Here is a 72089-nt window from a genome sequence, read left to right on the forward strand (position 1 = left end):
ACAAAATCACCAGTACCTGAAGGAATCGTCAACACAGGCGCACTGGTTAATCTTTTCTTTAACTCAAGAAAACTGGTCTCACATTCCTCAGACCAATTAAACGGGGCATTCTTCTGAGTTAACTGTGTAATAGGCTTGGCAATACTCGAAAAATCTTGGATAAAACGTCGGTAATACCCTGCCAAACCCATAAAACTGCGAATTTCCGGCACAGATGTAGGTCTCGGCCAAGAAATCACTGCCTCAACCTTACTAGGATCAACTGATATACCGTCTCCCGATATAATGTGACCCAAAAACACAACCTGTTTCAGCCAAAACTCGCATTTTGACAATTTAGCATACAGCTTCTCAGTTCTCAGAATTCTCAATACAGTCCTCAGATGATTAGCATGCTCAATCATATTCTTTGAATAAATCAATATATCATCAATGAATATGATCACAAAATCATCCAAGTATTTCTGAAAGACGCGGTTCATCAATCCCATAAATACCGCTGGTGCATTCGTCAAACCAAAAGGCATGACAATAAACTCATAATGTCCATACCTCGTTCTGAATGCTGTCTTTGAGATATCAGAGTCCCTGACTCTCAGTTGATGGTATCCAGATCTCAAGTCGATCTTGGAATACACAGATGAACCTTGCAACTGATCAAACAAATCATCAATACGAGGCAATGGGTATTTATTCTTTACCGTTGCCTTATTCAGTTGCCTATAGTCGATACAGAGTCTCATCGACCCGTCTTTCTTTCTCACGAACAGTACTGGAGCACCCCAAGGAGATACACTCGGTCTGATATATCCCTTGGCCAGTAAATCCTCCAACTGTTCCTTCAACTCCTTCAACTCGATCGGTGCCATCCTGTAAGGAGCTCTTGAAATCGGAACTGTTCCTGGCATTAATTCTATGCTGAAGTCTATCTCTCGAATCGGAGGCAATCCAGGAATCTCATCTGGAAAGACATCAGCAAACTCACACACCACTGGCAAATCCGCCAATGCTGGGCTCGTTTTCAGTAAGTCAACTGAATATACCAGGAATCCATCCGCTCCCTTCTGCAATAATCGAGTCATATTTATGGCAGATATCAAAGGAATTCTGGCTCGAGAACCCTTACCATAAAATTTCCACTCCTTAGCCATCTCAGGTCTGAATCGAACTATCTTGTGGAAACAATCGACTGTAGCTCGGTACTTGGTCAACATGTCGATGCCGACAATGCAATCAAAATCAGATAAACCAAGAACAATACAGTCTAAATCAATCGTATGCCCATCGTACTGCAGTATACACGATTTCACAGATTTCACCGATATCAAACCTGTTCCTAACGGAGACGTGACAGATACTACAGTAGCTAAGGACTCAACAGGCAATGAATGCATTAAAGCAAATCGCTCAGACATAAAAGTATGTGATGCACCAGTATCAATCAATACGTAAGCAGGATAACCAGAAATAAAACAGTTACCTGCAACTACATCATCAGGTGCATCCTGAGCTTGCTCCTCAGTCAAAGCAAACAATCGGGCCTGCTGTCTAGGAGGCTGGCTCGCGGTCTGGCCCCCTCCTGGCCTCTGCTGTGACAGAGTAAACGGTACTGGCTGAAAAGTATGCACGGCAGATGGTCGCCTACCGGTCTGAGTCGCTGATCCAGATGACTCAGCTGCCTGCGATCCCTGGGCACCCCTCTGGGGACACACTCGAGCAAAGTGTCCTTGCTGTCCACAATTACGACAGCTGCCAGTCACTCCTCGGCACTGATCTGTGGAATGCCTCCCTCCACAAGTACCACAGTAAGGTCCTGTATAGCTCTGGCCCTGACCAGTCTGTCTAGAGCCACTCGAACTGGACGAGCTAGTTCCAGCTTTCTTGAATTTCTTCCCTTTAGCTTTCAAGAAGTCTTTCTTCCCACTTCCACTGCCGCTCTCAAGTCGAGGAAATGGTGGAGGCATCTGCGAGCTCGGGGCTGAAGGCACAAACGAAGCCTCTTTCTGCCTCATCAGGCCTGCCTCGGCTCCCTTGGCTCTATTCAGGGCATCGGTGAAATTGTTGGGCCTCCCAGTATTCACCAGCGTAAAAATCTCAGGATTTAGGCCATTTATGAATTGGTCTGCTACGGCCTCATCATGTTCAGCTACGTGGGGAGCAAATCGAAGCAATGTCGAAAACTTAGCCACATAATCTTCAATGTTCAACTGGCCTTGTTTCAGGTTTGCAAACTCGGCTCCCTTGTCCTTCCTATAAGAAACTGGAAAGAACCGCAGATAGAATTCAGTCTTAAATACATTCCAGGTAACGGCCATACCTCGCTGTTCCAATGCCCTTTTTGTCGTGATCCACCAGTGTTTAGCAACGTCATGCAACTGGTGTATTATCAGTTTCGCCCTCTTTTCCTCAGTATACTCCAAAGAGTCAAACAGTGATTCAATGTCGTCCAACCAACTTTCACAATCCACGGAGTTCTCCGTTCCTTTCAAAGTCGGTGGGTGAAATGACTGAAACCGTTTCAGCAATTTCTCCATTGCTGTAGGTGTCACATCCATGGGAGGATTCGAGGTACTCCCCTGTTCTGGCATTCTCCTCGGAGGCATATCTGATAACCAAAAAGGTTAGCAGTTCCAACAATATTCCTGTTTCAAGTCTCCCTGGATCATCTTACAGCTGATCCATTCCAATAATACATAATACCATATCAATAGCAGATAAGTCAGGTAACATGTATTAAAGCAGTAAACATGCTAGCAATCAAAAGCAAGGAAAGAAAATCTCATTCTACCCCGCTCACTAGCTCCTATCTCAATCTCAAGGATCTATCGCTCTGATACCACCTGTTGTGGGGACCCGGACGCTAATCAAGTTCTTAATCATAATTGGGACTAATAATCAATTAAAACAGGGTCTAAATTTTTTTTTTTAAAATGCGGAACGTAGTGAAATCAAACCATATATACATATCAGTATATATATAAAATACAAATCCTGTATCACAAACATTTATTCAAACTAGGGTTTAAACTAAAGTCAAGTGTTTAACCCTACTTCTAGTCCAAGTCCGGTGCCACCACTCTAATCACGATCTAGCTCTTCATCTCCTCGACCCTGAACCTGTCCCACCTGTTGTCAAGTACACATACAGACAAGACAACAGCCGGATATACCGGTGAGAATATAATCCCCAGTATAAATCAATGAAACATGCAATCATATAAACAATATAAAGCATGTAATCAGGTAACATGAATATGTATCATACTCCGAAACATAAACAAAAATCTACAATACTCGTAGCTACATCGTTTAAGACTAGACTCAATCCTAGTCTAGGGATCCCGGTTTCCAGATGTGGTATTCCTATATCGAATTCCGTAAAGGAGGGAACCATAATATTTATTACTCGATATAACCAGTGCCCCGGTATTCCTATATCGAATTCCGTAATAGAAGAATTCCAACCCCTTTACTCGATATAACCAAATATGGTGTTCCTATATCGAATTCCGTAATGAATTCCATTACTCGATATAACCATACATCCAGTGTCCTGACCTATCCGTCATGGACTGTAGCTCTATCGCTAGCATCCTATCTTGTGACATCGTGCAATGTGCCGTGACGATACCACCACTATCCGGCACGGTGTGTCACAAGACAGTTCGACTAATACCTGTTGTCTAAATATCAAGAGAACAAGTATATTAATCAAATAAATGCAAATATCAATGCAATAAATAAAGTATGTGATTTAGGGAAACCCAAGTCCAAGCCGACTCAAGTCCATCTCCCAATACCACATTGACTTATACTTTTCCTTGCAGTCTCGGTTTCCCGCTTAGTTGAAGTCCTGAATTCACAGTCTGTCTGGTAATGACAATATGAATAATCTTATGTCAATATACCACTCGAATCAATAACAATCTGATAATTCTTGATTTAATTCAAAATCAACGGCATAACGGTACCATTCCAATATCCCCGTCTATACCAATTCACCAGATAATAGTTACAATCTATAACCTATATCCAGTACAATCCCTACTCAATCCATACTCCAAATCTGTCCGGTATCAACTGATTATTATCAGAAAATCATAACAATTCCGTAATCAGTCTATTTCTTAATCTGACTTCGATTCTACGATGTCTAACATGTCAAGCACATCATATATGAGTTCCATTCAATTCTGACAATATCATAATTTCAAGACATGTCAAAACGTAGCAAAACTTACGTCCAGTTGTAGCCTACGTCGCTAGGAACTCGGTACCGAAGTCGGATTCAAAATCAGACGGACGGATTTTGCACAACCACAATTCTAGTGAATGAAGAACTTGAGAATTGTTAAGGGGAATTTCGGTTTCTGTCTCGGGAAGGTGGAGGAAAGAAATCTGAATTTTATATATATATCACATGCAACCTTCGTACGTGGCAATCTCCCAAATTTTGCCAATTTTCTCAAAATTTACGAAAATGCCATTGTCTCCATAATTACGAAAATGCCATTTTCCTCCAATAATTACGAAAATGCCATTGCCTCCCATAATTACGAAAATGCCATTTTACTCCAATAATTACTAAAATGCCATCCGAAAATTAAAATCAATGATGACATCTTGGGCCTTACAAAACCCAAGCCTTAAAAATCACTCATGAAGCATATACGAAAATATAACATGATTCCACTTGATTTTTATGCAAACACAATTAAATAAATACTATGGTTTGATAGATGTTTGAAAGAAAGAATATGACGTGCCTTTGCGTATTTAACGCACAATTATACGTTGATGAATCGAAGAATGGTGGCATGAAGACGATGGCTGGAAGACCCTTGAAATTTTCGAAGCTTCCTCTTGATCTTGATGGTGTGTGTGCCGTGAATTGAAGGAAAAGATTTGTGATGCTTTTTTGGGTAGGGGAGGCGTGTGAATTGTGAGAGTTATGGGGTGAGTTTTGAGTTTAAATAATAATTAAAAACACTACCAAAAGTTTAGGCCCATTAGGGAAGTTAATTAGGCCGAAAGCCCATTAGTGCTTAATTAAAATATTTTATTTAATAAAGTTCGTGAATTTATTAGCCAGATTGCCAAAACGTTCGTATTTTTGTTGAAAATCCAACACCGATAAAAATTACGTCCCGACGTATAGAATCACCTCAAAACTCCTTATTTTCAAAAATAAGAAAAATAATCACCCTTAATTTAAATAATAAAAAAACAGTTATTTAATAAAAATATTTTCCATTTTTTCAGCCATCGGTCTCCGTTCCTCGATCGCAACTCAAATAACCTTTTAAAATTACATTTTAATGCAACCATGTTAAAACGTATATTTTAAACATGCCAACATGCACAACTTAATTAATTTATGCAATTAAAACAATTAATTGAAATACACAAGGAATTTAATAACTTGTATGCATGTGGTTCGCGTGGACCTTCAAATTTTTGGGGCGTTACAATCTTCCCCCCTTAAATTGAATTTCGTCCTCGAAATTCGTTTATCCTTGATAACCAAAAAATTTAGGTTTAGTTCTAATAACCCAAAAATCCACGCTTCCGCTGCGCTACTCTGATAAAAATTAAGTTCTATAATGTTCTTACGTGTAATGCCCAAGATTTTATATCGTGTTAAATTACGATTATTGATTTTTAATCGAGACAATTATGAAAGGGCTAATCGGGACACGGTTTAAATTCAACATGAAAAGATGTATGTGCGAGGAAATGAGCCTCGCGCATATGCGCGACTTGATGCGGCGCATACGCGCGGAATAGGCAGAACCCCTCGCGCATATGCGCGGCGTTTATCGACGCATATGCGCGAGGGTACCCGAGAGTTGTGAAGAATTCCTCGCGCATATGCGCGGAAGAGGTGCGCGCATATGCGCGAGCTGCCAAGGCGAGACCAGTAGGTCTCGCGCCTATGCGCCAGTAATGCCGCGCATATGCGTGAGTCATGCAAAAGGAGAAATCGACATGTGGTGTATTATGCAACGTTGGTATATATATATATATATATATATATATATATATATATATATATATATATATATATATATATATATATATATATATATATATTGTTGGAACTTTTCAAGTTCGCAATCTTGATTTTGATGTTAACAAAACTTGTTATTGTGTTTCTAACATATTTACTCAAGTGTGAAGTTGCAAACACAAGAAGCAAGCTGAAACTGAATTATGCACAAACTGAATTTCTGGCGAGCTTCAGTGTTTCGATGTATCTCCCAATTGGATGATTCAAATGACAACCCGCCAATTGAACTGATTAGAAAACCCAATTTGGAACAAATCGTATTTCACGTCAGTTGGACAAAATCGGATGTTATCATGGTCTAACTGATCGCTCAATTACCGAACTGATCACACGAAAGCAGCAATCAGTTGTGTTTGAGCAGCTGCCGTATTTTGGTCATATCTCTCAGCTCGGTGATAGAAACGAAGCGATTCAGTAAGCGTTGGAAAGCTAAGACAAAGATCTACAAATCATTCTTATAAGTCAAAGTCTGAATCGAAGCTTATGATGGTGATAAATGACAATGAAGCTACTGGTTCTGCACAAACTGAAATCAGCTAGGCTGATTTCAGCACACCAGCTGAAACTGAACCAGCTGAAGACCAGTTGAACCAGTCCAACTGAACCAGTTGCACTGAACCAGACCAACTGAACCAGTCCGACTGAATGACCAGTTGAGTTGACCAGAGTTGACCAGTTGACCAGAGTTGACCAGTCGGGAAAATGCCCAGCAAGCTGAATTTCACCGTTGCAATCTCAGAAACAGTACAGAAACTTTTCAACGGTCATATTCTTGTGTCTAACGTATATATCAGTGTTGGAGCCTATAAATACAACATCTTGAAGATCAAACAAGAGCTTTGGAAGAGGATTCAAAGTATGGGTAGTTAGCATGAAGAAATCAGCTAGTTGAGAGCACAAGCCCTTGTGTGAGGATACACTTGACATATACACTGTAAATGATAAATTCCTCACACACAATCACTCACACATATACAAGAGAGTTGAAGTTCAAAGATTAGTTGAGTGAGTCTTGCACAAAGACGTAAAACTTGTGTATGTAGTCTTTGCATATGAGACATTAAACAATATGCTGATTGTGAGGTGTTGCCTACAATCGTGAGTGCTAGGAGTTCAGTTTAGGCAGTGGGTAAGTCCTAGCTGAATGGGTTTGTACAAGGTGTTGTATAAATCAAAGTCTTCTAGTGAATCCTTCCCAAGGGGAAGAAGGGGTGACGTAGGAGTGTTTGAAATCTCCGAACATCCTAAACAAATTCGTGTCTATTTATTTATTGCATTTACTTATCATTTTCGTAGTTTTTAAAGGAGGCATTGTTGAAGCATTTTATGTGTTCTTCAAATACCAAAATATTACATACCAAATGTTTGATAAAATGCTTCAACTGAATATTTTAACTCATTCGACGTGCATATATTTTAAATGGTTTACAAAATATTTATTCGGTTTCTACGAAGGATTATTTCGAGAATATTCCGCTTGGTTTTTAACCAAACTCGATTTAATTCATCGGTGTTCAATATTTCAAGAACCGAGCTATTGTAGCTCAACGGTGATCCCCCTAACCGATCCTAACATATATATATATATATATATATATATATATATATATATATATATATATATATATATATATATATATATATATATACATGCAAATCTTTCCTCAGAAGAAAGGAAAAACGAAGGCTCTGAGGAAGAATTGCTTTTGATTTCAGAATCCGATTTACGATCAATCCGTCCGTCCAAACTTGAATCCGAGTACGGCACCGTATTCCTAGCAACGACAGCTACAACAGGACGTAAATTTTGTTACGTTTTGTTAAGATTTGAAATTATGCTATGTCCAGAATTAGATATGATTCATATATAGTGTTCTCGACATATTTGACATCATAGAATCGAAGTCAGATTAAGAAACATATTGAGTATGAAATTATTATGAATTTCAGAGTTAAATTGACTGAGATGTGATATCAGATTTGTACGGTGGTTGATTATAAGTTAATGGAATTGGTATAGACTGATATTGTATTACCAGTATCGCAAGATTTTACTGTTGTATCGTCAGAATCTGAGGCGCCCCTTGCTGCTGAACTGGACCCTTGCCCTTTGGTGTTCCATGATAAGGCTTCTTTGCTGGCGGCCCCTGGTACTGCTTCTTAAATTGGGGCCTCTGATGTTGCTGCTGCTGCGGTGGAGCCTGATAGGGCCTCTTGCCCTGTCTGTCAGCCTCAATATCTCGCTGGTCTTGCTCCGCCGCCAAAGCCCTAGATACGGCGACTGCATAAGAAGTGGGACCAGCTACTCGGACGTCGCGGCACAAGATCGGCCACAAACCATTCAGGAAATGTCTCAATTTTGCCTGTACATCATTCGCAATAAGGGGCACGAAGTGACACCCTCTCTCAAATTTCCTCACAAACTCGGCCACGCTACTGTCTCCTTGTCGCAGCGTCATAAACTCGTTGGTGAGTCTGGTTCGTACTTCCTCAGTGAAGTACTTGGAGTAAAAGACTTCCTTGAAACCATTCCATGGCAGTACTTGCAGATTGACTGCCACAGATGCGCTCTCCCACCATAACCTGGCGTCTCCAGTCAATAAGAAGATGGCACAACGGACCCTATCAGCATCTGTCAGCTCCATAAAGTCGAAAATTACTTCGATGGACTTGATCCATCCCTCAGCGACCATCGGGTTGGTAGTACCCGAAAACTCCTTCGGACTCATCCTCCGAAACCTCTCATATACCGCCTCGGGTTGGGGCCTCGCCCCTGCGCCTGCTGCTGCCTGGTTCCCCGCAAACTGTGCGAAGAACTGCGTCATACCAGCAAGCATCTGAGCCTGCATATCTGGAGATGGAGGTGGTGGAGGATTGGCCCTCTCCTCATCTCGATGTTCCCTGTCCTCAACTCGGTGCTCCCTGTTCTCATCCCTTGTTTCTCGGTTAACCAAACGTCTAGGAGGCATACTGTTCCAATAATTCACCTAACACGTAAACCCAATATGCATGAACATATATCAATATTTTATGATGCACGTAAATCAAACTTAAAACATGCACATACTGAAATCATAACTTGATGCTTACTACATAACATAATGAAAAACTTTAAACTTACAGACTTGAGGTGTGACTTCGTGAGCTTCTTGCGACTGGCGGTAGGCGTAACCCTTTACAAGAACACCGCTCTGATACCAACTGTAACGAACCGTATTTTCATACTTAAAATTTGCGGAAAAATTAAAAATTTTCTTAAATAAAAACATCCACACGGTCGTCACTCATCATTCATAAAATATCTTTAAAATCAACCATCACAATTAAAATTTGCTAAAAGAGAAGCTGTCTCGAAAAGTCTCACAACCCAATCATAAAATCAGAGTATAAATGTATTTTCTTAAAAACTTAAAATAGCGTATGCGGTCCTCGGGTCTAGCCTCCCGCTCAGTCCAAGCCTGCCCCTTGGTCGCCACTTCCCGTCTCCTCATCAACATAGTCACCTGCATCGATCAAGCCTAGTGAGTCTAAAGACTCAACACGTATAAACTGGGATAACGAGTACTACATAATAAAATCGCATGCATCTTAAAAATAGAACGTACATAGTTTGAAACTTGAGCTTGCATAATAACTTGAACTTGCATACATATATAGACGTGCCATAACGTGAAACTTTCATGATCATAACTGCATACCTGAGCATACTAAAACATACATGACTTCATTTTGCATAGAGGATGTTTCAAAGCAAGTGACCCATACATAATAAATGCCTGATCAGACACACCACAGTACTGGGTTGACAGGGACGTATCCACTGTCGCATACATGAGATCCCCGTTCATAATTTAACGGGCTGGTTGGTCCTCGTTCATAATTTTACGCTTTCCAACCACGATCTAACCCGTTCATAATTTAACGGGGCGGAGAGGTCCTCGGCCACGTTCACCGACTTCCAAACCCATTCATAATTTGGTCACAAGTCAATTAGCATACCTCAAAAACTTAAACATATTTTCTTTGCACGTCATACGTACTTACTTGGCGTTGACAGATTCGTTGGACTTCGATCGGGGCCGTTGCTGCACATACTGATCATGAATTGACATGCTTAACTTGCATACTTAGACGTAGGTAATCATGCTCACTTACGAGTTCATTCAATTCCTTAGGACGTTCTACAATTCCCATGACTCGACTTTGTAAATCATTGTACTAACCCATGACGTCTAACCTCAAAGCATACTAAATTATTTTTCCCCAAAAATGAAGGACACGGACCCCGTACCTACATCCGTGTAGGGGTCCGTGTAGGCTCCGGAAATTGACACCGAAGGAAAGCAAAGGCACGGACCCCGTGTCAGGGTCCGGGTGAAGGTCCGTGTAGACTCTGGAAAAAGGCTCCGAAAAGAATCAAAGGCACGGACCCCGTGTCAGGGTCCGGGTGGAGGTCCGTGTAGACTCTGTAATGGCGCACCAAGAGAAAAACAAAGACACGGACCCCGTGCCAGGGTCCGTGCTTGGGTCCGTGTACTTGCGGGACAAACGAAGCTACGAAAATTCTGTACATGCTTTGCTCAACTTTCTAGACTCGGTTGCACGGACTATGAAACGACACCCCGAGACCCATCCTATCATGCTCTAACATCAAACCATAAACGTACAACCACCCAAGGCAACGATGTTCCCCTACGACACATCCAATTCAAACATAGCAATTGACACCAATTCGTTACCTACGACTTCTAGTGCGTGTGAGTGCCTATCGACACTAGGCGACGCATCAATTGACATCCTATCATCGTAATAATCATACCTAGACACAGCAACGATCACCCGTCGATCTCCAACGAAGCCTGCAACAAAAACTACAAGAACACAATTTTCGTAAAAGTCGCAGTTTGAGCAGTCCCACGAAAAACATCATAACTCACTCGATTTTCATCCAAAAATTTCGAATTTTATATCAAATCGAAGGTATCAAAAAGTTATACAATTTTCTAGTTGAAAGTTTTCTCAAAATCCCGACAGAAAAATCGCAGTTTTTATCAGAACAGTAAGTTGCGAGATTTCAGATCTAAAAAGTATTTCAAACGCATTCAAACTATTTTCCGCTCAAACGACGAATGTCACACATGAATTTTCACGCATAAAATAACACGACGCATACTATGACAAGATCGATGCAGAAAGAACAGATTATACGTGCATTTTGATAATAAACGTTACCGAAACGGCGTCACCGAGGCGGAGATGGAAGCGAGGTTGATCCGGGACGAACGTGGCACGCTTTTCTTGCAATAAAATTCACGAAAACCTTGCTGGAATTTGAAGAGGGGGTGGGCGGCTGCTATGCTAATGAAAAACCCTAGTTTTCTCTCCTCAAAGATATAAAATCTGAAACGTAAAGTGAGTGTGTGTAAAAACGTGTAAGTGTGTGTGAGTGTGTGTAACGTGTGTGTGTGTTTTAATTAGGGGAAACTCTAGCTAAATAAACTATTTAAAATACTAATAAAAAGTTTACACACACTATTTTAATCAAACTCTACAATTAAAATATCTACACACTAATTTTAAAAGTTTTAAACTCTTAAATCACTCAATACATAATTAAGGCTTTAAAAATACTAACAACTTAATAAATTATTTAAAACGCCTCATTCTCAACTTAAAAATAAAATACCAGATTTTAATTTGCCAAAATCGTCACCGGGTCTTTTCCTCAATCCCGCCTCGAATAATCGCCTGAAACATGAAACTTGAAAAAGACATTTTAACGTGCATCCCATAAACATGAATAATTTAAAATAATGCATTTTCATAAATTATGCATAGCTAAAACTCATTTAAAAAAAATATAAATGATCTAATAATTAAATAAATGCATGGGTTATACGTGTACTGAATTTGGGCACTACATAAAATTTCACGTTTTTGACATTTTCTTAATTTCATCGACTCTAGACCATCCCAAATAATTATTTAAGCTTACATTAATTTTCTCGTATTTTTTTTTTGGCATAAATCGATGACTTTTAAATTAATATTTAAATATAACATATTAATGCGTTTTAATCTCGAATTAAACCAAACTTTAATATAAAATTCTCATACTAAAAACTTAGACCTTTTATAATTATTTGCCCCTCTTGAACCATGACTCGACCCCCATGAGCCATGTTTCGAAATATTTGTTTATTGAAAACCCTAACTTGACCCCTACATGTTAACCTCGAGCTATCTCCGTTCTTTATCGAGCCACCTTCAAGCCGGCTAGAGCTAACATCGAACCAGACCCACTATGGACCCTACTTGACCCTTAAAACCCTTAGGATTCAACCCAAGCTCCAAATCCGAACCACAACATAAGCTGCAGAAATAGCCGAGAAAACCCTCCTAGACTACCCTTGAGCCATGTTCATTTTTCTCGAGCCAAGCCTGAACCATGCTGAGCCGAACCCTGCCAGCCCTTTCAGGAACCCTCATGGACCCTTCGAAACCATAGGACTTGACCTCAAGTTGAAAACCGAGGCCATGCATAAGATACAAGCCATGGCCGAGGACCCACATAGACTAGGACTCTTTCTTGCTTAACCACTCAACCAATGACCCAGCCCTTGACCAGCCCCTCATGCACAATATTAGGACCCTAATGACTCGACCTAGCCCAGCCCAAAGCCCCTTGGCCGAGCCCCTTTCTCCCTGCACAAGCTGCGAACCTGTGCTACCTCTTGAAGCTTCTCGGGTGGAATTCTAGCTTGCTAGGACTCCTTCCCTGACCCGAGCAAAGCCCCAGACGTGGCCCAAGTCAAGCCATGCATCGAGTTTCTCGTGAACCCGGGCCTAGACACTCAAAGCATGATGTTCGGTTCCGGCTTCTGTTATTTTGCATGTTCAACCTGTTTGTGCGTGTTCTAGGTAGAGATGTCAATGGGGCGGGTTTGGTTAAACCCAAGACCCTCCCCATGAAAAAAATTTGACTCATTACCCACCCACCCCGGTTAAATATTCTTCGAACCCACCCCACCTCGAATATGAAACAGGGCTGGGTAGACCCGTGAGACCCGTGAGACCCGAATTTTTTTAAAATAAAAAAGTAATATTGCTCTCCAAAAAAATCTTGACATCCCCAAAATAAGTCATAACATAATTTTAACAGACCAATATAAAATCAGCGAGTAGGAAATATTTAAGTCTACTAAGATGAGGACCAACTATTCTTCCACTATTGCTAAAAGCAGATTCAAATGCAACAGTTGACATAGGAATATCTAAGATCGTTATGGTAGATGTGAGCTACTAAAAAAATAAAAATTAATAAAACTAAAACCCTAGAATATTTATATCTACATATATAAGGCGGGTATGGGGCGGGTATTATATAACCCATGACCCGCCCCATATCCGGACGGGTCTGAAAAATTGGACCCAAGACCCACCCCATGACTCATTTAGTATGCTCAAACCCAACCTCATACACGCGGGTCCATTATGGATCTGGGTAAAACCCGGACCCATTGACTTCCCTAGTTCTAGGCCCTTAAACTCGTGTATAACATGCCCCATATCATCCTAATTCATGGTAGCCCATTTAGGTACATATAAAACATGTTTTTGGATGAAAACAAAAGCCTTGAAAATCATTTATGAATCATATAAAAAAATATAACATGATGCCACTTGATTTTCATGCAAAACACAATTAAATAAATACTATTGTGTAATAGATGTTTGAAGGAAGAAATATGACGTGCCTTTGCGTATTTAACGCACGATTATACATTGACGAATTGAAGAACGATGGCTTGAATACCCTTTAAATTTTCGAAGCTTTCTCTTGTTCTTGATGGTGTGTGTGTCGTGAATTGAAGGAAAAGAATTGTGATGCTTTTTGGGGTAGGGGAGGCCTGTGAGTTATGGGGGTGATTTTTGAGTTTAAATTATAATTAAAAACACTACCAAAAGTTTAAGCCCATTAGGAAAGTTAATTAGGCCCATTAGTGCTTAATTAAAGTATTTTGTTTAATAAAATTTGTGAATTTATTTGCCGGGTTGCCAAAACGTTCGTATTTTTGTTGAATATCCAACATCGATAAAAATTACGTCCTGGCGTATAAAATCATCTCAAAACTCTTTATTTTCAAAAATAAGAAAAACAATCACCCTTATTTTAAATAATTAAAAACAATTATTTAATACAAACATTTTTTTCATTTTTCAGCCATCGGTCTCCGTTTCTCGATCGCAACTCGAATACCTTTTAAAATTATATTTTAATGCAACCATGTAGAAAAGTATATTTTAAACATGTCAACATGCACAACTTAATTAATTTATTAAATAAAACCTATTAATTGAAATACACAAGGAATTTAATAACTTGTATGCATGTGGTTCGCGCAGACCTTCAAATTTTCGCGGCGTTACAAATGAGGTTCAGGCAAATCTCATCGTACTCCCGATGCCTGAGTTCGACATCATTCTTTGCATGGATTGGCTATCTTCTAATTGAGCTTCGATAGATTTCTGGTAGAGGTCAATATCTATTAGACTGCCCATCGGGAACTATTTTGTCATTGAGGCAGCAAGGAACAAGCAAAAGCTTCACATTATCTCCTGCATATGTGTGAGTAATCTTATGAGACGAGGCTGCCAAGATTTTCTAGCGTATGTTATTTCAGCACCTGTTCCGGACAGTCAGAAACTAGAGGATGTTGAGGTTGTCAGATACATTCCTAGCGTCTTTCTTGAGGATGTTTCTGGCATTCCACCAGACCGAGAGGTTGAATTTTCTATTGAGCTGATACGGGGCACAGTGCCCATTTCTAAGGTGCCCTATCATCTAGCACTAGCCGAGATTAAAGAGCTGAAGGATCAAATTCAAGAGTTGTTGGACAAGAGTCTGATTCACTCGAGTTTTCATCTATGGGACGCACCAGTATTATTCGTGAAGAAGAATAATGGTAGTATGCGACTCTGCATTTAGTATAGAGAGTTTAACAGAGTCACCATCAAGAATAAGTATCACTTACCTAGAATCGAAGACTTGTTTGATCAGCTGCAAGGAGCTTAGATTTTCTTGAAGATAGATCTTCGTTCGGGATACCATCTGCTGTAGGCGAAGGAGTCAAATGTTCATATGACGACTTTCATGACTCGATATGGGCAATACAAGTCTATGGTGATGCCATGTGGGTTAACCAATGAGCCACACGATCTTTGTGGATCTCATGAATTGCATTTTTCAGTCGTATCTGGATCATTTTATCATAATCCTTATAGATTATATTCTGATTTACTCAAGGAGCAGAGAGGAGCACAATCAGTACTTGAGAACGGTCCTACAGTTTTTAAGATAGAAAGTTATTCGCTAAGTTCAACAAGTGCAAGTTTTGGCTCGAGAGAGGGCGTTCTTAGGCCACAATATTTCTAGAGATGGAGTTGTAGTCGATCCCAGCAAAGTTGAGGCAGTTACAGAGTGGCCAATACCTAAAAATTTGTAACATCCAAAAGTAAACCCACATAAACCGCATGCATACAAATGATTTAAATTGCTTAATTGCTTTATTTAATTGATTTTAAATTCCTAAATAATACATAGTATATGACTGAAGGTCTAATTGGATGATTTCATTAAAACTAAAGATTTTATCTGAGTATTTGATAATAGGCTGTAGAAAGGAGACCAACGACGATCAAGATAACATATTTTTTGGTAAATATTTTTGAGGCTTAAAAATATGATTACATATGATTAAAATTTTCTAAAAATACTGGAGTCCAAATTATTTTACGAGATGAGCTCAATTTTATCCGGGAAACGGTTTTGGTCAAATGAAGGATTTTTAAAGGCCCAAAAATTATTTTTGAAAAAAAATTTTGTAAACTTTTATTTTACAATTTAATAGGTATTAATGGGCCTAATTTACCTATGATTGAAGGGCTCAATTACTCCTAAACTAAAAAGCCCAAAACCCTAGCCCATTAACATGAAATTTAAAAAAATAAAAAAAAGGAATCCTAGGGTTATTTGGACTCCATAGCAGCCAAAACAGACACACACTTCACACACAAATTTTCAAAAAATTAGAAAGCAAAATCAAGGAGTTTTCTCCTGTTCATCTCCCTTCGCAACCCACACCAATGAACGTATATTCGAGCATTTTAAATACAAAGGCACACTTCTAAACTCTTTTGATGCATCATTCATGAAAATTATTTGACTACAAATCGCTTAACGTTTTGATGGATAACGTTATGAATTCTAACGAACATGTTTCCAATACAAGATATTCAAGGGATGGAAATAGAGTCGTTTAAAGGTGGAACGTAGGTTGGAACTGAGCTTGGCCAATGATGGATGAACCTAGGGTTTCAAGGCCCACTCGAACGGTAAAGGGACAAGGTGGCTCGGCTAGGGGGAGTCAATGCTTAGGGCTTGTTTCAGGGCCTGAGCTTGGCTTGGGTGAGAGGATAGGTGGAGTCCATGGGGGGCTGGACTCGTGGCTTGGAGGGTTGGAGCCATGCGGAAACCGTAGGGGGAATTAGGGCTCCATTAATTATACAAAAGAAAAGAGTGGATTAATTTAAGAAGCACGTCCGAGTCTTCTAGCTATTTAGGTATGTAGGAAGTTGAATAAACATACCTATTTTGAGTGGAAATATATAATATCTAAGATGAAGATAGTAGAATGATAATCGATGGCATATTTCGATTTTTATGTTCTCGCTTGTGATCCGTGAAAATGACTTTTCAAGACATACATGTATAACAACTAAGTCTTCATTGATTTATATATTTACTACTGCATTTTCACACTCCACAACAATTTTCATCGTAAGTTTTAAAATTCTTTCATGTAGTAAGCATCAAGGTCATGATTTCAACATGTGCATGTTTAAGTTCAATTTACACTCATCTTATGATATGGATAGTATGTTCTTGCATGTTGGTTTATGTGTTGGGTAAATTGTGGAACAGTATGTCTCCTAGACGTATGATTGCATGTGGGGCAGGTGAAGAGGATAAAAGGGCTTGGGATGGGGATAGGGCCACTCCTCCTCGCCCAACGTCAGGTATGCAGGCGAAGATGCTTGCAGGGATGACTCAGTTCTTTGCACAGTTTGTGGGAGCAATTCTAGAGTAGATACGGGAGCAAGGCTGAGGCCAGAGGTGGTGTATGAGAGATTCAGGAGGATGGATCCGAAGGAGTTCTCAGAGGCTACTGACCCAATGATAGCAGGGGGATGGATTAAGTCCATCGAGGTGATATTCACTTTTATGGAGCTGTAGGATGCAGACAGAGTCAAATGTGCCACTTTTCTGTTGACAGGAGATGCCAGACTGTGGTGGGAGAGTGCATCGGTGGCAGTGAATTTGCAGACCCTTACTTGGGAGGGTTTCAAGGAGGTGTTTTACTCCAAGTACTTCACCGAGAAATCACTCTCCCGATTGACTTGGGAGTTCATGACTTTGAGACAGGGAGAACGCATCTTGGCGGAGTTTGTGAGTAAGTTCAAGTAGGGGTGTCACTTTGTGCCCTTGATCGCTGACGATGCCAGAGAAAAATTGAGGCATTTCATTGATGGATTACGACCGATCTTGAGCCGTGATGTTTGAGTTGCTGGTCCTACCACCTATATTGTTGTATCTAGAGCCTTGGTAGCTGAACAGGATCAGAAAGACATCGAGAATGATAGACAGGGAAAGAGGTCTGGCAAGAGGTCCTATCAGGCACCCCCGCAGCACCATTCCCAGCAGCAGCAGCTTAAGAGAACTTTCCACGGACAGCAGGGAAAGAGGCCGTTTCAAGGACCGCCAAAAGATAAAGATCATATTCTGCGAAAAGAGGCTCCTCAGAAGCCTGGTGAGTATCCAGTGTGCCCGAAATGCAACCGTCATCATATGAGACAATGTCTACGGGGTTCGGGCAAATGCTTCAAGTGTGGAGCATGTGATCAAATGTTGAAGGACTGCCCACAGTGGAGGCAGCCAATCCAGGGAAGAGTGTTCGCCATGTATGCCGAGGAGGCGAACCCAGACACAACTCTACTGACTGGTAACCTATTTAATTTAGCACCATATTATTTTTGTCTTCATGCTTCGAATTTTACTTAGGATTTTGAAGAAATTGGATAGAAATTTCCAACTATGCATGAAGTTAAGATTAATATTTTGGGGTATAAATTTATATGTTGTGCTAACGTCCCTCAGGAAGTATCTTCATGAAGTGAGTAGCCACAAAGGCCTTGTTAGATTCCAGGGCTACTCACTCTTTTATCTCAGAGACATTTGCTAATTATTTTAATTTCCAGTCCTTTGGACTCGACGTGAGCTAATCCGTGAATGTCCCAATAGGGGAGGAGTTGTCAGCTACTAGCGTGGTAAGAGATATCGATCTTGAACTATAGGGCCACTTAATTTCACGCCGAACTGATTGTGTTTTCAATGCCAGAGTTTGATGTTATCTTGGCGATGGACTGGCTGATGAAGAATAGAGTTCTAATTTATTTTCAGAAAAGATCAGTGTTGGTAAGACTATTAGGCATGGAACAATTTCTTTTTGCGCCAGACAGGTGGAGAAGTTTTCCTCGCGTGATCTCTTGCATTCATGCACAGAAACTTATACATAAGGGGTGTCAGGCATTCATGGCCAATATTTTTTAACCTAAAGCACCCACCCCATCGATATCCAACGTACCAATTGTTAAAGATTTTCCAGACGTTTTCCCAGACGACGTCACAGGCCTCCCACCAGAGAGAGAGGTGGAGTTCGCCATTGACCTTGTGTCAGGCGTTGTGCCAATCTCTGTTGGAAACTTAATTTCGGTTGTTTGACAAACTAATTGATTAATTTATTGGACTAACTGATCATACTTAAATCAACTGACAGTTGCCTAACTGAAGATTAATGCACAGTTTATCGAAGGCAACTGAAACCAGCGGAACTGAACTTACGAAGACAAATGACTTATTAGTTGGAAACTGATCAGTTGTTATATTCAGTTGTGAGCTTACCAGCTAATCAGCTGATCATTCAGTTGTACCTACCATCAGTTGTTGAAAAGACATTCAACCCACAACAGTACAAAGCAGACTGCAAATCATAGTGGAACACCGCATTTTAGAATTTACAATGTACGAATGTCAAAGAAATATTGACGTAGCAATCAACAGATATAAATATTCAAATATTATTTAATGTTACCGTTGAAGAGAAGCCTATAAATAGATGAGAAGAGCAGTTGAGAAAACAACAATCGATCTATCTATTCTCTAAAGCTTGCTGTTACCCTGATGAATTATCGCTCTTATTCAAGAATCAAAAAGCTCACACTTATCAGATTTATCTGTAGCATTTGAGGCCACGTTTCGAGCTTATAAGCACAAACTGTTTTATTGTTTATTTGATCTTTAACTAGATCAGTTGTGCTAAGTTCCATCGAAGAACTGTGAGATATGAGTAAACTAAGAGTTTCAGTTTTGGCAGTGTTAAGTCCAAACTGAAGTGGGTCTGTACAAGTTTTGTATCGATCAAAGTCTTTTATTGCATATCCTATCCTTGTGATAGAAGGGGTGACGTAGGAGTAATTCAAATCTCTGAACATCCATTAATCTTCGTGTTATTACTTCAGTTATTTATTCTATCTTTCAGTCGGTTTATTTCCGCAACTGTTATCATTTAAAATGATTGTCATTGACTGACAATATTCCTAGTTTTAGTTTGTTACAGAACTGACACTTTATTCGAAAAGATTATAAAATTCGTGAGTGTTTATTCAACCCCCCTTCTAAACACATCTCAACCAATCAACCAATCCTAACAATATCTAAGGCACCGTACTGTTTGTCTCTAGCAGATATGTTGGATCTCAAACTGCAAATTCAGGAACTCCTAGACAAAGAATTCATCATCCCTAGTTTCTCAACATGGGGCGCACCAGCGCTCTTCGTAAAGAAGAAATATGGAAGCATGAGGTTGTATCGATTACCGAGAATTGAACAAGGTAACGATCAAGAACAAGTATCTATTACCAAGGATCGAGGACTTATTCAATCAGTTGCAAGGAACTACAGTGTTCTCTAAGATAGATCTACGTTCTGGGTACCATCAACTGAAGGTATATGATGCAGATGTTCATAATAAAACCTTCAGAACTAGATATGGTCACTACGAGTTCTTAGTGATGTCATTTGGACTGACGAATTCTCAAGCAATTTTTATGGACCTAATGAATCGAGTATTTCAGCCCTATCAGTTCGTCATAGTATTCATTTAAGACATTCTTATATACTTGAAGAATCATGAGAAACACAGTCAACATTTGAGTATAGTTTTGCAAGTCTTGCAGAGCCACAAGTTGTTTGCAAAATTCAGTAAGTTTGAATTCTGATTGGAGAAAGTAGCATTTCTGGGACATATCATATCTAACAGTGGCATTGAGGTTGATCCAGCTAAAGTGGTAACAGTAAAAGAATGGGTTGAGCCAAAGAACGTGTCAGAAATCCGTAGTTTCCTAGGCTTGGCAGGATACCAGGAAATTTATTCAGGGGTTTTCCTCAATTGCAGTGCCACTCACATCATTGACTAAGAAAAATGTTAAATTTTTGTGGAGTGAAGAATGTCAGAAGAACTTCGATACTTTGAAGCAAGCTCTTATCACAATGCTAGTTTTATCCATGCCATCAGGTCAAAGAAATTTTGCGTTATACACCGATGCTTCTAAGCTCGGTTTAGGCACAATATTTATGCAGGATGGTCGGGTTATAGCATATGCCTCCAAACAGTTGAAAGTGCATGAGAAGAACTACCAGACTCATGATCTCGAGTTAGCTGTCATTGTCTTTGCGTTGAAGGTATGGAGATATTATTTTTACGGCGAGAAATACCAGATATTCACGGATCACAAGAGTTTCAAGTACTTCCTCACGTGGTTTCCGAACCAACGGTTTCCACAACCAAAATGAGTTCAAGCCCAAAGAACTATTTACAACTACAGATGCGAAAGACGGTCCAAACCTTTCCTCGCTCTTGTGACATGCTATGTTTCCCCTCTCTATTCCCAAGTAAGGGGTGAGTCCCATGAACATCTTAGAAGATTTCACAAAGCCCTTATCACTTAGTTTTCGACTTTTCGGGAGCTGAACATGAGACATATACGGTGGTTGGAGTTAGTAAAAAACTACGATTGTTAAATTAGCTACCATCCAGGAAAATCTCATATTGTGGCTGATGCTTTGAGCAGGAAAATAGCAGTCATAGCACAGCTATCAGCACAGAGACCTCTTAGTCAGAGATTCAGAGGTTTGGCCTAGAAGTTTATCCTAAGAGCAGAGCTCCCAAGTTATCTAATCAGACAGTCCGATCTTCTTTGCTAGACCAAATCCATAGAGGTCATCCTTCAGATGAGCAGTTATAGAAATTGAGATTGAATGATGAAGCCAAGGGCAGCGTACTCTATGCGGTATCCGATGGTGTTGTGAAGTACAGAGGAAGGATGTGGGTGCCTAGTGTTGATTCGATCAGAGAGAATATTTTGACAGAGGCACATACATTTCCGTATGCCATCCATCCAGGGAGTACCAAGATGTACAAAGATTTACAGATGTTGTATTGGTGGCCAGGGATGAAATGAGACATCCGTCGATTTGTGTCTAAATGTCTCACTTGTCAGCAAGTTAAGGCAGAGCATCAGAGACCAACAGAGATGCTTAAGCCGCTCCCTATTCCCTAGTGGAAATGGGAGAATATCACCATGGATTTTGTTGTTGTATTGCCGAGGTCAGTCAAAGGATCTAATGTCATTTGGATTATAGTGGATAGACTCACTAAATTGGCACACTTCTTACCGGTGAAGACGAATTTTTCCATGACTCAGTATGCAGAGCTCAACATTCGGGAGATAATCTGATTTCACTCCCAGTTTCTATTGTGTCTGCCACGGACCCGAGATTCATATCGTCCTTTTGGAAGAGTTTACATGCAGCTATGGGGACGAAGTAGCTATTCAATACGGCATTCCACCCTCAGACAGATGACCAGTTTGAGCGAGTGATTCAGATGCTGGAAGATTTGTTGCGAGCATGTGTAATCGATTTCCATGGGAATTGGTAATCGAAACTACCCCTAGTGGATTTTACCTACAACAACAGTTTTCAATCATCTATAGGTATGGCTCCCTACGAAGAACTGTATGGAAGGAAGTGTAGATCGCCGATTCATTGGGATGAACTCGGTTAGAGATTGGAACTTGGCCCATAAATTGTTCAGCAGACTGCAGAAGTAGTGGTCAAGATCCTAGACATGATGAAGACGCCCAGAGTCGCCAAAAGAGTTATGTTGACAAGAGAAGAAAGAATCTTGAATTCGCCGTAGGAGATCACGTATTCGTAAGGATAGCACCTATGAAGGGTGTTATGAGGTTTGGGAAGAGAGGCAAGTTGAGTCCGAGATTCATTGGCCCATTCGAAATTCTTGACAGAGTTTGGACACTTGTTTATCGTGTAGCTCTACCGCCGAATTTGGCCGGAGTACACAATGTGTTCCACGTTTCGATGCTGAGGAAGTATATAGCGAATCCTTCGCATGTTTTAAGCTATGAGGCATTGCAGCTTGCTCCAGATTTGTAATATGAAGAAAGACTTGTCCAAATTCTACACAGACAGGAGCAGAGACTTCGGAACAAAGTGAACAAGTTGGTCAAAGTCCAGTGGCTGAATCAATCAGTGGAGGAGGTCACTTGAGAGGCCTAAGCAGATATGAGAAGTCACTACCCGGAGTTGTTTGGTAAGATTTAATTTCGAGGACGAAATTTAATTAAGTGGGGGAGGAATTGTAAAGCCCAAAATCAGTACACGTGAACCTATGCATTTATTTAATTATTAAATAATTTATTTATTTGTTTAAATGTTTTTTTTAACTATGCGTGATTTATGATTTGCATTATTTTAAATTATTATATGTTTATTTGATGTACGTTAAAACGTTTTTTTGAGTTTTATGTTTCGGGCAAAAATTCAATACGGGATCGGGAAAAGGGACTAGGGACGATTTAAGCGATTTTGATTTACGTGGTATTTTATTTCAAATCAAGAGAATTGATATTTTAAGTTATTTATGAAGTTTTTTAGCATTTTAAAGCGTAATTTAATTTATTAGCTGATGTTAAATTTTTAAGCTTTTCAAAATACTAATTTGAATAGTGCCTTGAAAATTTGACACATGTGGTATTTTATTTAATATATGGGGTATTAGTATTTTGTTTAGCATGTTAATTGGCTGTTAGTATTTTTATTTAGATAATTAACCCCTAATTATCTCCCTAATCATTACACACACACACACCTCCACGTTTTTACACTCCACACACACACCTTGTTTTGTTCTCTCTTTTGATAAGAACTATGGCTCTTTGAGTATCCAGCAGCCACCCCTTTCCCCTTTGATTTTCTTCAGTAGATTCACATTCGATTATAGCAAGAAACGTGCACAAGTCGTCCCGGATTGATTCTCGCATCCCCCGGCGTCTTTATTTGTTGTTTCGTGAGTATAATCATCAAATCATGTATATTCTTTTATTTTTTTCTACATCTATCTTGTCATAGTACATATTTTGATGCATATTGTATGAAAAAATCTGTTTATGTTATGCAAAGTTTGAGCAATGATGTTTGAAACGATTTTTGAACAACTTTTAGATCTCAAGAACCGAATATGCTGTCATTTAAAATCCTGCAAATTTTCGTTCGGTTTTCTGGAAAACCTTTCAAAATATAAAACGTAGTACCTTTTGATATCTTCGATTTAATAGTAAATTCGTGATTTTTGAACAAGAGACGAGTTAGTTATGATTTTTCTCGTGTGACTGCTCAAATTGTTACAAAATGTATTCTTTTGTTTCTTGAGGATTTTGAGTTGCAGGCTTCGTTGGAACTGGGCGGCACCCGAGTGGTAAGATTTTATCGCCCGAGTGCCAGGCCTTCTAGACACACGCGCCCGAGAGGTAAAATGTTACCGCCCGAGCGCTAGGCATTCTGGAAAGAAAATGTTTTAGTATGTGCCGCAGAAGCCCAAGCGAGATCCAAAGAAGCCCTCGATGCTATATAAGTATGTTCGACGTACAAAAGAAATTTTTTTATGTTTTTGAGGTATGCGAATTGTCTTGTGACCATTATGTTACGGGTTTGGAAGCCAGATAACGTATTTGGGGAGCTCTCCACCCCGGTAAAGCATGACCGGTTTTCGATAAGGATGGAGAAGCAGTAAAGCATGACCAGGGACCAATCCACCCGGAAAATCATGACCGGGGATATTATGTATGTGGTAATGGAAATTTGGTCGAAAGGATGTGATGATCCCTGCCAGCCCAGTAGTGTGGTTTAGTCTGATCAGGTGCATTATGTTATGGGTTACTTGCTTTGAAACATATCTCTACGCAAAATGATGATGATTATGCATATTTAATTATGTATGATGCAAAATGTTTATGAAAATGTTTATGAAATGATGGCACGTCTATGTTTATGTAAGTATGTTTAGAGTTTAATTATGTATGAGCTACTTTAAAATGCATGAGGTTTTATTATATATTACTTGCTACTCTCAGTTTATACATGTTGAGTCTTTAGAATCACTGGAATTAATCGATGAAGGTGAGGACGAGTACGAGGAGACGAGAGATGGGGGCCAGTGAGTTGTCTCGGACGGTGCGGAGGCCTAACCCGAGGACTGCTGAAGTTTTCAAGAATTTTTATGCACGTTAAATTCAATTACTCTGATTTTATTGAAATTACTTCACGTTTTTTAAACAAATACCTGTTGCAAGATCTTTTTACATTTCATATATTTATACAAGCATTTTATTTGTATTTAATGTTGAGAGATTATTACTTATTTAAGAAATTTTTTTTATTTTCCACAAATTTTAAGTAGTATTAAAACACGGTACGTTACACTAGGATATGACATATTTCCCAAAGAAGGATGAACAAGCTAGTGGGAGAGGACGTGTTTGACTCGTCAGACATAAACTCTTTAGAGATATGTGAGTCCTGTCTGAAAAAAATAATGACCAAGGCCCCTTCCTAGATAAAGTGGATCGTGCACATTATCTATTGGATTTGATCCATACAGATGTGCGTGTCCCATTAATTGTTAGCACGAAATTTGGTCATTTCAACTTCATTACCCTTACCGATGACCATTCAAGGTATGTGTATGTATACTTAATAAAATACAAGTCTAAAGCCTTTGAATGGTTCGAAGAATTCAGAGCAAAAATTGAGAAACAGTTAGGAAATATTATTAAAACACTACGATCAGATCGAGGTTGAGAATACTTGAGTACTGAGTTTCAAGACTACCTTAAAGAGAATGAGATTCTCTCAAAGTGAACTCCGTCTGCCACACCACAGTTGAATGGTGTGTAAGAACGTAGTAATCGGACATTGATATACAAGGTCCGATCTATGATGGGATTCACTGAGTTGCCGCTTTCCCTTTTTTGGATATGCCACTGAGTTGCCGCTATCGTATGTATTAGGAATATGGATCTATAGGGATAGATCAAAGAGGATGCTAGGGCTCACCCAATGCACATATATCGATACCATACTGAGGAGATTCTTTATGGAGGAGTCCAAGAGAGGATATTTCCCAATGTCTCATGGTGTGAATCTATCCAAGACTATGTTCCCTAAGACTGATGAAGAGATGGAAACCACGAGCCGCATTCCATATGCTTCTGCCATAGATAGTACTATTTATGGTATGATATATACTCGACCTGATATTGCATATGCATTGTGTAACGTACCGTACTTTTAAACTACTTAAAATTTTCGGAAAAATTAAAAATTTTCTTAAAAGAGTAATCAAACTTCAAATTCAATAAAGTAAACTGTACGTCCCAAAAGTAAATACAACAAAAGATCTAAAAATAAAGTTTGACAAAGTATTTGTTTAAAATCTCATAACCAGTAGCGTGAAATCAGAGTATTTGACATCTCATAAAAACTTAAAACTTGGGCGGTCCTCGGGTCTAGCCTCCTGCTCAGTCCAAGCCTGCTCCTTGGTCCTCACCTCTAGTCTCCTCCAAATCATCCTCACATGCATCGATTAAGTCTAGTGAGTCTGTAAAGGCCCGTATGTCGTATTCGCATTTTTACCGAATTATCAAAAATTTTCTAAATAAATAACTTGCCTCATTCATAAAATAAATCTATAAATAGAGTTAACTTTAAAATAACAGCGGAAGTAGATATCGTGTTACAAAACAACAATTTAAAAATAATCCAACATATAAAAATCTTAATTTGAACATAAAAAGTGAATAAACTGAAACATGAGGTCCTCGGGTTCCTACTACTGCTAACCCAAGCTAGCTCACTGGTCTCCGCCCTCAGTCTCGGCCTCATCAGCATCTACAACAATCAAGTATAGTGAGTCTAAAGACTCAACATGCATATATCGTGAATAGCAAGTAATTATATCGTAAAATCGCATGCAATGTAAAAATATCGTATCGTAAAGCGTAAGGTGAAAATTGTGTCATGAGTAAGTATAAATATGTGCATATCTGAAAATTTTATGTAAAAGCTTGGCTCGGTAGAGCCCTGTCATAACATTTCATATCTTAAAATTTTCTGTTAGAGATAATGTTTCAACGCAAGTGGCCCATAACATATCATGAACGTCTGATCAGACTAAACCACAGTATATTAGGCGATATAGATCACCACAGCCCTTGGACTGGATGTCCGTACCAATACATAATCGTAAATCGGTCGTAAGTCACCGGGTGGAGAGATCCCATAAGCGTGAGGTGGCCACTTAGACATATCGCATATATCTCAAAATAAACATTATATATTTTATGCACGTAATATAATTATAACCCTATTTTTACCGGATGAGTTGGATCGTTCCCAGGCTTGCTACGACCTAATCCTAATATGAGACACATGCAAATAATCTCAACTTGACAAAACTTCATATCCGAGCCAAAAACGAGACATACGAGGCCAACAACCTAGTTTCCAACCATGGCTTCGTACCAACCCGAACCAACATTGAACCATCATTTAGCCATGATTAAAATACACCTAACATAATGAAAGAATATCCCTAAGAACTGTAATACACGAAAAATAATGTATGGAGGCCAAAATCATGAAACACTCTTTCGAGGGTCACTTTGGCACATTGCACCATAAATTCTCGTACGACCTTTGATGCAACCCGGGCAAAACTGATGAGTCAGGTCGGGAACTCTGCCGAGTTTGCTATCAAAATATCGAAGGAAATGAGTTGGATGTCTGGTTTGAGTTTCGTGATTCCTTGAATGATTTAAGAAATCTACGAAGAAGAAGACAACAACGTGAATGGGCGCCAGAGGGATGTCCGACGTGACCACTCCGATGCTTAAGTCGGTAGGGTACTCAAGCAATGAAACCAATGTAGCCAAGTGATGACTGTATGATTGGTGTAGGGAGTAAATGAGAGTATTAAATGTGAGAAGTAATGACTGAATAGAGAATTTAATTCAAGTAAAAGAACCTGGTATTTATAGTAGAGGATGCAATGATGACCTCATTTTTCGTGTTTAAGTATTAATTGTAGTAGGGTGGCAAATTATACCCTACTGTTCTGAAATGTCAAATCTTATGCTAGTCACATCCAGCTCATCTGATTTTATCCACCACTTGCACTGTTCTCAGAGATAGGTCGGCCGCATACATTGTATTTATCGGCGGTATTAAATGCTTCACTCAGATCGGGATGGCCAAGTAGAATGCTTCTCGGGTAATTATGTAAGAGCTCGGTCATTCCTCGTCTTGGGGAAGTCATGCCCCGGGTAATCCAATGGCCCGGCCTATTGAATGTTTGCCTACTTCATGATTTTTCTAAGTCAAACTCTCCTCGTCCCGAGCAGCTCTATGACTCGGGGCGTTAATCCCTATTGTTATGCTGCAGACCCGAGAACGTTCCATCCTGGCTCAGGCACCGTCCAAGGGTATGCATATCAATGACCCAGAACATCCCGGTCCTACCCATAACCCGGTACATCCCGGGGTATCATCACTCCCTCCTTAATTAGCCGGGCTAGAGTCCACTCGCTGTCCCGATTGGTCTCGTGTGCCTGGTCAGTAAAATTGCCTTTTTGCTTGGTCTTTTCCGCGCCGATTGCAGCGTGACACGTGGACATTGCTGACATGAGCCCTAAACTCCAATCTTACCCAAAACGTTTCGTATTCCCGAGGACGATCGTTGTGATATTTCGATATCTGCGCACGTCTTTTCAGCTACTTGGTACAACTTCCAATACTCATCCTGACCGTTCATGCATCCAAAGATCAACAGTTGTGATCGACTCCTTCCTCTTATATATAGCATCCCACCTATTTTTCAATCATACTAACAAATTATTATCCGAGAAGTTTAATGGCAGGTTCAAGTATCTCGAAGACTCCTGACATGGCAGAAGAATTTATGAAAACAGCTCTGGAAAAACGAAAGATGGAGCTGGAGGATGAAGTCTTCCACAAAGTACTTCGATTCTGGGAGGAGCTGCAAGGACTGCAGTTTTTCTACGAGTGCGGAGAAGCTACCACTCCTCGACTGGTGGCGAAGCTGGAGAAATATCGGGAACGCCTGCATGTTGCCGAGACGGTAAATCTTTTCGAAGATGACTACGTCTTCCAGCTGATGCTTCACAAGGAGAGTAAGATTCTGACGAACATCTCCGACTCCGCAAGCTTCCTCAAGTCGTCCACTGGAGAAGTAAAAAGGTGGATGAACTTGTGGATGGCTTTCATGGAAGAGGAATATTTTGATGTAATTCACAAAAACTTCTTTAGATAAATAAAATGCCTATTTATCTTTATTCTTTACTTTGCTGCAAAAATATAATTTGGTCAATTGATACATATACTACGAATTGAATAACCGACTAATCTGATTGACATCAGTCGATAAAAAACGGATAAACGACAAATAGAAATGTCGGGATCCTATATATCCCGAGCTTAGAATAATATTCCGGGGCCTCATGTCTCCGGGGTTTAAAATAATATGTCGGGGCCTCATATCTCCAAGGCTTAGAATTATATACCGGGGCCTCATATCTCCCGGGCTAAGATGTTTCATCAGTCAACATTCTCGGGCAACTCACGGAGTGTCATTATGACGCATGTTTTGGCATTTACATTGCCGAAAATCGTTTCATATTTCGAGAATCGGATAAGTCTAACGCATTGGTATTCGTGCCCGTCTTTTCGTCTGTTCGGCCCTATTTCCAAAATCCATCCTGAACGTCCATGTGTTCGTATATCAACGGATGTAATCAGCTCCCTCTTGAATAAATGAAAAGGCGTTTCGATTGGTTTTAGACCTTCCAACTTCCTCAATATTAAATGTCGCTTGTCTATAAATAAGTCGATAGAAAGGAATATGTGAACCAGTTCAATATGTCGAGTTCAAGCGATTCCACTGCTTGCAGTAGCACACACGTTCTAGTATCTGACGAAATGCATCCTCATCTGGAGGATCTGAAGAGGACTATTGAAGAGTGCATCTGGGTAAAGGTTATGTCTACCTGGCACAAGATTCAAGATCTCAACAATACGCACCAAAATGGTTTGGCTTTTAATCGTGAACAAAGAGCAGTAGCGAGGAAGTATAAGCGAGAGTTTGAGGTAGATCGAGTTGCAGATCTGGCTACCGATCAAGTCCTGTTGCATATGATGTTGTGGAAGGAATGGCATCAGCTGAACAAGATCTTAACGGCTGAGTCTTTTACCAATCTTCGGATTCACGAATTGACAGATTGGATAACTGTGTGGCAAGACTCTGTATCTAGGATAATGAATGCCTTAACATGGCATCGAATGTTTTCTTAATAAAATTTCAATTATCGTACTTTGTCTCTTTAATCTTCCGCGAATAAATCAATATAACCTGAATAGCATATACCTGACAAGTGAAATTGAAATGCTAGGACTTAATGCCTCATTAGCGTAAAATAAATTGCCGGGGATTCATATCTCCCGGGCTTATAGATAAGATGCCAGGCTTTCACATCGCCCGGTTTTGTGGGTATAATGCCGGGCTCCTACACCACCCGGGCTTGTGGATAAGATGTCGGGCTCTCACACCACCCGGGCTTGTAGTTTTTCTGTCGTTTGGTTTTCTTAGGCAATTAAGGCGATGTTATAATGACACGTATCCTACTGAAAAATTGTCAGAATCTGTACGTATTCCGAGCAGATGAATGATCATGACGCTTTGGTTTACGCGCCTGCCTTTTCAACCCGCCTAATCATGCCGCTAGATTTCCGAGGCTGATCCTGTCCGTCTGATTCATCCTAGATCAACGGTGCAGATCAATTATCTCCTCTATATATAGCAGGACCGATTTTCCAAAAATCACTTGCAAATTCAAACTTGTAACGAAGCTCTGCCAAATTCCTCTCTCGAGTTTTTCCGTCACGTAGATCTCACTCCGGCGACCTTTTCCGTTCATCGACTAAGGGTCATCGTCTTCGTTTCTTCCTAGTAAGTCTCTTTCCTTTTTTTATTTCCATAACAATGTCCAACTCCACCTCCTCTACTTCTGGTAGAAATGCCGGGGGTCGGTCAGAAGATAATTCCCCGACTCCTTCGGAGCAATCTGCTCATATCCCTATAGGAATACCTATTTCCCGCTCCCGCTCCCGACCCCTCCAAAAACCCAAGGCTTCTTCTTCTCGACCCTCTGGGGTCTCCGTCAAGGGGAAAGACAAAGTAGTAGGACCCCCGTGGTTCTCTACTTTGACCTCTACCCTTCGCCCGGGTAGTATACAGGTGATTAGGTCTCTAGGTTCCATCACATCCACCTATAAAATAAAAATCCCCGGGCCAAATTACCACCCAGACACCCCTCCTCCCGGCTTCCATACCTTCTTCCTAGAACAACTTAGGAGCGGGCTTCGTTTCCCGATTCACTATTTTTTTTAAAGCATCGTTCAGTTTTTTGATCTTCCCATCAATCACCTCCACCCCAATGCCTTTAGGATTATGGCACCTACTTTTGTTCTGTTTCGCATGAAATCTCTTCTGATCAACTCCTCTATTTTTCATTATTTTTATTCTTGTCGATTTAATGACGAGATCTTTTCTTTCATGGCCCGGATGCATTATCGGTTTTTAACTGATATCCCTTCTTCCTTGAAGGGGTGGAAGACAAAAATGTTCTTTCTTCAATTATGGACTCTTCCAACATGTGCTTTGAGTTTTCTATCTTCTATGCTCACACAGCCTGAGCTTCCCCGGGACTTCAAACTCCTCCCCCCCTTCACCCAGGCCTGGGATGTTCTGGAAAAACAATCTTACCTTTCCTCAGTACTGATTGGGGGAGGCAATATAATTCATTACGGGAACGGGTCCCGGCCTAAAGACCCTGTAGATCGGATAATAGATGAATTTGGTCAAGCTGGTCCTCAGGCTGGTAAATGACTTCCTAGATTCTAATTCTTAAATTCGGATTCATTATTTTTCGAATCTTCCGAGTTCCCCATGCAGAAGGAGAAATGATCAAGGCCAGCCTTCAGGAAGCTGCTGCCAAAAGGAAAGCTGAGCAGAAGAAGATCCGGGCTGAGAAGAGGGCCCGGGAAAATCAAGATGAGGAAGAACGCCGAGCCCGGGCGGTGGCTGAGGCCCGGGAAGTTGAAGAACGCCGAGTTGAGGCTGAGGTTAAGGCCCGGGAAGAAACCACTTCCCTGGCTGCCGAGGAGGACCCGGCTCCTCTAAATCAGCGAAAGAGGAAGGCCACCTTGGAGCCGATCACGGAGGTGGTGGTGGTGGTAGAGGATGAGGCCGAGGAGGTCGCTCGATCTCCTCCCATGACTGGTTCTTCTGCTGGTCCCTCCGGGGGAAGGCCCTAGGTCCTCCCCAACATCTTTTGGGATGATATCAGCTCGGATCTTGTCAAAATGATCCGGGGCCTTCTGCGCCCTGATGAGGTGGCACACCTTCAGGGAGTTCATCCCAATATGCTGCTCTGCGAAGGAGTATCTCGGACCTTCTCTGTAAGTTCATGAAATTGTACTATTTTACATTACCTTCTCTGAACTTTTTATGTTGTCAGGGCTTGCAGTCATTCATTCTTATGAGCGAGTGGCTCCCGTAGCAAAGGGGGCCAATACTCAGGCTACCTCGGCCCGGGAGACGCATGCTAAGCTCCAAGAGGAGGTGGGTCGTTTGAAAGAGCTCCATGAGCATGTGTTGGCTCGGGAGAGGGCTGTCTGGGAGCAGCAAATGAATCTGGTTCGGGCGGAACTGGCCGAGGCCCGAGTAGAGACACATGCAGCAAGGGAAGAAGCAGAATCCTCCCGAGTCCGAGCCGAGGACCTCCAGGCTGCTATAACCCTCATTAAGACCGCTCAGGAGGAGCAAATGGCCAACTTTTTGGCGTCCCCTGAGTTTAAAAAGGTGGTGGCTGAGAAGGCTTTTCCATACTTTGAACAAGGCTTCAACAAGTGCCTGGAGCAATTTGAGGAGGCCGGCTTAGTTCCAGCCGACCAGGAAGACTTTCCAGACCTGGAGAAGGCAGCCGCATCCCTCCCTGATGATGAAGAAATAATTAAGAAGCCGGATGGGCAAAATCCTTAGATGATTAAGATTTTTGTTTGCTACCTATTTTTTTTATTATTATTCCCGGGTTTCCGGGCACTTTGTAAATATTCTTTGGTTATTAAGGAAAATATTTTTGCCGCCTTTGCATTTGATAACTGCCTCAAGACATTTCAAGGTTGCGGACTGACTTGAATTCCATAACAACAATTAACTGATATTCCCCTGTGAAGTATAAACCCAGGGGTTTCCTATGAAATTGATCTCGATAAATAATTAAGGCAAGTTAAATGGAATGATTCCCTAAGCCGGATGGATAACCAGGGTATGGGTTCCTGGGCCAAGGTATGGGTCCTTGGACTTTGTATGTAACCGGGGTACGGGTCTTCCAGGCCAGGGTACGGGTCCCTGGGCTTTGTAGATAACCATGGTGCGGGTCCCTGGGCCAAGGTACAGGTCCTTGGGCTTTGTATATAACCGGGGTACGGGTCCTCCGGACCAGGGTACAGGTCCCTGGGCTTTGTAGATAACCAGGGTACGGGTCCCTAGGCTAAGGTACGGGTCCTTGGGCTTTGTATATAACCGGGGTACGGGTCCTCCGAGCCAAGGTACGGGTCCCTGGGATTTGTAGATAACCAGGGTGCGGGTCCTTGGGCTTTGTATATAACCTGGGTACGGGTCCTTCGGCCCAGGGTACGAGTCCCTGGGCTTTGTATATAACCAGGGTGCGGGTTCCATGGCCAAGTTACGGGTCCTTGGGCTTTGTATATAACCGGGGTACGGGTCCTCCGGGCCAAGGTTCGGGTCCCTGGGCTTAGTAGATAACCAGGGTGGGGGTCCCTGGGCCAAGGTACGGGTCCTTGAGCTTTGTAGACATTTTCCTGAATCATTTCTTTATTCAATGAAGAAATAATGGAGACACGTGCTTTTAAACATAATATTTCTTTAAATAAAAGGCATTCCATGGCCTCTTGAGAGTGTGTCCCTAAGAATCTTCGAGATAGTAAGCGGCACCTGAGCTGACTCTTCGAATTATTTTGAAGGGTCCTTCCCAGCAGGCTTCTAATTTTCCCAAATCACCTACAGGCTTGATCTTCTTCATAACAAAATCCCCAACTTGAAAATTTCGTGGCCACACATGCTTGTTGTAGGACTTTATCACCCGACTACGATAAGCTTCCATTCGAATGGCTGACCGATATCTTCTTTCTTCCACTAAATCAAGTTCAATGGCCCGGGATTGATCATTGTTGCTTGGATAAGATTCTATCCAAGTAGAAGACCGCCCAATCTCCACCGGCAGGACTGCTTATGAACCATAAATAAGGCTGTAGGGTGTTTCCCGAGTAGATGATCGAGGCGTAGTTCGGTATGCCCATAAGACACTCGGTAATTCCTCCACCCAATCTTTACCTTTCCCGTGGAGTCGGGATTTTAATGCTTGCACAATGATCCTGTTAGTCACTTCAGTCTGGCCATTAGCCTGAGGGTAAGCTACTGAGGTGAATGATTGAATAATATTCATTTCTTGACACCAGGAGGTGATCTTCTTTTCTTGGAATTGCCTTCCATTATCTGAAATTAATCTCCTCGGGATGCCATATCTGCAAACAATATTCTTCCACAGAAATTTCATGACTTCATCCTCGGTAATCTTGGCTAATGTCTCGGCCTCTATCCACTTGGAGAAATAATCCACAACCACAAGGAGGAATTTTTTTTGTGCTCGGGCTATGGGGAAAAGGCCCACAATATCCAAACCCCATTGGTCAAAATGGCATGATGAGGAGATCAGTTGCATACTTGCAGCTGGACGATGGTGAAAATTAGAATGGTGCTGACAACCCTGACATTTCTGGACAAGTCGGGCAGCATCTTGACTCGTCTGAGGCCACCAGAACACGGCCAAAATAGTTTTCCGAGACAGAGCTGTTCCACCGAGTTGTTCCCCACAACATCTCTCTTGTATTTCCCGGAGGACGTAATCTACCTCGTCTTCTGATAATCACTTGAGTAATGGGCCCTGATAGGATCGCCTGTACAAAACATTATTCAAAAAGACGAACCTGGGCACTTGTTTTTTTATTTTTGCGGCCTGGACTCGATCTTCTGGGAGCTTTTCATGTACTATGTATTCAACGATAGGAGTCATCCATGAATTTTTTTGGACCGGGGGTACGTTTTCATCAATAGAAAGCACCAGCTGGGTAAAACAAAGAACTTCCCGGTACTTATATCTGTCATGGAAGCAGCCAATTTGGCTAAGGTATCAGCCTCTGCATTTTCCTCCCGGGGAATTTGCTCGATACTCCAGTCTATTAGAGACGATGCCCGGGCAGCGATGAGCCCTAAATATTTGAGCATCTTTTCGTTCTTGGCCTCATATGTCCCTTTGATCTGCTGTGTAACCAACTGGGAGTCAGAATAAATAATGACCCGGGAAGCACCAACTTCTCGGGCAGCCTGTAACCCTGCCAAAATAGCTTCGTACTCCGATTCGTTATTTGTGACCCTAGAATCAATCCTCAAAGCCAACTTGATTTTTTCTCTTGATGGGGCGATTAGGACCACCCCTACTCCACACCCTGATAAGTCTGACGCGCCATCAACAAACGCCCTCCATACCTATTCTTCGATCGGTTGGATCATTTCAGTTAAGAAGTCCGTTAATGCCTGAGCTTTTATAGGAGCTCGGGGTTTGTATTCAATGTCATACTCCCAGAGCTCCACAGTCCATTTGACCATTATCCTGGAGACTTCGGCGTGAGTCATGATTCTTCCAAGGGGGAATTGGTGAGGACCAATGGGATGTGAGAGAAAATATGGCCTCAGTTTCCGGGCCGTCATTACCAGGGCCAACGTTATCTTTTCCACCTCACTGTATTTTAACTCTGCTCCTCAAAGGGCATGACTAACATAATATATAGGCCTCTGATCAGCTCCTTCTTCCTTGATGAGCACAGAACTAACAGCAAATTCAGTGGCGGAGAGATAGACCCATAATTTTTCCCCGGGCTCGGGCTTCGCCAGAATAGGCAAATCGGCCAGGTGCTTCTTCAAGTCCTGAAAAGCTTGTTCACATTTGTCGTCCCAACCAAATTTCTGCGTTTTCCTTAGGACTTGGAAGAATGGATGACTTCGATGGGCGGATCGGGAAATAAAACGCGACAGGGCAGCGATCCTCTCGGTTAATTTCTGCACATCTCGGACAGATCGAGGAGAAGGCATGTCCATTATTGCTCTGATTTTCTCAGGGTTAACTTTGATTCCCCTGTCAGTTGCCAAGAATCCCAAAAATTTACCTCTCCATACCCCGAACACACACTTCTCCGAGTTGAGCTTTATTCCATATTGTTTTAAAGTGGTGAAAGTTTCAGATAAATCATCAATGAAGTGGGAGACATCCCGGGTTTTGATCAGAATGTCGTCCACATACACCTCAATATTCCGACCTATTTGCTTTTGGAAGACAAGATTTATCAAGCGTTGGTATGTAGCCACCGCATTCTTCAGTCCAAAAGGCATAACGACATAGCAAAAGGTCCCTCCGGAGGTAATAAAACTGGCTTTATCCTGATCTTTCAGAGCTAAGGGGATCTGGTGATACCCCTGATATGCATCCAGAAAGCTTAATAACTCGAATCCAGAAGTGGAATCTACCAGCTGGTCAATCCGGGGGAGTGGATAACAGTATTTTGGGCACGTTTTATTTAAGTCCCTGAAATCAACACACATTCTCCATTTCCCAGTGGATTTTGGGACGAGAACCACATTTGATAGCCAGGTAGGGAATTGGACTTCCCTGATATGCCCAACCCTTAGCAACTCTCCCACTTGCTCTTCAATTACTTTATCTTTTTCAGGGCCAAAATGTCTTTTCTTTTGCTTCACGGGCCAAGATCCCGGGAGGATATTAAATTTATGTTAGGCCACTTGGGGCGAGATCCGGCCAACTCCTGTTGAGACCAGGCAAAAACATTAATGTTAGTTTTTAAACATTGTAAGAGATTTACCTGGGTGGACGTGCTGATGTCTCGGGCCACCCGGATGTGCTTTCCCCTCCTGACACTCTTTCTCCTTACCTTCCCTCCTTACCTTCTTTTGATCTACTCGGACCGTCTCCCCATAACACCTCCGAGAAGAGGGCTGATCTCCTTTAACTTCCCCAACCTGTCCTCGCACTGGGAATTTGATTTTCTGGTGATAAGTGGAGGCCACGGCTCTCATCTCATTCATGATCGGCCTTCCTAATATGATATTGTATGAAGATGGGGCATCCACCACTGTAAAAACAGCCATCACAGTCTTCCTCAGGTCTCCAGTGCCCAAGGTCAAGGGTAGAGTGATTTCTTCCTCAAGGTACACAGCATGTCCAGTGAAACCGAACAAGGCGGTCTCAACCGCCTCTAATTGATACACGTGTAAATCCATTTGGACCAGGGCTTCCTTATATGACATTAACAGAACTGCCATTATCAACAAATACTCTCAATACATCATAGTTAGCCACTAGAGCCTTAATGACAAGAGCGTCATTGTGGGGTAAACTAACTCCCCTAAGATCCTCTATTCCAAAGCTTATAACTGGCTCGTCTCTCCTCCTTCCATCAACCTCCAAACATTTTCCTACTGCTCCTCGCTTTCCGGGCCCGGTTGGAATCGCCATCGGTAGACCCCCCCCCCCCCCCCCCGAAATCATTTTGATTAGTCCTCGGCTTGGGGAGGGGTCCTTCCTTTCTGCCGGCTTGCTCTTTTCCTCCCGAGAACTCGCTTCTCCCCCTCTACTTCCGCTCGGGATGTTTATTGACTTTGGAGGAATATTCGGTCCGGGACATCTAGACAACCAGGGTAGCTGTCTAGACTTATCTCGAGGGGGATGGGATGCTGGTACAGAACGTCTAATGGATTCCTTCCTCAAGGTTCGGCATTCCTTAGTGTTGTGAGAACAATTTTTGTGAAGGGTGCAGTATCCTCCCTGTCCTGGTCTCGGTGCCCTTGCTACTGGACTAAGACGCAGGGTCATATCTGAGCTACATTCTTGAATCTCTCGGTCCCGGGAAATCCTTAAAGGTACATGGGAGAAATGTCCTAGACCGCCCTTTTTGGGAGCTCTTTCTTCAGGTTTGACAGCCCGGTCTCCTCTCGATCTCTTCAGGGCTTCTCTCTTTTGATTTTGCGCTTCTTCCATATTAATGTACTTCTCTGCTCGGGATAAGAGATCCTCGAAGTTCCCAGGCAGTTTCTTAGTTAAAGATCGGAAAAAATCCCCTTCCCACAGTCCTTGCATGAACGCTGTGGTTTTAGTCTCGGGTGCACAGGCCGGCACATCCAGAGCCACTCGGTTGAATCTCTTGAGATACGCCCTTAGGGTCTCATCTTGCCTCTGCTTTACCTCAAATAAACTGAAAGCAGTCTTCTTGTACTTCTTGCTGCTGCTAAATTGATGCAAGAATACCTTTTGGAAGTCTTCAAAGCAATTGATGCTTTGTGGCGCCAATCCTTCAAACCATCTTTGTGCGGAGTCGACTAAGGTGGTGAGGAACACTTTACATTTAATTTGGTCCCCAAAACAATGTAACATGGCCATGTTTTTGAAGGAGCAAGGTGCTCCTCGGGATCAGAACTCCCGTCATAGTCCTTGATTTTGGCTGACTTGAAGTGCCCGGGTAGTGGTTCCCGGACAATGGTATCAGAAAACGGGAAACCTTTAATAACTTGAACATCACCTTTAGAACCAACCTGCCCCTCCAACACTTTTACTTTCTTTCTCAATTCCTCTAATTCTTCCACAACAGTGGGAGATTTAGAACCCGCGCTTGATTCCCTTTCCTCTTCCCTTTGCTCCTCCTCTTGTGGCTATTCACGTTGCTGCTCAGGGTGACTGGAATGATGTGTAGTGGTTTCCTTTGCCATGGATATTTTGACGGCATCAGTTATGATTTTGGTCAATGCCTCGGGGGTTAAATGGATTGTGGGCTGAGGGCCATTAGGTGGGGGTAAACCTACACCAGAAAGAAGGGTGTTGTTCTCCTACTGAACTCGGGAGGTGTCCCAATTGGCTCTTCTAGTAGGTGCCATATCAATGCCTTAGAACTCAATTTCCCACAGACGGCGTCAATGATTCAACCCGGGCAAAACTGATGAGTCGGGTCGGGAACTCTGCCGAGTTTGCTATCAAAATATCGAAGGAAATGAGTTGGACATCTGGTTCGAGTTTCGTGATTCCTTGAATGATTTAAGAAATCTACGAACAAGAAGACAAAAACGTGAATGGGCGCCGGAGGGAGGTCCGGCGTGGCCACTCCGATGCTTAAGTCAGCAAGGTACTCAAGTAATGAAACCAATGTATCCAAGTGATGACTGTATGATTGGTGTAGTGAGTAAATGAGTATTAAATGTGAGAAGTAATGACTGAATAGAGAATTTAATGCAAGTAAAAAAATCTGGTATTTATAGTATAGGATGCAATGATGACCTCGTTTTTCGTGTTTAAGTATTAATTGTATTGTAGTAGGGTGGCTGATTATACCTTACTGTTCTGACATGTCAAATCTTATGCTAGACACATCCAGCTCATCTGATTTTATCCACCACTTGCACTGTTGTCAGAGATAGGTCGACCGCATACATTGTATTTATCGGCGGTATTAAATGCTTAACTCAGATCGAGATGGCCAAGTAGAATGCTTCTCGGGTAATTATGTAAGAGCTCGGTCATTCCTCGTCTTGGGGAAGTCATGCCCCGGGTGATCCAATGGCCAGGCCTATTGAATGACTGCCCACTTCATGATTTTTCTAAGTCGAACTCTCCTTGTCTCGAGCAGCTCTATGACTCGGGGCGTTAATCCCTATTTTTATGCTGCAGACCCGAGAACGTTCCATCCTGGCTCGGGCACCGTCCAAGGGTATGCTTATCAATGACCCGAGACATCTTGGTCCTACCCATTACCCGGGACATCCCTTTAAACTCGTCCAAATTATGAATGGCCAAAAACATGACTTTCATAATTTACTTGGGTTTTGTCCAGTCCAAGGCTATAGGCTAAAAGCCAGCCAAGAACTAAAACAAGACCCTTGAACCTAAACAATTCTGCTGTCCAAGTGCAATGGCAGCAGCTGTGCATGCCGTGTTTAATTTATGAAACAAATGGCCATTGGGCTTGAACCATCGACCAGAGTCTCTTACCAGCACCTTAAGGCATGGACTGAACCATGGCTAAGGGCACTAGGCCAATCACAACCCAAGCAAACACCTATGACATCCCAAAGCTTCAACCGAGAGCACCGAATTCTGCGTAGTGTGTTGTGTTGAATTGTTGTGATGTCTTGTATCATTCCAGTGGCCATATGATTGTTCAAGGCTCGATCTTGACATGATAGGGTATTGTTTGAATAATGGCTAAGGGCTAAAGGCCAATCACAATCCACCCAAACACTCCAAAATCGAAACTCACTCACACAAGCCCGAAGCGAAGAAAACCGAGGGGCTATTGGTGTTTTAAAATTTTGATGGATCCATGAACCAAGTCTTGAAATTCTGTATTGGTCACGTCCTAGACATACTAAGGGAGGGTTGTAACTATGGATACAGTCCTTAGAACAGCCATTGTCCGAACACTCACCTTAGACAACCAACTACAAAAATCATGGCTCAAAACTGCAACTAATGAAATGTTTTGCTGTCATGTCTTTAACTTGAGTGTATGGATTAAACCAATGAACCATCAACACCATAACACACTCTAAATCATGCATAGATGCAGCCTTGAGTGCCTGGAACCGAAGCAACATCCTGAAATCACAAGAACACACCACCCGCGAGTTTAAAAGTAATTGGCCGAGGAGGGGCCTGCACCGAATTTCGCAAGTTGATGTCAAATTGTGTTATGTTCTTTGAATCATGAACATATAAGGGTTTAAAAATATCTATAGGACTTAATTGAAGAGGAAATAAACGATGAATACATGCCTGGAAATCTGTTTTGAATAAAACAAAGCAATACGACGAACACGGCACGTCGGAGTTGCATTTTTCTTTCTTACTTTACTACTGCTATCCCACTATTTTTGCTACTATTTTCACTGATATTTTCGAAGGTAAGAGTGGAGGAAATGCTAAGTAATGAAGGTGAAGGTTACAAGGGTTGATAATCGAGTCATGCAAGGCATTTATATGGGAGTTACAAGTGAGGAGTTTGAATGGCAATTTCTATTCTTGTTTCTCGAGAGATATGGAATTGATATGCTAGATTAGTGGGCTGAGGGAAATTAGGTGGATAATGGTGCTTGAATTAATAATTATTGGTGAGTTAAAAGTGAGGGAATTATTATAGTATGAAGGGCCATTGAAGGGTGACTAGAATGGATATTTACCAAGCATAATTAAATTGGTTGATGGGATGGCCGAAATTTGCTATTAATTTGCAAGATATTGTTGATTGAATCTTGTATTTAATTCTTAAGGTTTTAAACACTCATTATATATTTTAGTGAATTAAAAAATTAAATTAGGATAACAATCTTGCATGGTATGGCTTGGTCTTAAAATTAGTTATTAAAATGTTAGGTTTTAATTTCTTGAATATATTAGGCCTAGATTAATTTTATCCCAATTGGTTACACATTTTAATTTAAGCTTTAATTAAATATTGGACATAAAATAACTCATTTAATAACTTAAATCTAATTAATTTAGTAAATCTTAGAAACATTCTTTATCATTAAAATATATTATTCCTCGGCTTAAATTAAATTTAGGAATATTTTCTTATTATTAATCTTATCTCAATTCTCCAAACTCAAGTCCGGCCTCGCTTATTTATCCGAAAAGATAAAATTAAACTTCTGCGTTTAAAATAAATAATAATGACTTAACAAATTTTAAAATGAATTAAACCCTTCATATATAAATGAAAAAATCGTTTTTAATTTAAATAATAGCAATTATGCATGGCTTATAGTAATTTGATTTTTTTTTTCGGGTTCTACAACTCTCTCCCCTTAAAAGAAATTTCATCCTCGAAATTAAAACTTACCGAATAACTCGGGATATCGACTCCTTATTTCTGGCTCAGATTCCCACGTAGCTTCTTCTTCCGAATGATTAAGCTATAGAGGCCCGAAATTCGTGTTTGAAAATTTGCGAAAAATTAAAAATTTTCTTTTTAAATATGTGGGGGACCCGGACGCTAATCATCTTCTTAATCATCTTTGGAATTTAATTATCAATTAAGATAAACAGGGTCTAAAAACTTTTCTTTTTAAAATGCAGTGCGGAAGGTAATGGAATCATGCTATTATACAAATCTGTATAATAATACAAATCCTGTACAACATGCATCTAGTTCAACTAAGGTTTAATTACTACAATCAAGTAATGAAACCTATCTATATCCAAGTCCGGAATCACCACTCTAATCTTGATCTCTCATCTTCTTCTTGACCCTGATCCTGACCCACCTGTTGTCATGCACACATACAAAACAAGACAACAGCCGGATAACTCCGGTGAGAATAAATTCCAGTATAAAACATGGTAAACATACATATAAACAGTCTAAATCATGAAACATACTATCATGAACAAATTCTAAAGTAATAGATTTCATTATCTATGAAATCAAATCAAAATAAGCATGCAACTCAAATCAGATAACCATGCAACTCAAATCAAATCATAAAAGCATGATGTCATGACTAAAAGCAATAAAAATGGGTTTCATAGTCTATGAAACCACATCCATAAACGCATGCAGTTCTAGTCAAATCATGTCTAGAATCGACTCAACTATAACTCTAGGGATCCCGGTGTGAATAAGACGTCGCGATCTGTCACCTACCCTACCACTCGGGGTGACTGTACGTCTTATTCCTAGACTTCGGCCTGATCTGTATCCACATCTACAATAGGAGACTGATCTTCCCCTACGCTGTGATATCACCGAACGTCTAGAAGTTTGACTGTTCTGTCAAGACTCCCTATCTTAAATGCAATGAATAACAATCTATAAGCAAAGCATGCTCATTTCAAAAGATAGGAATATATCATCTATAAACACATCATAATCATATCATAAAATAAACAACAATAATTCTAGTATGTGATTTTGTTGGGAAACTCAAATGGGATCTTATTTGAGTTGTATCTTCCCGACTATCACATGAATTATACATTTGTGGTCCATGTCTGATGAAGACGATGACCTGTATTCAAATCCGTCCACATCAAATCTGAAATGACAATATCGAATACGCTGTATCAGTGAATAACTCAATACACAATCTGTTCTGATCAATACTCAACTCAGTACATAATCTGATCAATAACTGAACAAGATACAATTCAATTTATATCATCGACATCACAATATAATCGAAATCATATCTGAATCTGATCAATCTGACTCAACTGATGTCTCGACGGTATATCAATATAGTCTCAATAACCCCGTCAAACTCAACATTACAAATATCATATCAATGAGTTATAATCCTCAACTCATAATTCATAGCGGAATATAAATATGCTGGAGTTGAGAACAACCATATACAGTATTATTTCCTCGATCTACTTTCACAAATCTACTGAATAGTCTATCCAGAACGTATGATATCAATCAATTCTTTATTCTTAATAATAACGATACAAATCTGATATCAAATCTCCGTCAATATCTTTCAAAAATCATAACAATTGTATAAACAGTCTATTCTTTAATCTGACTTCGATTATAGAATATCTACAGTAGCAGAAACACCATATCTGATTTGTATTCAATTCTGACAACATCAAGTTTTCAAAACATCTCAAAACGTAATAAAACTTACGTTCTTGTGTAGCTCGTGTCGAGAGGAATTCAGAACTGAAATCGGATTTGAATTCTGATGGATGGATCTTTCAGAATCGCAAGTCTAAAAGGCGTAAGGAAAATCCTCTCCAAAGCTTCGACCTTTTCTGAATTTCTGAGGAAATTACGTGTAATTCATATATATATACTGCATGCAACACCAGGAAACGTGGCTTATTTTTCAAGCTTCAAGTTGCACCGCGGGTGCGCTGTGCTCTCGGCACCAATTTCGTTTTCTGAAATTCGACGACCGCGGGTGCGGTTTTGTTGGTACCGCGGGTGCGGTCACCCTACTGTAGCTGCACCGCGGGTGCGGTCCTTCTAGCACCGCGGGTGCGGTGATGCTTCGGTAAAATTTCCCAACTTTCTGTCCATGCACCGCAGGTGCGGTATCTCTTGGACTGCGGGTGCAGTGTCACCTTATCAAAATATTCAATTTTTGCAACATCGTTTCTCCCAGTCTGTTCTTGCATTTCTTATTCATACTATATAATTCAGTTCAAAAGTATCAAACTTAAATCTCGGGCCTTACAAAATAATTAAAATGCCTCATTCAAAGTTCAACTGATAGATAAATTTTAATATTCAAAATAGCAGCGGAAGTAAATATTTTTTTGCAAAATAACAATTTAAGAATAATCCAACAAAAGATAAAATGTTTTAGCATAAAAATGGCAAATGCTGAAATGAGGTCCTCGGGTTCCACTACTGCTAACCCAAGATGGCTCACTGGTCCTTGCCCTCGATCCCGACCTCATCAGTACCTACAACAATCAAGTCTAGTGAGTCTAAAGACTCAACATGCATACATCGTAAATATCAAGTAAGTATAGTAAAATTTTATGCATCATGAAATTAACATGAGACTGGCATAACGTGTAAATATCATGACATGAGTAATTATAATACGTGCATAACTGAACTGGAAATCATAAGCGGAATGTTTGCTCAATCGAGCCCTGTCATAAAATAACATGTCATAAATTTTCTGTTGAGATTATGTTCTATGCAAATGGCCCCATGAACTGAACTGAACTGAACCGGTAAGTGACCACCGGGTGAAGTAATAATCGTCTGATCAGACTAATGCCACAGTATACTGGGTGGAACTGAACTGAACCGGTAAGTGACCACCGGGTGATACAATAATCCCATGATAGTGAAATGGCCACAAGCAATATCGCATAATTCTCAAAAACGAATATTTTATATTTTTGCACGTAATGTAATTAAACAACGTAATTAAATATCCTGTACTAATTTTACCGAATGGGTTGGATCGTTCCCAGGCTCGCTGCGACCTAAATTTAACATGAAAAATATGCAAATGATTTTCTTGACCAAACTTTGTAATTGAATCAAAAAACGAGACAATTACGCCCAACGACTTCGTATTTAATCATGACCTCGTACCAACCCGAACCAACATTTATTCATGATCAAAATACACCTAAAATAATGCTCCAAACATTTCAGTACTTCGAAATTTAGTGAATGGAGGCCAAAAACATGAAACGCTCTTTCGAGAGTCATTTTGGCACATTGCACCGTAAATTCCCGTACGACCTCTAAACTTAACCGAATCACAAACGGCCAAAAACATGACCTTCTTAACTTGATGAGGCACTGTCCAGTCCAAGGCCATAGGCCAAAAGCCAACCAAGAACTCGAACGAGTCTCTGAACCGACGCACCACTTGCTGTCCACAAAAATACAGCAGTAGCGCCTTCGTTCCCTTGCGTTGTTTTTGAGACTACCGGCCATTGGGGCTTGCACCACAAACCAGAGCCTCTTACTAACATCCTAGGGTATGGTTTGAACCATGGTTAAGGTCCCTAGGCCAGCCACAACCCAAACCACACCATGAATCATCCGAAAATACCCACCCGAGAGCACACCCTGGGCGCGTGGAGAGATTTGCTTCGCTTGCTGTCCCGGACCCTTCCAGTGGCCATTTGATTGACGATGGCACGATCTAGACGTCAAGGGGTATGGTGAGAACCGTGGATAATGGATAAAGAGCCAACCAAGATCAACACTAACACCCATAAAGCCGAAACAAAACATGCAGAAAAAAATGAAGGGCGAAGGGGGCTGTTCTTGTTTTGATTTAAAAACCGGCTCCATCGTGGACCAAGCCTCAAAGGGCGACTTGGTCACGTCTTAGACATCACAAGGAGATGTTCTAACCATGGCTATAGCCCATAGGGCAGTCAAGGTCAAAGCCTCACCCTTGACAGCAAAAACCAAAAATCGAAGTGCAATATGACCCTAGGGAGTAGTTGCTGTCATATGTGAATTTCCAGCGTGCATGGGGCTGAACGGATGGACCAATATGATCCTAACATGTCCTAGTACATGTCTATATGAAGCCTTGGGAGCCTGGACACGAACCAGCCGCCTGAAACCACACAAACATAGAACCCGTGAAGCATGAAAGAATCCAGAAAAATCTGCACATGAATTTTCGAAAAATACTTCTCATGTATTTTGGTTTTGCTTCAAAAAAATCATGAGTATGATTTTTTAAAATATTAATATGGCTTGATTGAGGAGTGAAAGAAATATAGACATGCCTTGGTTTTGTTTTGAAGAAAACAAAAGAAACACAACGATGCGGCGCGGAGGAGACGGAGCGCTTTACTTTCTTTTCTTCTACTCGATTTTTCTCTCTAATTCCTCACTGAATTCTCACGGTTTTTCTCTCAATAAAACTCTGAAAGTTTCGAAATAATGGAGAGGGAGGAGGCTAGGAAGAATAAAATGGAAAATCCAAGATAAATGGAGAGAATACACCTTCTATCCTAGTGAGTTGGTGAGATAAGGAAAATAGAATAATATCAAAAGATTCTTGAGGGATAATTAGAGTGCAAGGGACCGAAATTAAGTCTAGGTTCAAGCTGGGAAAATTGCTTAATTAATTATTTGTAAGTGATTTAAAAGGTGGGGAAGATATCTACCTAGAAAAAGTTAAGGAAAGATAATTAAAGAATAAATTGTCCAACTAATTAAAATCTTCTAACAATAAGGGATGACCGATTTTATTCAATCAAAAGGGGTGGTATATTGCTTAATTAATAATTATTGAAGAGTTAGAGTGATAGAATTATCTCCCAAGAAAATGAATAAGGAAAGAAATCAAAAAAATGAGTTGTTAAACTTTTTAAATCTACCGAAGGAAGTGGCCGATTTTATTAGATAAAAAGGAGGGAAAATATTTCTAAATTATTGGATTTTAAATCTTTAGTATTTTATCTACTCATTAAATACTTTAGTGATTAAGAAATTAATTATGGAACCTTATTTACTACTTAACTCAAATTATTTAAATAGCTCCTCAAGCTTTCTTTTACATTAAATTAATTTCTTATTTATCTTAAATAAATTTTAGGAATGTTTGCTTAATATTAAATTCTATCTCAATACTCCAACTCCAGTCCGGCCTCACTTATTTAACTGAAAAAGGTAACAATTAACTACTGCATAAAATAATTAAATTTAAAGAAAAGCATTTAAATTCTCATGCAATAAAATCATATTTAAATACTAGAATTATGCATGGCTTATACGTGGTCAAATTTACGGGTTCTACATAAGCCATTTGACATTCACTATCTTCACCAGTTTGTTCCGAAGCTATTTCTCCTGTCTGTCTATGATTTGCACTGGACTTTCTTCATAAGATAGGTTTGGAGTGAGCTGCAACGGTTCAAAGTTCAAGACATGCGAGGGATTCTCCATATATTTCCTCAACATAGAGATATAAAACACGTTGTGTACTCCGGCCAGATTCGGCGGAAGAGCAACACGATAAGCTAACATCCCAACCCTGTCGAGGATCTCAAATGTTCCGATAAATCTCGAACTGAGTTTTCCTTTCTTCCCGAATCGCATGACACCTTTCATAGGTGCTATCTTCACAAAAACATGGTCTCCAATGGCAAACTCTAGATCTCTCATCCTCTGATCCACATAACTCTTATGTCGACTCTGAGCAGTCCTCATCCTATCATGGATCTTGACTACTATATCGGCAGTCTGCTGAACAATCTCCGGACCCAATTCTTACCTCTCCCCTACTTCATCCCAATGAATAGGCTATCTACACTTACAACCGTACAGTGCTTCATATGGAGCCATACCTATAGACGACTGAAAACTGTTGCTATAGGTGAACTCCACCAATGGCAATTTCGACTCCCAACTCCCTGAGAAATCGATGAAACATGCACGGAGAAGATCCTCCAACACCTGGATAACTCTCTCTGACTGACCATCTATCTGAGGGTGGAAAGCTGTGCTAAACAACAACTTCGTACCAATAGCTGAATGCAAAATCTTCCAAAAAGAGGAAGTAAATCTAGGATCTCGGCCAGACACTATAGAAACGGGAATACCATGAAGTGTTACTATCTTCCGGATATACAACTCTACATACTGAGTCATGGTGAAAGTCGTCTTAATAGGCAAGAAGTGTGCTAATTTGGTAAGACGATTAATAATCACCCAGATAGCATTTGACCCTCTGACTGACTTACTACAGCCCCAGGTGGCGAAGAGCCGACATCAAGGTGCCAAACCTTCCCGTCGATGTGACCTCTTGGGGAAGATCAGCCCATTATCCCTAGAGTAACTTTTATCCGTTGAGCGACGGGGCAAACCGACAACGAATTCCATGGTAATATTCTCCCACTTCCACTCGAGAATAGGAAGAGGCTTTAGCATACCTGCTGGTCTCTGATGTTCCGCTTTCACTAGCTGACACGTCTGACACTCGGATACAAAACGTCTGATATTCTTCTTCATTTCGGGCCACCAATACATTAGCTGCAGATCTTTGTACATCTTAGTACTCCTAGGGTGTATAGAGTACGGCGACATATGGGCCTCAAATAAAATATCCGCGCGAATAGAATTAGCTAGGAACCCACATTCTGTCTCGATATCTCACAATACCGTCGCTAACTGTATACAAGATATTGCCCTTGGCCTCATCTCTCCGCCTCCACTTCGCCAACTGCTCATCTGCTGGCTGTCCACTGTGAATACGGTCTAGAAGAAAAGACTGAATCATCAAAGTAGATACACGGGGAACTCTACCTCGAGGATATGCCTCTAGATCAAACCTCTGCATCTCAAACTGAAGAGGTCTCGGAATCACCAAATGAGTCATCACTGCGACTTTCCTGCTCAACGCATCCGCAACTACATTAGCTTTGCCCGGGTGGTAGCTAATGTCACAGTCATAGTCCTTCACTAGCTCCAACCAATGCCTCTGACGCATATTCAACTCTTTCTGCGTAAAGAAGTATTTGAAGCTCTTATGATCGGTAAAGATCTGGCACTTCTATCCGTACAAATAATGCATCCAAATCTTCAAGGCAAATACTACGGCTGCCAACTCTAGATTGTGGGTAGGATAATTCTTCTCATGGATCTTCAACTAACGAGAAGCATATGCTATCACCTTCCCATGTTGCATCAACACTGCGCTTAAACCGAGCTTCAAAGCATTGGTATACAAAACAAAATCTCCGGGCCCTGACGGCATGGCCAATACGGGCGCTGAAATAAGAGCTTGCATCAAAGAATCGAAGCTCTTCTGACACTCGTCGCTCCATACGTATTTAGCATTCTTCTTTGTCAACAACGTGAGTGGGACCGCGATAGAGGAGAATCCCTGAATAAACTTCCGGTAGTATCTTGCTAGCCGAAGGAAACTACGGATCTCTGATGCATTTTGCAGCACAACCCAATCTCTGACTGCTGCAAATTTCGCCGGGTCTAGCTCAATACCACTGCCAGAAATGACGTGGCCTAAGTACGTCACCTTCTCTAACCAGAATTCGCACTTACTGAACTTCGCGAATAGCTTGTGCTTTTGCAAGGTCTGTAAAACTGCGGTCAGATGTCTCTATGAATACTATGACGAACTGATCAAGATACGGCTGAAATATGCGATTCATGAGATCCATGAAGATATGTGGTGCATTCGTCAAACCGAATGGCATCACGAGGAACCCAAAGTGTTCATAACGAGTCTTAAAAATAGTCTTGAGAACATCGGCGTCTTTCACCCTCAACTGGTGAAACTTTCTTTAAACATACTTGCATACTTGTACATACTTGAATATACATAAACTTCATCATTTTTGCGTAGAGGCATGTTTCAAAGCAAGTGACCCATAACATAAATTGCCTGATCAGACTAAACCACAGTACTGGGCTGACAGGGTAAAACCACTGCCACATACATGAGATCCACGTTCATGCTTTAACGGGTGGATTGGGCCTCGTTCATGGTTTAATGCTTTCCAATCCAGATCTAAACTCGTTCATGCTTTAACGGGGTGGATTGGTCCCTGGTCATACTTTACCGCTTTCCAACCCCATACATAATTTGGTCACAAGACATTTAGCATACCTCAAAAACTTAAAAATATTTCTTTGCACGTCAAACATACTTACTTGGCGTTGAGGGATTCGTTGGATCTCACTTGGGGCTGCTGCTGCAACATACTAACAAGATTTCAGGCACTTAATTTCCATGCTTCGACATAATAATCGTGCTCACCACACAAAATGATAATTTTCTTATGACGTTATAAATCGCTCAGTACTCGACCTCCTTTAATCATTGTACTAAACCGTGACATCAACTCTCGACACAAATCCTAAAATGAGGTGTAAACATTCCCCAAAACATAGAAGACATTGGCCTACAATAGTCTTTTAAAAATTCATGGACGAGTGCTGCGCTGCGTCCCTGCCTAGCGCCTAGGCGCTAGCACTGCAGCAGACCAATCGCTATGACTCGACAAGGGCAGCGCCGCGGTGCCTGGCTTGCACAGAACGGGCACTGCGGTGCTCCTTGGCGAGCGCTGCGACGCTAATCCTGCGCACAACCAACTCTAAATAACACATTTTGATGCAATTTTAAAATTCACGCTTAACCGACTTGAACCGATGCAACAAGACTCATCTTAGGACGCTATGATAAAGATTCGACTCAAAAAAATGTCCCCAAAAATACGACGCACGACAATGACGCAACATAATCCATAAAACATGAGTTTTGACACCAAAATGCTTTCTACGATTTCTAATGCAACCAAGTGCCTATCGATACGAAACGAAACAACAACAATCATTCCAACATCATTCTCGATATGCCTAAACGCAGCAGCGATCAACCGTCAATCCCCAACGAAGCCTGCAACCATAAAACTTCAAGAACACATCAATATCGTAACTTCAGAAAAACGCAGTTTGAGCAGTCACGCGAAAAACACCATAACTCACTCAATTTTTATCCAAATATTTCGAATATCAAATCGAAGGTATCAAAATTTCTATGTTCGTATGTTGAAAGTTTTACTAGAAAAACGATCGAAAATTGCAGCAATCGAAAAGACAGCAGACACATTCCTATATCTAAAATTTTTGATACAAAAATCATTTCAAATATTTTTGCTCAAACTTTTTCACGACAATCACATGGTTTCCATACAATAAACATCAAAATATTTACTATGACAAGATCGATGCAGAAACGAAAGAATATACATGCCTTTTGATAATTGAAAGTACCGAAACGACGATACCGACGCGGAGAAAGATGCGAGGTTGATTCGGGACGAACGTGGCGCGATTTGCTTGAAGAAAATTCAACGAAAATATGCTGAAATCTTGAAGGGGAGAGCCGGCTGCTCTCTAGACAAGAACCCTAGGTTTCTTTTTCTCTCAAAAAATATAAATTCTGAAATGAAAATGTGTGTGTGTGTGTTGGCCGTGTATAGGTGTGTGTAAAAGAGTGTGTGTGTGTGTGTGTGTGTGAGTTTAGGTAGTAATTATGGAATTAAAAATTTCTTAATTAAAATTTAACAACTAATTGAATGTTAATCAACCACTAACTTTACTAGAAGTCTATTAATTAAAAATAACGATGCACATGTACTAAATCTTTAAAAGTTTTAAAATCTTAAAATTACTAAATAATTCAATTAAACTTTAAAAATGATAAAAACTTATAAATCATTTAAAAATTCCTCAATCCTAACTTAAAATAAATTACCACGTTTTAAAATTACCATAAATCGTCACCGGTCTCTCCCCCCTCGATCACACATCGGATAATCGCCTGAAACATGAAACTCAGGAAAACATTTTAACGTACATCACATAAACATTAGCATAATGCAAATTAAATAAGTCATGACCACTAATTCATTTTAAACTTAAATAGAAGATTTAATCATTAAATAAATGCATTGGATTTACGTGTACTGATTTTGGGCTCTACAGTTCCTCCCCCACTTATATAAATTTCATCCTCGAAATTAAATCTTACCCAACAACTCCGGGTAGCGAATCCTCATATCTGCTTCAGTCTCCCAAGTGGCCTCCTCCATTGATTTATTCAGCCACTGGACTTTGACTAGCTTCGTCACCTTGCTCCGAAGCCTACGCTCCTATCTGTCTAGGATTTGGACAGGTTTTTCCTCATATGACAGGTCTAGAGCAAGCTTCAATGGCTCATAACTCAAAATGTGCGAAGGATTAGCTAGGTACTTCCTCAGCATCGAGACGTGGAACACATTGTGTACCCCGGTCAGATTCGGCAGAAGGGCAACACGATAAGCTAGTCCCAACTCTGTCAAGAATCTCAAATGGTCCAATAAACCTCGGACTGAGCTTACCTCTCTTCCCAAATCTCGTAACACCCTTCATGGGTGTTATCTTCACAAAAACGTGATCATCTAAGGCAAACTCTAGATCCCTTCTCCTCTTGTCAGCATAACTCTTTTGGTGACTCTGGACGGTCTTCATCCTGTCTCAAATCTTGATCACCACATCTGCAGTCTGCTGAACAATCTCTGGACCAGGTTCTGCTCTTTCACCGACTTCATCCCGATGAATCGGTGATCTGCACTTCCTTCCATACAATGCCTCGTAGGGAGCCATACCTATAGATGATTGGAAACTGTTGTTGTATGTAAACTCCACTAGAGGTAGCTTTGTTTCCCAAGTCCCTTGGAAATCCATTATACAGGCTCGCAATAAATCCTCCAAAATCTGAATCTCTCGCTCAGACTGGTCATCTATCCGCGGATGGAAAGCTGTACTTAATAGTAGCTTCGTGCCCATGGCTGCATGCAAACTCTTCCAAAAAGACGATGTAAATCTCGGGTCCCTGTCGGACACAATTGAAACTGGGATCTCGTGCAATCGGACTATCTCCCTGATTTAAAGCTCCGCATACTGCGTTATGGAGAAAGTTGTCTTCACTGGCAAAAAGTGCGCTGACTTGGTAAGTCGATCCACTATAACCCAAATAGCATTGGATCCTCTGACTGACCTCGGCAAACCAACAACGAAATCCATGGTGATATTTTCCCACTTCCACTCGAGGATGGGGAGTGGCTTAAGCATCCCTGCTGGCCTCTGATGCTCTGTCTTCACCTGCTGACAAGTGAGACATTCAGACACAAACCGACTGATGTATCTCTTCATACCTGGCCACCAATACAAACTCTGCAAGTCTTTGTACATCTTGGTGCCTCCTAGGTGAATGGAATACGGGGATGCATGTGCCTCTGTCAGAATATCCTCTCTGATCGATTCAACACTAGGCACCCACACTCTACCTCCGTATCTCACAATACCATCAGACACTGTGTAGAGTACACTGCCTTTGGCCTCATCTTTCAGACTCCATTTCTGCAACTGCTCGTCTAAAGGCTGTCCTCTACGGATTCGGTCTAGCAAATCAGATTTTACTGTCAGATTAGATAGTCTGGAAGCTTTGCCCTTGGAATAAACCTCTAACCCAAACCTCTGAATCTCAGACTGAAGAGGTCTCTTCACTGACAATTGTGCTACGACAACCACTTTTTTTCTCAAGGCATCTGCGACAACATTAGCTTTTCCTGGATGGTAGCTAATTTCGCAATCGTAGTATTTTACCAATTCCAATCATCGTCTCTGTATTCAGATCTTTCTGCGTGAAGAAATACTTGAGACTGTTGTGATCAGTAAATATCTGGAATTTTCGTTGTACAAGTAGTGTCTCCATATCTTCAACGCAAAGACAACGGCAGCTAACTCAAGATCGTGAGTCGGGTAGTTCTTCTCATGCACCTTCAACTACCTGGAAGCATAAGCTATCACCCGACCATGCTGCATCAACACTGCGCCTAACCCGAGCTTAGATGCATCGGTGTATAACACAAAATCTCCTTGCCCTGATGGCATGGCTAACACTGGCGTTGAAATAAGGGCTTGCTTCAAAGTATCAAAGCCCTTCTGACATTCATCACTCCACACGAATTTAGCATTCTTCTTGGTCAGTGAAGTGAGCGGCACTGCTATCGACGAAAACCCCTGAATAAACTTACGGTAGTAACCTGCTAAACCTAGAAAACTGCGGATCTCTGAAGCATTCTTCCGCTCAACCCATTCCTTAAAGGCTGCCACCTTCGCTGGATCCACCTCAATCCCACTGCTAGACACTATGGGACCCAAAAACTCTACCCTCTCCAACCAGAATTCAAATTTACTGAACTTCACAAATAACTTGCGACTCTGCAAAACCCGCAACACTGTACTCAGATGCTGACTGTGCCCTTCATGGCTCTTAGAGTAGATAAGGATGTCGTCAATGAACACTATGACGAACTGATCTAAGTAGTGTTGAAATACTCGGTTCATGAGGTCCATGAAAATTGCTGGAGCATTCGTCAGTCCAAACGCCATCACCAAGAACTCGTAATGCCATACCTGGTTCTAGAGGTTGTCTTGTAAACATCTGTGTCTTTCACCTTCAGCTGATGATACCCCGATCAAGATTTATCTTAGAGAACACTGAAGCTCCCTGCAACTGATCGAACAATTACTCGATTCTTGAAAGTGGGTATTTATTATTTATCGTTACCTTGTTCAACTCCTGGTAATCGATGCACAACCTCATGCTCCCGTCTTTCTTCTTCAAAAATAGCACCGGTGCGCCCCATGGTGAGAAACTAGGGCAGATGAATTCCTTGTCAAGAAGCTCCTGAATCTGTTGTTTGAGTTCTAGCATCTCAGCTGGAGCTAATCGGTACGGTGCCTTGGAGATTGGCACAGTTCCTGGCATAAGATCAATTGAAAACTCCACTTCTCTCTCTTGTGGAAGACCTGTAACATCATCTGGGAAAACGTCAGGGAATTATCTGACCATTGGTATATCAGACATAGATGGAGGGGCACATCAGGTGTTGAAATGATGATGGCCAAGAAAGCCTGACACCCCTTAGAAATGAGTCTTCGTGCTTGCATGCAAGAAATCATACGAGGGAAACCTCTCCATCTGCCTGGCTCAAATAGAAACTGCTCCATTCCCATCGGTCTGACCAACACTGATCTCTTCTGAAAGTCAATCAGGACTCTGTTCTTCGTCAGCCAGCCCATTCCCAAAATAATGTCGAATTCTTTGATCGGCAATACTATCAGGTCGGCATACACTAGGTGGTCATGCAGTTCTAGATCAATATCTCTGATCACACTAGTAGCTAAGAGTTTTTCCCCTGATGGCACTGTCACCGAGTAATTCACGTCAAGGCCGATAGAATAGATGTCCAAATGATTAGCGAACGTCTCCGAGACAATGGAGTGAGTGGCCCCTGAATCTATAAAGGCCTTCGTGGCTAATCTCTTTAAGAAAATGTTTCCTGAGAGACGTTAGCACAACACACTAGCTCATATCACAAAAATTCTAATATTAACCTTCTGCAACAAAAAGCCAACTAGCATTCTAATAGTCTCAAATCAAAATGAACATGCAAGGTAAGGTTTAATATTGTACTGAATTAAATAATTTACCAGTCAACAGTGTCGTGTGTTGGCTGCCTCCACTGTGGGCAGTCCTTTAGCATGTGGTCACTCGCTCCACATTTAAAGCACTTGCCTGCTGGCGGTTGCACTTAGGACACATTGGGAAATCACCGGGCTTCTTAGGCGCCATCTGTTGCTGAATTGGACCATTTCCCTTTGACGGTCCCTGATATGGCTTCTTCTCTGCTTGCACTTGAAACGGCCTCTTAAACTGAGGTAGCTGTTGTTGTGGCTACGGTGGAGCCTGATAGGGCCTCTTGCCCTGCCTGTCAGCTTCAATATCCCTCTGATCCTGTTCTGCCGCCAAAGCTCTAGATACGGCAATGACGTATATAGTAGTACCAGCAACTCGAATGTCACGGCGTAATACCGACAGCAACCCATCCATAAAATGCCTCAGTTTCCTCTGGGAATCATTAGTTATCAGGGGCACAAAGTGACACCCCCTTTCGAAATTCTTCACAAACTCCGCAACGCTGCCATCTCCCTGTGGCAGTGTCATGAATTACCTGATCAGTCTGGATCTTACCTCTTCAGTGAAGTACTTGGAGTAGAATATCTCCTTAAAGCCATCTCAAGAAAGGGTCTGTAAATTCACTGCTACGGACACGCTCTCCCACCACAGTCTGGCGTCCCCGGTCAGTAGAAATGTGGCACACCTGACCCTATCTGCATCTTGCAGCTCCATAAAACCAAAAATCACTTCGATGGATTTAATACATCCTTCATCTATCATCGGTTTAGTAGTCCCCGAAAACTGCTTTGGGCTCATCCGCCTGAACCTCTCGTAAACTTCCTCTGGTCTGGGCCTCGCCTCTGTATTTGTCGTAGCCTGGTTCCCCACAAACTGTGCGAAGAACTGCGTCATACCTGCGAGCATCTGCGCCTGCATATCCGGAGGTGGAGGTGGGGGATTGACCCTCTCCTCATCTCGAGGCTCTCTGTCCTCTTCCCTAGCTTCACGGTTAATCAAACATCTAGGAGGCATACTGTTCCAGAATTTATCCAACACCTAAGCCTCACATGCATGAACATGATATCAATAACATAAGATGCACGTACTTGAACTTAAAAATATACACATGCTAAAATCAGAACTTCATGCTTACTACATAACATAAATTTAAAACCTTAAATCTTACAGACTTGAGGTGTGACTTCATGAGCTTCTTGCGACTAGCAGTAGGCATAACCCTTTACATGAACACCGCTCTGATACCAAATGTAACGTACCGTACTTTAAACAACTTAAAATTTGCGGAAAAATTAAAAATTTTCTTAAAAGAGTAATCAAACATAGTAAACCGTACGTCCCAATAGTAGATGCAAAAAAAAATCTAAAAGTAAAGTTTGACGAAAGTATTTGATTAAAATCTCATAACCAGTGGCGTGAAATCAGAGTATTTGACATCTCATAAAAACTTAAAACTTGGACGGTCATCGGGTCTAGCCTTCTGCTCAGTCCAAGCCTGCTCCTTGGTCCCCACCTCTAGTCACCTCAAAATCATCCTCACCTGCATCGATCAAATCTAGTGAGTCTAAAGACTCAACACGTATAAACTGGAAGTAACGAGTAATACGTAATGAAACCACATACAACTTCAAAATAGAACATACATACTGAACTTTAACTTGCATATCAAAAGCTTGAACATACATACATACATAGACGTGCCATAACGTGAAACTTTCCTTAAACATACTTGCATACTTGTACATACTTGAACATACATAAAATTCATCATTTTTGCGTAGAGGCATGTTTCAAAGCAAGTGACCCATAACATAAATTGCCTGATCAGACTAAACCACAGTACTGGGCTGACAGGGTAAAACCACTGCCACATACATGAGATCCCCGTTCATGCTTTAACGGGTGGATTGGTCCTCGTTCATGCTTTAACGATTTCCAATCCTGGTCTAAACTCGTTCATGCTTTAACGGGGTGGATTGGTCCCTTGTCATGCTTTACCGCTTTCCAATCTCATACATAAATTGGTCACAAGACATTTAGCAAACCTCAAAAACTTAAAAATATTTCTTTGCACGTCAAACATACTTACTTGGCGTTGAGGGATTCGTTGGATCTCACTTCGGGCTGCTGCTGCAACATACTAACAGGAGTTCAAGCACTTAATTTACATGCTTAGACATAATAATCGTGCTCACCACCCAAAATGATAATTTTCTTATGATGTTCTAAATCGCTCGGGACTCGACCTCCTTTAATCATTGTACTAAACCGTGACATCAACTCTCGACAAAAATCCTAAATGAGGTGTGAACATTTCCCAAAACATAGAAGACATGGGCCTACAATAGTGTTTTAAAAAGTCATGGACGAGCGCCTAGGCGCTGGACAGTGCTACTCTGCGGCACTGCCTAGCGCCAAGGAGCTAGCAATGCCGCAGGCCAAGCGTCATGGCGCAACAAGGGCAGAGCCGCGGCGCCTGGCTTGCGTAGAACCGGCACTGCAGCGCTCCCTGGCGAGCGCTGCGGCGCTAATCCTGCGCACAACCAACCCAAAATAAAACATTTTGATGCAATTTTAAAATTCACGCTTAACCGACTCGAACCGATGCAACAAGAATCATCTTATGACGCTATGACAAGGATTCGACCCAAACAAATGTCCCCAAAACAACGACGGACGACAATGACGCAACATAATCCATAAACATGAGTTTTGACACCAAAATACTTTCTACGATTTCTAATGCAACCAAATGCCTATCTATATGAAACGAAACACCAACAATCATTCTAACATTATTCTCGATATGCCTAAACGCAGCAGCGATCACCCGTCGATCTCCAACGAAGCCTGCAACCTTAAAACTTCAAGAACACATCAATAACATAATTTCAGAAAAACGCAGTTTGAGCAGTCCCGCGAAAAACACCATAACTTACTCAAGTTTTATCCAAATATTTCGAATCTTATATCAAATCGAAGGTATCAAAAAGTTATACATTGTGTATGTGGAAAGTTTTACCAGAAAAACGACCGACAAATCGCAGCAATCGAAATAACAGCAGACACATTCCTATATCTAAAATGTTTTATCCAAAAATCATTTCAAACGTTTTTTCTCAAACTTTTTCACAACAATCACATGGTTTCCATACAATAAATATCAATATATTTACTATGACAAGATCGATGCAGAAACGAAAGAGTATACATGCCTTTTGATAATTGAAAGTACCGAAACGACGATACTGACGCGGAGAAAGATGCGAGTTTGATCCGGACGAACGTGACGCGATTTGCTTGAAGAAAATTCAACGAAAATATGCTGAAATCTTGAAGGGGGGGCTGCTCTCCAGACAAGAACCCACATGTTTAAAATTAGGGTTTTCTGTTAGTATGCATAAAACTGTGTTTTACAGGTTATTCGAGACGCGATCGAGGAACAGAGACTGGGGACCATATAAGAGAAATTTCTTTTATTAAATAATTATTTTTTATTGTTTAATATTTGGTGTATTTTAAAATAATTTTTCGAAAATGATGTGTTTTATACGACGAGTCATATTTTAAACCGGTATTCAATTTTCAATGAAAATAGGGACTTTTTGAGAACTCAGCTATTATTTTCACAAAATTTCCTTAAAAAAATATTTTAAATATTTACTAATGGGTTTAATGGAACTATTATACTAGGTTAATGGGTCCAAGCTTGCATCTTTGTGTTCTATATCAAATATGAAGCCCTAAAACCCTAAACCTAAAATACATACCACATGTCCCAACCACTCTAAACACAAGGACTATCCATCAGCCACACAACACGTCACACACCACACGTTTTCGAGGGAAAATCACGTGAATTTGAAGGAAAGTCAGCTAGGTCCTCCCTAAGTCGATGTTCTTCGCATCTCAACTAGTTTTTTGTGTGTAATATGTGAAAATGCACGTCTTAATCTCATTTCAAACATCCTTCACATCATATTATGTATATTTGATTATCCTTGCATGAAAAATATGATGCACTCCTTATATTTTCGTTTTTATGACTATACATGCATAAAAATGGTGTTTTCATCTTGTAAAACTCTTGGGTATGATGCACAAAGGGGCTGTCATGGTAGGGATATGGGAAGGAATGAATTTAATGTGTTTAAGGGTCCTTAGATGCATGTGTAATTTCTGGACAAGGTGGAGAAGCATGCTGAACAAAATTTGGAGTTTTATGGGGGTTAGTGTTTCGGCCAAGGCTTCCTAGAGGGGCACGGAACTTCGCTGTTTCAGGGCCATGTTCAAGGGTCCTGAGAGAGGCTAGCCAAGGTCCTAGGTTGATCACAAGAGGGCTGGAGCGCAGGCTAGGAATGAGTTGTGCCATGGGAGTCGCGCATGGTTTCCTAGGGCACGGGTGAAGGGCTGGTCAAGTGTGCGGTGTTAGCTTTGGTCCAATAGCTTGCTATGGGTTCCATTAGGGTCCTAAGATCGATGGAAAGGGGCTGGACATGAAGTTTAGGGCTTAGGCGTGAAGGGGCTCAAGGTTGGTTAGCTATGGTTTTTCGAACATGCACCAAAGAAATTCAGTATGTTTCCTAGGCTTGTATAAGGGATTAATTGGCTTGGTTTTGGATGGAAAAACTGTTACTTAAGTGTTAATAAGCTTCGGTTAAATTTTGGTAAAGTTTTGTGAAATTTCAAGTCAATACGAGTCAAAACCGGGATATACGTCTTAGTTTAAAAACGAATTTGGAAATTAGTCTAGAAGCTTAAGTTTATGTCTAAGAAAAATTTGATGGTGTATTTTAAGGTAATATGTTAAGTTTGGAATGATTTGGATCGTCGTTTCAAGGTCTAAGGATAAATATGAAAAGTTAGGGTTTCAGGAGCAAAACAGTCATTTTACACTTGATCATTGTTAGACATCCTAGCAATGTCCTGAATGCTGTAATAAGTTAGAATGTTTATTTTAAATATTTATTGAATTTTATGATGAAACAATAATGCTAAAAGACATGTTGCATACTTGGTTTAAAAGAAAAATGATTTATATGTGCATGAATTTTTATAAGGATGTAAATATGAAAATTTGAAAGATGTGAATTGATTGTGATTAATACGATAATATGATGATATATAAGGCCAAGGCTCAGTTGACGGGTGAGCGTGTCGCTGATGTCACTGCCTCCCGGTACCGGGGTAATATGTAGATGGATCCATCGACCTTCGGCTAATACGAAAGTCAGAATTGAAAATCTGAGTTCAATAAAAAAGGGGAACATATATGTATATGACGAAAGGAAATATGAAATGATATGTTGAAAGAAAAACGTTAAAGTTCATGATCGTGAAAAGCTATTTTTAAGTAAAAGTATTTTCACTGTTGCTTGTGAATGTATATGTATTATTTGTTATAATGATTAAAGTTTGTTGAGTCAATAGACTGTAACGTACCGTAATTTTTACTACTTGAAATTTGCGGAAATTAAAAATTTTCTTAAATAGTTCTTGAACCTTCAATATTCGATAAAATAAACTGTACGTCTCAAAAGTTGTTGCAACAAAAGATCTGAAAATAAAGTTTGACAAAAAGTATTTGAACATTTTCATAAAAGCTTAAAACTTTGGCGGTCCTCGGGTTTAGCCTCCTGCTCAGTCCAAGCCTGCTCCTTGGTCCCCACCCCTTGTCTCCTCGAAAACATCCTCACCTGCATCGATCAAGTCTAGTGAGTCTAAAGACTCAACACGTATAAACTGGTAGTAGCGAATAATACGTAATAAAACCACATGCGACTTTAAAATAGAGCATACATACTTGAAACTTGAACTTGCACTAAATTTGAACATACATACATATATAGACGTGCCATAACATGAGAACTGTTCATAAAAATGCTTGCATACTTGTACATACGAAACTTCATCATTTTGTGTAGAGGCATGTTTCAAAGCAAGTGACCCATACATAATTACGCTTAATCGGACTAAACCACAGCACTGAGCTGACAGGGAAGAATCCACTGCCACATACATGATATCCCCGTTCATGCTTTAACGGGCAGATTGGTCCCCGTTCATGATTTAACGCTTTCCAATCTTGATCTAAACTCGTTCATGCTTTAACGGGGTGGGTTGGTCCCCGTTCATGATTTAATGCTTTCCAACCCCATACATAAATTGGTCACAAGACATTTAGCATACCTCAAAAACTTGAAAAAAATTTCTTGCACGTCAACATACTTACTTGGCGTTGAAGGATTCGTTGGATTTCATTTGGGGCCGCCGCTGCACATACTAACATGAATTTTAAATACTTAACTTGCATAGCTTAAACGTAGGTATACGTGCTCACCACCGAATTCAATAAATAACTTAAGACATTATAAAACACTTGGGACTTGACCTCATTTAAATCATTATACTAACCCAAGACATGAAACTCCAAAGACACAATAAAATTTCTCAAAAATATGAAGTACACGGACCCCGAGCCTGGGTCCGTGTATGGGTTCGTGTAGGTGCAAAAAAGAAATACTCGGAAAGGAGAAAGGACACGGACCCCGTGCCTGGGTCCGTCTAAGGGTCCGTGTAGGCTCTGGAATTTGACACTTCGAAGAAAACAAAGTGATAGGATCGATTAACGTATCAATAGTGTTTAGAAGGGGGGTTGAATAAACACTCACAATTAAAAACTGATCTTTTCGAATTTTGAGTTCAGTTTGGTGACAAACTGATTCTCGGAATCTTGTTGCTCAATGACAATCAGTTAAACTAAAGTAGTTGCGGAAAGTAACTAACTGAAAGATAGAATATGAAACTGAAAGAAAATACACAAGAATTGTTTCTGGATGTTCGAATATTTCAATTACTCCTACGTCACCCCTTTTATCTCAAGGATAGGATTTCCACTAAAAGACTTTGATCGAATACAAGATTTGTACTGACCCACTTCGATTTGGACTTATCACTGCCAAAAACTGAAACTCTTAGTATTACAAAATGTTCTCAGTGCGTAACTGATCTTAGCATTATCGAATTTAACGATTATTACAAAGTTCTAGTGAGCTCAAATTGTAGCCTTGATTGCTACGAATAAACCAAGTAAGAGTGAGTTAATATTTTGGCAGAATAACAGCAAGATTTGAATGGAGTGAAATCTCTATTTATTTAGATGTTCTTCTGTCATATTTATAAGCTTCCCTTCCAACGGTAACTTGAGATATATTTGAATCTTTGTATCCGTTGATTGCCACTTCATCATTCCTTGGTAATTGTTTGCTTCATTTATTGTAATGCGGCGTCTTAATTGCTTTAGCCGAAATGTGTTGTTCTAAGCTGTATTGATTGAAGTGTAGCGTTTCACATTCAGTTGCGGTCTCTATGTCTCTTTGTCGGTTGAATGTTCTTTCCCGAGACATGTTTAGTTGAAGGATGCTTAGCTTAAAAGCATGCGGCTTAATGTATTATCTATCGGTTGACGAGGAGTATAACTGAATTTCGTTTCAATTGCGTTACGTAGATTAGTTTACTATATTCAGTTGCTGAGTTCAGTTTACTCGATCAGTTGGTTCGTATTTTCAGTTGGTTCATATTTTGTCAAACGCCGGAATTTAGTTTCCAACAATTCCCCCTTTATGGTGTTTGACAAAACTCAGTAAATAATAATTGAACGTCTGAACTCATTGTAGATAAAATAAGAGATTGATCAACTGAATAATGGACTACACGAATTTGTAGAGATTTTTCTTCAACGAGAAGATTTCTTTTGTTGTTCTAAAATCTCTTTTATCTCTTCCCTTTTTTTGTCAAACAACTCCATCTTCATAGATAATTATCGAACTTCAGTGGAAAGAAGTTTGACATCTGAGGAGATACTGGAGACAGCAGATTGTAAAGACGTCTGCAGCAATTCCATTTTATTAGAAACAGAAGTTTCCAATCGCTCAACTCGTTTACTGATTATATCCTGAGTTGTAAAGAGACTCTGAGCTAGACCTTTGTTATTATTCATCTCATCCACTGTTCGGGTAAGAGACTCCATGTTTGCTTGAATGGATTTCAGTTTTGCTGAATGAAATTCAATTGAAGAATCCAATTTGACAATATGAGAAAATTTTGTGGATTGAATTTTCTGGATTTCAGTAATCATCTGCTGCATATTCTGAATTTCTTCAAGAACAAGATCCATTTATGTGGATTGTAGGGGAGGTGACTGATCAGATGTTCTTGGTTCATGTGAGACTTGATCAAAGACCACCATGGTCCTATCAGATAGTATCGTTTCAGAAACAGTATGTGCTGGAACATCTGTTTCAGTGACTACTACTTGGACTAGAGTAGATGAAGATTGATGTTGATCAGTAATTGGGCTTTCCTGCTGAATAAGATCTTCAGTGAGAGGGTCATGAACTGATACATCTATTTGATAGTCCTGTGATGTTCGTGTTGGTTCATCAGTTGGAAGTTTTTCAGAAGATATTAACGCCTTCATATTCTTAGCAATCTGTTGATTTGGTGATTGATTAGGCACCGCTGTTTGCTCTTTTAGTTCAGAAACAGCAGGTTGAACTAGTGCTTCTATTAAGATAGGAACCTCTTGAGTGATTGGATCAGTTGAGTGATCAACTTCTTCAGAAATAGATTCTGTCACCACTGCTTGAATAATCTCATCAGTGTTAGCAAAATTCAACTCGGTTTCAGAATACAGCTGATGTTCCACAGCAGATGATTGTGGCACATCCTGAACTGTTTCTTCAGTTGCAACAATAGTTTGTTTTGAGGGTGGCTCTTTCTGCTGAGAGGAGGGTTCTTCTTCTTCTTCTTCTTCTTCTTCTTCTTCTTCTTCTTCTTCAGAGGCTTCCTCAGGAAAAACTAACTCCTGATCCATTTCCCACACTTTTATCTGAGCTTGCAAGCTAGTAAGATCTATATCTAGCTGAGTGATCACAGCTCGATCATTATAAGCAGTTGGATTGGTGGGAATGTAGTTTGCCTTCAATTCTCAAGCAGTTGAGATAGATTCTTAGCTCGAATTTGGTCAAAACAATAGGTTTTCCTCTCCAAAGCCTGAACAATTGTGGTAGCTTTGACCACCTTGAGGACAATTGCTTCCAGTTTGATAAACTTGTTCAGCTAGGATTTCTTTTTCAGCTGCTTAGCAAAAATCTGAGTTCTGTAAGCGGTCCAGGCATCATAGGATTGAAGTTTTGATGCTGCAAAATTATTAACCTATTCCCAAACAATGTCAATATGAGTTTGAATGGAATTGGATGGCCTGGGCTCTTCAATCAATTTGCCCTTGCCTTTTTCAGTATTGAGGATGTGTGGAATTTCCAATCCAGTACGAGTAGTATCCACCAGTTCTGTAATCTTTATACCTTTGGGTCTGGCAGGTGCTAGAACAGCAGGAAGATTGATATGGATTAGAGGAGCTTTGATCCTAACTGTTTCCTTTGTTGCATCAGTTGAGATTTCTGGTGGGATGATCTTCAGAGGAACTGCTTTGATAGGCTGTTGGGCATTTGAAGATATCAGCCTTTCAATAGGAATAGATTCTACTGTGGTTGGTAAATTTTTCCTTTGTGTTCTTCGTTTCTTGGCAACTTTTGGAGAGAGCGTCTTCTCCGATTCGGATTCACTGATAATCAGTTTTCTTTTAACTGTCTTCAGTTGAGCCAATGTCTTGGCTTGTTTAACTAATTTGGGAGCACCCTGTTGCATCCCAATCTCTTTCTTGATCTTCACGAACTGATCAGGAGAAATATCTAATTTAGTCTTGTGTGGCAGAACATTCTTCCCATCGAAGATTTTGAATTTAGATAATCGCTCAGAATCATCAGCCACCAACCCTTTGACTTTCATCAAATAGCTCAGCGGCACTGCAAATCCTTTGGATTGCTTGGTGAAGGAAAACATATTTGTGGGGACCCGAACTTAATTCAATTCTTAATCACTTTCTGGGAGTAATTAATCAATTAAAATAAACAGGGTCTAATTTTTTTTTTTAAAACACGAGAGTACGCAGCATATGAAATAAGTCTTATCTCATTTACAAGATCACTAATCAGATCTAAGTACAAGTTCTGTACAACAATAAATCATAATAACTTCGGTTTCTTCACTACACCTCAGGTGATATAAGAGATATACTCCTAAGTCCAGATCTCCACGCTAACTGTCTTCTCTCATCCTCTTCTTGGCCCTGATCTAGCCCCACCTGTTGTCATGCACACATACAAAACAAGACAACAGCTGGATAACTCCGGTGAGAATAAATCCCAGTATAAACAATATACAAAAGCATATAATAAATATTCATAACATGTATCAAATCAGAAACATAAATCAATATCAAGCAATGAATCACACTCAGACTCAGACTCAACTCAAACAACGCGTCGTCTCAGACTCGACTCAACTCTATCCTAGGGATCCCGATGTCTGGATATTAATAATTATATTGAATCTCAGTCGGTAGGAATGAATCAACCCTAAACGGCATCGATATATCCAGTGTTTGGGCGAAACAGCCACAGAATTGACGAATCAGTCAAGAATTAAGCGAATCAGCCAATAACTAGACGAATCAGCAGTAAGTAAGCGAATCAGCCAATAGCTAGGCGAATCGGCCGATAGCTAGACGAATCAGTCAATGACTAGGCGAATCAGCCTTTGACTAAACGAATCAGTAGTCAATACATGCAGTGGCTATAAATCAATAGACTACAAACATCAGTCTCAACAATTACAAATATCAATGCAATAAACTAAGTATGTGATTTAGGGAAACTCGAGTCAAACCTCACTCGAGTTGTGCAATCCCAACACAACATTAATTTATATCTTTCTTTCTGATATTCTGACTCGGTCGAAGTCTCGAACCCCAAGCCTGTCAATACTTAATCTGATAATAACAATATCGAGGGTACGATATCAATACACCATTCAATCAATACTGGATATATTCAGAATTAAATCAAATTTCGTTTCAACAACATAACGTCATAGTCTCAATATACCCACCATTACCATATCAGTCAGATATTAATTCTAGCATCTCATATTCGATAACAAGTCAATTCTGATATCAAATCTCAATCAACTCAACTTCAAAAATCATAACAATTCCATATGGTATCTGTTTCTCAATCCAATTTCAATTATACGATGTCTACCATGCCAAGAACATCATATATGAATCATATCAGATTATGACAATACCATAATTTCAAAACATATCAAAACTTAGCAAAACTTACGTCCAGCTGTAGCCTACGTCGATAGGAACTCAATACCGATGTCGGATTCAAAATCGGACGGGCGGATTTCTCACAAAAGGCGTAAGGATTTTCAACCCTTTTTCAGAAACCTTTTCTCGATTCTTATGAATTCTGAACGAATTCATGATATATATATATATATATATATATAAATATATATATATACATGCAAGAAGGCAAGTGGCTCATCCCTCATACTGCACGTCTCGCGCATATGCGCGAGACACTATGTCTCGGCGCGTAGCATGCACAACGCCTCGTGCATATGCGCGCCCTCAATCGGCGCATATGCACGAGGTCCTTAAAAATTCTTCACAACTCTCGGGTTACCTCGCGCACATGCGCGGATTCGTGTCGCGCATATGCGCGAGGTTCTCTGCCCCCGTCGCGCATATGCGCGCATCTGTGCCGCGCATATGCGCGAGGCTACTGTTCCTCGCACATTTTCATGCATTTTCTCGTCTTTCTCGGTCCGATCCTTTTTGTCTATAATCACCTCAATTACCACCAAATCATTTCAAATTACGGTAATCGAATTCTCGGGCCTTACAATATTCTTCAAGATACTGAAAATAAGTTGCTTCCAGTTGAATTTTCTTCCAGTCATAATAACCGTAATAGCTTGAAATTTTTCCAAAGTCAGGGCAGCAAACGATCCTGCCTTAGCCAATAGCCCTTTGGCTGCGATATCAGCTAGCAACTGAACCTCATGCTTCAGTTCCTTCTTAGGATTGGAAACTTTGATTTTCCAACCATCAGTAGAAAGTGCAGTTTGCATTTCTTCAATATCTGATGCTTTAACATCAGCAAGGTGTACCAGTCCATCAGAAGGTAATGAAAAGATTTCTCCGAGAGAATCTTCAGAAATGGTCACCAACTGACCATTAATAGTGGAAATGATGTTTCCATCAGAGTCGATATATCCATTTGAGTAGAGGTCCTGGAGTTCTTTTGGGTAAATCTCCTGCGAGTATTGCCCTAAGAATATCCTCAGCCCAGCTGATTCAAGCTTCAGAAATACATTTTTCACATCGACTTCTTCGACTGATAATGCTGATTCAAAGTTTATAGCCACAGCGTTCAATAGATGAGCAGGGATCTGATTTGTCATTGCTGAGAGTAAGGAAACCTGAAATTTTGCGAAATATAAGCTCTGAGTGTATGAGTTTTCTCTGAGAGATGATGTACGCGTAAGAAAGAAAACTGAATCGAAGCGGGGAATCATTTATATGTATGTGACTGTTTAAATTCTAGACACGTGTCAGTCCATCAAAAAATTTGAATAAAAACGTGTGTACGTGTGCTGTAAGCGTGTGTACAATTTAAACGGTTCAAATTCTTCCACGTTTTTAAAATAAGATACATCATTAGAGAGCAGACAGTCACGTCACTTGATTTGGAATATACTATGGTTAATTAGTTAACTTATATAAGAAGATTAGTGAAATACCCAACTGAACGATCAGTTGTAAGACTGTGTCCTTTCAGTTGAGAGTTTACTAACATTTGTCTTCTCAGTTAACCTCTTAAAACGATTATTCCCCCTTAATATATGCATATGAAAGTGACGATATAAAATAAATTTAAAGGTCAGAAAGATTATCGTTTGCTGAAACGTTGACGGCCCTTCAGCTTCCATTATTTTCGCTATAAATAGAAAGTAACACGGTTAGTTTCAGTCATATTGGTGAAAATATTCAAGATAAAAAAAATGGCAGATACGAGTAGCTCGAGTGCTTCGCTGTTTGCTCTGGAGACCAGGAAGGCTGTTATAGAAGATGAAGTCTTTTATAAGAGTCTTCACTACTAGGAAAAGTTACAGAAGCTTGAGTTCCTGTATAATACTGGAGAGGCTACCACTCTTGAGCTGATGGCAGAGTTGAAAAAAAATGCGGGAGCACTTGAACAAAGTTGTGTGGGTGGACATCTTTAAGGATGGTCATATCTATCAGCTAATGCTTCGAAAGGAACTGAAAATCCTTAAGCGCATAGCTGTTTCAGCTTTGTCAAGATATCTACTGCACCTTTATCCGCTTGGTTGAAAATGTGGATAATTGTTGTAGAGGAAAAATATGATGATGTAATCCGTGCAAACGTTTATGGTTGAATGAAGTATTTATATGTGCTTAACTTTGTTCTTTCTCTTTCTGAAAATGATAAATTTCATCAGTTGTTATATATGAATTGCGAATTTAAACAGATGAACTGATGAAAGACTAACTGATATAAGTTGACTATAAACTGAAGTCAGTTAAGCATTAAGTAATAGATGACAAACTGATATCAGTTGATAATTAACAACTGATAAATAAAATTCCTAGGTAAAATAGGAAAAACGCTTCGGTTGACTTGAGGCTCTTTGGTTTCTTCAACATTTAATTTCATCTGTCTATAAATAAGACGAGAGAGATAAAATGTGAGACAATAACAGTTCAATATGTCGGATTCAAGTAATTCTGATGCATGTAGCAGTACGCATGTTCAAGTTACTGAACTATTAAGTCCTTATTTAGAAGAGTTGAAGAAGACTATGGAGGAATATGTCTTGACGAAGGTGATGTCAACATGGTTCAAAATTCATGATTTGCAGAGGATAAGTAGTAATGGTGCTGCTCCTTCTCGTGCTCAAGCAGCAACAGCAAGAAAATACATTAATCGTTTTGAAGTCAGGCATGTTACAGACCTGGTTGATGACAATGTTCTGTTATATGCAATGCTATGGAAGGAATGGCATGTGATTGAGAAGATTTCTACAACTAAATCATTTTCTAGAATTTGAATTTATGAGTTGAATAATTGGATTACAGAGTGGCAAGATTCAATTGGTTCTAAGATATCTTCTGTAAGATAGAATCGATTTTATTCTTAATAAAGTATCATTTCCATTTTGTTGTTGTGTTCTTATTTTCTGCAAATAAATTTATTAGTAAAACAACATCAATAATAATTTTAAGACAAGTCAATTAAACCAAGAATATTGCGAAAGTAAGAATACTTAGTCTCGGGTAATGGTTTGGTGAAGATGTCAGCTGCTTGTTGCTCAGTTGAAATATACTCCAGTCTAATGTCCTTCTTCAAAGCCTGATCTCTAATGAAGTGGTGCCTGACATCTATATGCTTGGTCCTTGAATGAAGAACTGGATTATAGATTATGGCAATTGTGCTCGTATTGTCACAAAATATGGGCGATTCATTTGTAATTACTCCATAATCTCTCAGTTGTTGCTGGATCCAGATCAGTTGTGCACAACAACTACCAGCAGCAAGGTATTCTGCTTCAGTTGTTGAGGTAGCTATGGATGTCTGCTTTTTGCTGAACCAAGAGATCAGACTGTCTCCTAGAAACTGACAAGATCCACTTGTACTTTTACGATCAAGCTTACATCCTGCATAATCTGCATCTGAATATCCAACTAAATTGAAAGTAGAGTCTTTAGAATACCATAACCCAACATTTTGTGTACCCTTAAGATATCTCAAAATTCTTTTAGCAGCTGAGAAATGTGATTTCTTAGGATTTGCTTGAAATCTAGCACACATACAGACAACAAATACAATATCAGGACGACTGGGAGTTAAGTACAACAATGAACCTATTAAACCTCGATATAATGTCGCCTCAACTGATATTCCACCTTGATCAATGTCCATTTTTACTGATGAGCTCATGGGAGTATTTGCAGCTGAACATGATTCCATGCCAAATTTCTTCAGCATCTCCTTTGTATATTTAGTTTGGCTGATGAATATACCAGTCTCCAGTTGCTTCACTTGCAGCCCAAGAAAGAATGTCAGTTCACCCATCATACTTATTTCAAACTTATCCTGCATTAGCTTATCAAAATTTTCGCATAATTTGGGGTTAGTTGACCCAAATATGATAGCATCAACATAAATTTGTACTAATAAAATATGATCATTCTTACCAAATTTGAACAAATTCTTATCAACTGATCCAACAGAAAAATCATGATCAGTTAGAAATTTTGAAAGAGTTTCGTACCAAGCTCTGGGAGCTTGTTTAAGACCATATAAGGCTTTGTTCAAATGATATACATGATCAGGAAAGTTGTGAAATACAAAACCTGGGGGTTGTTCAACATATACTTCCTCTTGTAGTTGACCGTTCAGAAATGCACTCTTGACATCCATCTGATAGACCTTGAAGTTCTTGTGTGATGCATAAGCAAGAAAAATTCTGATTGCTTCCAGTCTTGCAACTGGAGCATGCATCTCATCATAGTCAATTCCTTCTTCTTGCCTATATCCTTGTGCCACTAATCTTGCTTTGTTGCGTCAAACTGAACCATCTTCGTTCAGTTTATTTTTGTATACCCATTTTGTACCTATGATAGTTTTTGAAATTGGTCTTGGAACTAAGTTCCAGACATTGTTATAAGTGAACTGATTTAGCTATTCTTGCATTTCATTTACCTAGTTAGGATCAGCAAGAGCTTCTTCAGTTTTCTTTGGTTCTAGTTGTGAAACAAAAGCTGAATAGATAAATAAATTTAGCATTTGATTGCGAGTTCTTACTGGATCAGATGGATTTCCTATTACCATTTCAGGTGGATCTGATTTTCTCCATCTGTACTCAGTATTGTATCAGCAATTTCTTCAGTTGGTAACTGAACACAGTTTTCAGTCTCAATTGGTACTTCGTCAACTGGTATTTGAATGTTATCATTATGCTCTATCAACTGATCATCAGCAACGACTTCCTGCACATCTGATTGGTCCAGTACTTCTGGTTCAGGTGTTTGAAGTATGTTTTGATTGCCATGACTTTCATTTTTGTCATCATCTTCCAAACTGATATCTGTAAATTGATCAACTAGCTCAACTTGATCAGTTGGCTTATCAGTTAGTTCAGTTTCATCGAAATCAACATGAGCAGATTCTTGAACATTTAGGGTTTTCTTGTTGAAGACTCTATAAGCTATACTAACTGATGAGTATCCAAGAAATATTTCTTCTGCAGATTTAGCATCAAACGCATTTAAATAATTTTTACCATTATCAAGAATCAAACATCTGCAGCCGAATATTTTGAAATAAGTAATTATACTTTTTCTTCCATGCCAGATCTCATATGGTGTTTTCATATGATTCTTATTAATCATTGATCTATTCTAAGTGTAACACACAGTGTTTACTGCCTCTGCCCAAAATCTTTGAGAAATACCAGAATCAGCAAGCATTGTTCTAGCAGCTTCTTTAAGAGTCTGATTTCTTCTCTCAGCTACACAATTTTGTTGAGGAGTTCTGGCTGCTGAGAGCTCATGCTTAATTCCAGCATTTTCTAGGAAATTTGAAAGAGTTTGATCGATGAATTCAGTTCCTCGATCAGATCTGATTCGATCCATTCCAACTGATTTTTCATTTAAAAGTTTTTTTGAAGAGCTTTATTAGTTGCGAAGCAGTATGGTCTTTAGATTTGAGAAAAAT

General features: G+C 40.3%; 2 protein-coding genes across 2 annotated transcripts; both read right to left on the reverse strand.

The window, feature by feature from the left end:
* Positions 1-34830: 34830 nt before the first annotated feature.
* LOC140811201 (uncharacterized) lies at positions 34831-35529 on the reverse strand. The gene is made up of 2 exons (XM_073169071.1): positions 35356-35529; positions 34831-35307 (listed from the first exon to the last, which is right to left on the reverse strand). The coding sequence occupies exons 1-2, from the start codon at positions 35527-35529 to the stop codon at positions 34831-34833; spliced, it is 651 nt and encodes a 216-aa protein (XP_073025172.1).
* A 1600-nt stretch (positions 35530-37129) lies between these two features.
* LOC140811202 (uncharacterized) lies at positions 37130-38269 on the reverse strand. Its single transcript, XM_073169072.1, has one exon. It carries the CDS (start codon positions 38267-38269, stop codon positions 37130-37132), a length of 1140 nt encoding a protein of 379 aa, XP_073025173.1.
* Positions 38270-72089: the final 33820 nt, after the last annotated feature.

The sequence above is a fragment of the Primulina eburnea genome, chromosome 14 (assembly GCF_022965805.1).
Source record: "Primulina eburnea isolate SZY01 chromosome 14, ASM2296580v1, whole genome shotgun sequence".
In the NCBI taxonomy this organism is placed as follows: Eukaryota; Viridiplantae; Streptophyta; class Magnoliopsida; order Lamiales; family Gesneriaceae; genus Primulina; species Primulina eburnea.

Coding starts and splice junctions, on each gene's coding strand:
- LOC140811201 (XM_073169071.1), bottom strand. CDS start 35,529: ATGACGGCCCGGAAACTGAGGCCATATTTTCTCTCACATCCCATTGGT. Junction 35,308..35,355: donor GAGCTCCTATAAAAGCTCAG/GCATTAACGGAC, acceptor ATCGAAGAATAG/GTATGGAGGGCGTTTGTTGA.
- LOC140811202 (XM_073169072.1), bottom strand. CDS start 38,269: ATGGCCATGTTACATTGTTTTGGGGACCAAATTAAATGTAAAGTGTTC.